At 42.5% G+C, this 71,492-nt stretch overlaps 2 protein-coding genes across 12 annotated transcripts in view; both read left to right on the forward strand.

The window, feature by feature from the left end:
* The first annotated feature begins 2,277 nt into the window (after positions 1–2,277).
* Positions 2,278–53,810, forward strand: LOC105750080 (zinc finger protein OZF-like). 5 transcript variants are annotated; one of them, XM_031964045.1, is made up of 4 exons: positions 2,278–2,360; positions 2,819–2,960; positions 44,024–44,150; positions 47,622–53,810. In XM_031964045.1, the coding sequence occupies exons 2-4, from the start codon at positions 2,928–2,930 to the stop codon at positions 49,208–49,210; spliced, it is 1,749 nt and encodes a 582-aa protein (XP_031819905.1). In that variant the 5' UTR covers positions 2,278–2,360; positions 2,819–2,927; the 3' UTR covers positions 49,211–53,810. The 5 variants fall into 5 exon arrangements, with proteins under 5 accessions (XP_031819905.1, XP_031819908.1, XP_031819906.1 ...); XM_031964048.1 differs by lacking the exons at positions 44,024–44,150; positions 47,622–53,810 and adding exons at positions 5,262–5,385; positions 7,471–11,430; XM_031964046.1 differs by lacking the exons at positions 2,278–2,360; positions 2,819–2,960 and adding exons at positions 36,820–36,868; positions 37,783–37,920.
* Positions 53,811–65,433: 11,623 nt separating this feature from the next.
* LOC100929324 (zinc finger protein 665) overlaps positions 65,434–71,492 on the forward strand; it is a 16,498-nt gene continuing 10,439 nt past the window's right edge. For 2 of the 7 annotated variants that reach the window (XM_031963957.1, XM_031963953.1), the window contains exons 1-3: positions 65,434–65,737; positions 67,011–67,079; positions 70,413–70,539. In XM_031963957.1, the coding sequence (XP_031819817.1) occupies positions 65,720–65,737; positions 67,011–67,079; positions 70,413–70,539 (214 nt within the window). In that variant the 5' untranslated portion in view covers positions 65,434–65,719. Of the gene's footprint in view, positions 65,738–65,846; positions 65,969–66,939; positions 67,080–70,412; positions 70,540–70,949; positions 71,008–71,492 lie in introns of those variants that run through there. The other 5 variants (XM_031963958.1, XM_031963959.1, XM_031963955.1 and 2 more) reach the window with 5 other exon arrangements.

A 71,492-nucleotide genomic window follows, 5' to 3' on the forward strand; every position in this document is an offset into this window, starting at 1 on the left:
AGTTTAGGGTTAGGGTTAGGGTTAGGGTTAGGGTGAGAGATGGAGGCGGAGAGATCTCAGCTCCCAGTCATTCTGTTTATGGCCAAGGGGCTATGGGTGGGTCCTCATCCCAGGAGCCCCGCCCACTCCCTACCTTGGGAATGACCCCTCCCATGCCAGGATTCCAGCCTTCCCCAAAAGCCTCACATCATACCTGCCCCTCACCCCATCACTCAGAGCTCCCCTCCCCCATCCTGGCATCTCCGAGTTGGAAGGGGGAAGGGAGCCTGGAGCCTAGGCTGCAGAGAAGGTGGGGCCTGAGGGGGGAGGGGAACAGCTGGGGAAGTCTGGAGGGATGAAGGAAGGAGGATGTGTGAGGATGAAGGAGGGGGTGGGGGTGGGAGGGAGAGCGGGGCGTTCAGGGGATTCTGCTGAGGAGGGAAATGGAGGATGGGAGAGAGGTGCGGAGGTGGGGGAGGGGAGCTCTCAGGGACAGGGTCGGAGGGAGGGGGTCCCGACAGGGCTGGCCGCAGTGCAGGGATCTCCTACTGACGCTGCCCGTTTCCTGCCCCCTCCCAGCACACGGCTGCTCCCAGGCTTCACCGTGTCGCTCTCCTTTGCCACGCTGGAGGGCCTGAGTTCAAATCTGTCCTCAGACACTTAACACTTCCTGGCTTTGTGACTCTGGGCGAGTCACTTAGCCCCAGTTGCCTCAATTTATCACTAAAGCCCTTCTTAGGGCTAAGGAGAGGAAGGGAGCACAAGTCCAGCCAGAGGGTAAACGTGCTTTATTTATGCACTCAGGGGTGGGGCAGACTCCCTGAATGGGGGGTTACATTTCCTCAGATGTCACAGAGATGGTCTCTTCCTACATGAGCTGTGCTTTGGCGAGGATTTCTTCAGTTTCAGGGCGGGCTTTCTTTAACCGGCGGAGGAACCTGGGGGGGGGGGGGGCCTGTCCCAGCGCCGGGCGGAGGCACGAGGCCACCCCCGCTCCGGGCCTCGGAAGGAAGCTCCAGATGCCGCTAGTTCCGCAGCGCGGCCGGACCTGCCGGGGCGGGGATTCGCGGGATGGGCTGGGAAAGAAGCGGAAGATTCGCGGTTCCCCAGAAATCTCCCGGGGCTCCCGCTTCCCCGACAGGAGGCGCCCGAGGCAGCCTCGGCCTCTGATCCGCGGCACTAAGGGAAGGGCTTTGCTCTGAAAAGCGCCGCCGCGGGCGGGAAAGGGAAACAAACGTGGGCTTTTACCCCTTCTCAGCGGGGCTGAAGAAGGCGCTTCAAGGTGGGGCCAGATGAGACTGACATGAACCGATGCTGAGCGAAACGAGAAGAACCAAGAGATCATTATATACGTCAGCAACGATGCTGTATGAGGATGGATTCTGAGGGACGTGGATTTCTTCGACAAAGAGAAGATCTAACTCAGTTTCAATTGATCAATGAGGGACAGAAGCAGCTACACCCAAAGAAAGAACACTGGGAAATGAATGCAAACTGCTTGCATTTTGGTTCTTCTCCCGGGTTATTTTTACCTTATGCATCTAATTCTCCCTGTGCAATAAGAGAACTGTTCGTTCTGCACACATAGATTGTATCTAGGATAGACTGTGACCTATTTAACATGTATAGGACTGCTTGCCATGGGGAGGGGAGGGGGAATCGGAACAGAAGTGAGGACAAGGGATAAAGTTGTAAAAAATTACCCTGGCATGGGTTCTGGCAATAAAACATCATTTAAAAAAATAAATGAATAAATAAAGGAGGGGAGCTCGGAGGGAGCCTCCCTGCCCCCCAACGGACGCAGGAAGGAGCAGCTGCCCCGAGGAAATGTCCGAAGGAACAGAAACGGCATCAAACCCGCCACGGGGCCGGAGGGGGCTGAGCATGAGCGCGGGTCTCTCCCGGGCGCCCCTCACAGAAGGGGGGGAAGGGCAGAAGGTCTCAGGAGAAGGGGGGACTGAGCTAAAACAGAACTTCCAAGGCCACTTTTCCATCGGGAAGTTCCCATCACATCCGGGTCTCTTTCCCGCCCGGACCCCACGTGTCCCCCCCAGCTCCTCCGCACAGGCTCGGGAACAGACGCCCCGGGGCGCAGGCGCCGCTTCCCGGGTCCCGCGTTTATTTGTCCCGGCTCCCGCGGGCTGGGAGAGGGAGCAGAGGAAGGGCCTCTGTGCGCAGGCGCCGTCGGGGACTTCCCTTGTCCTTCTAGGCTCCGCCCCTTCGGCGCCAGTTCCCGAGTTTGCAAAGCTGTTGCGCATGTGCGAGGGGAGCGAGGGAGCGAGGGGAGCGAGGGAGCGAGGGGAGCGAGGGGAGCGAGGCGAGCGAGGGGAGCGAGGGAGCGAGGGGAGCGAGGGAGCGATGCCCGCCGAGAAGTAGTAGCTGTGAGTGGGGCGTGTAACGGAGCTGGGCGCGCGTGGGGGAGGGGTACCTGCGTGTGCGTGGGTGCGGCTGCACCTGGGAGGGGCGGGGCTTACCCCTGAGGGATTTCACCTGTGGGGGCCGAGATGGGGGAGGGGCCCCGGTTCCACTTGGGGAAAATGAGGCAGACAGGGATGAGAGTCTTGGCCAAGGCCACACGAGACTGCCGGGGATTCCGGGGAAGGCCCCGTGACCTCGCCCCCATAGGGCTCATGCTCCCTGGGCTGTTCCTCCCCCCAGAGTGTGGGAAACCTTAATGTGCAGTGCTGGGTTCTGGGAGGTCTCCCTGCCCCCACAGGTGAGTCTCTGCCTCCTTCTCTCTGAGATCTCCCGGCCTCCTCCTGGGGAGCAGCCTCTCCCACCGCCCCTGCCCTCAGAGCTCGCTCTCTCTCTCTCTCTGTCTCTCTCTCGTTATGGGCAGGTCCGCATCCAGCCTGGGCAGAGAAGCCTCAGACCGCGGCCTCCCCCTCTGGGCTCCCTCTCCCTCCCCCAGCCCGGCAGGCAGAGGACCCAAGCCCGGAACCAGACCGATGGCTCTTGGCAGCCAGAGCCCCTTGCGCCAGGTGAGTGCCGTCCCTGCCCGGAGCTGAGCAGCGTCATCGGGGGTGGGGGCCCAAGAGAGCCCCGGAAGCTTCCTCCTGTCACAGAGAAGGCCTCCCTGTCATGTCAGGAATCGTCCCCTGGCGCTGCCCGTTTCCTGCCCCTCAGGCCACCCGGCGGCTCCCAGGGCTCTGAGTCCTCTCCTCCAGGTCTCAGGACCCGTCAGTGAGCACTGAGAATGGCTCCTGGTGCCAAGCACTTTGCCAACCTACTGGGGAGGCAAAGGAAGGTTCCAAATGGTCCCGGCCTCCCGGAGCTGACAGTCCAGTTTGGGACAAGCATCTCCTCAGCTCTGTCCACACAAGCTCTGCACAGTGTAGGTGGGAGGCACTCTCAGAGGGAAGCTCCACCGCTTTGGGGGCCAGGGAAGTCTCTTTTTTTCAGAAGGTGAGATGGGAAGGAGCCTGGGGAGGAGGGAGGACATTCCCAGGGTGAGAGAGGGGCCTGGATGCCAGTGATGGGATGGAGGGTCCTGGTCAAGGCTCAGCCAGAGCTCGGGGTCCCTGGGTCCAGGGGAGGAGGGGAAGAAGGTTGGGAGAAGCCTGGCCCGGCTTTGGGGCTCCTTCTGTGGCATCAGCCATGAGCCGGGAGCTCATTGAAAGTCCCATGTGTTCTCCCCTTAGACTACCGGGATATTTGACCTTCTATAGGTAGATCCTTAATGAAAAGTACTCTAAAAATTGGGCATTAAGGCAATATGGATTTGATCAGAATGACTCTGTTCCATAATCTGATTGTAATCACTCTAGTGTCGTATTGCTAAGCGATTAAATGGTTTTCTTTGTTACAATATCCAGGTTCAACTGAATGAATTTGCTTTGATTGCTGACAAGTTTCAGGAATTTATAAGATTGTGACTCTAATGATTCTTTTCTGCTCAATGGTCATTTAAATGTAATTCCTTAAACCTGTTCCATTGGTGTCGTTGGAAAGCAAACCCTCTTGGAATGAAGATATTGAAAAATGAAGAATTACACTAACATTTATTTTAAAATATTTACTTATTTATTCATGCAATTAGGTCTATTTAGCTTTGAAACTAATAGTAGTACTAACAGCTTTTTCTTTGGAAATGAACTAAGGCAACTATCAATTTGTGTGTGTGTGTGTGTGTGTGTAGGAAGCTCTTTGGCCTTTTTAGCAGGTAATTGCCATGTTTCTGGTCCACGTCTTAAAAATCTTCAGAGCCTTGACTCAAGGTCTATAGAATGTAAATGAAGTGGTTTAGGAAAATTCTCCAATTCCACCTGGCATGGAAGTTACTCAGTTAAGTCTCAACTCAAATGAGGTTATATTCAATTGCTCACCAATGTAATACTAGACAGAAATTAAGCTAAAAGGGAAATATGCATGAGAAGTAGATGAGTCAGATGTTTTCAAGAAAATCAAAATGAGGAAAAAAAAGGGATTTTTATTTGCAAGGAAGACAATTGCTCCCAGTAAGTAAGGAAATTCTCCTTTCCCCATAGTTACTTTTCTTTTTCAATAATTCAATATTGAAGTGATTGAATCCATTCCACAAACAAATGAAGGCCATCATAAAATAAAGAGAGCAAATGTTTTTGACCATGACTATCCTGTCCCGTGTCACCTCAGCCTTTCAGTGTAAGAGTAGAGAATGCTGCTTCACTTGGCTGCAAGCAGTCTCATAGTACTCCGTTGTGCACATATCGGGAGCAATATATCTCTAGGGTACTTCTCTTGCTTTCATCTAGATAAGAATATTTCAGAATTTCAGGAAGTTAGCCAATTTTTTTTTTTTTTTTTTGCTGTTTTTTCTTTTCCCAGCGATCCATTTTGAGGTTTTTGATGTTTTGTTGATGTAGAATATAAAGTTCTTCTTCAACTTCTCCCAAACTCTTCTTAGAATTTCCTTAACATGTCCCTTTATGACACCTCTGATTGGGAGGAATTTCCCTTCCCCTTGTCTCTCTTACACACATTCTCTTACCTCACTGATATGTCACCAACATTTTCCCTCCTTTCATCAGGACAGGCATTGTACCTTAAGAAACCTTTACAAGCTTTTAGTATTCCATTGTAATTCTTATTTCAAACAGAAAAGCTATTCTCAGTATCCATTGGGCCCTTAATGCCTGGTTGTAAAGTGTTGGCTGTGACAGTTATGAAGGTCATGTGATTTTTTTTTTTTTTTTTAAGAGAAATCCCAATTCTGGTTCAGTTTCATTCTCTTGGTTGATGAAGGTTGGACTAGACAGATTGTAGAGTCTCAGCTCAAAATCTTGTGCCTTTTGATGGTTTAGGAGTTGGTGACCTTCAAGGATGTAATGGTGGATTTCACTGAGGAGGAGTGGGGGCTCTTGGATCCTTCTCAGAAGGAGCTGTACAAGGTCACGCTGGAGAATGTCCAGAATCTGCTGTCCCTGGGTAAGGACCATTTCCTGTTTTTTCTTGGTTTTAGTTGTCAGTCCAAATACAGCATAAACAGGAGAGAAGGGATGCATACTCTGGTGCATCTCAGCCTTAGGTGCTAGTTTTCCTGGGTGTTCCAACTCTTCATCCACTTAGTTCTTCTCTTGTACCAGGGGTGGTCATTTCACCCGTTTCGGCAGCTGGGTGATGCGAAACCGCGATTACTTGTTCATTTGTCGGGAAAACGCCGGTTTTTGAATACCGGTTCTTGTATATGCATTGGTCATTTCTAAAAAGCTGTTTCCGGTTCGGCGCGGTGAACAGCTGCTGCAGCATTGTTTGTTTCAGTTTGGTCCGATTAACGTTGATGATTAAATTCCTTTTTTAAAGGGGGTTTGAGGGACCGTCTGGGGCAACATCTGTCTCGGTTGTTGAGGCGTCTGTTTGTTGCCATTTGTTTTACTTTTAGGGGTTCTGCATGTATTTTTTTGCTTGTTGGGAACTTATCATTTGTTTCTGCGTTGGTGTTCGAGACCCCGGGTGGGTTGCTGAGATTGCGGGATTATGCGGGGTACATGTCATGAGACTGTGCCCAGGTGCTCCGGGAGATGGTGGATCGCGGTCACAACTCCACCAGGAGCATATTAGCATCCTACTTTCTCCTCATCCCTTCCAACCTACCTTCCAACATTGTTCATTATCTTTTTCTGTGATCTGAGGTGATATGGTAAGTGTGAGGTGATAATACCCATGATCTCCTGAGAGTGCTACAGAAGTGTTCAGCCCATCTCTCCAGGATCCTCTTGGTATCACTACTCAATGTGGCTCCATCAGCACTGAGTAGTTCACCTTCACCCTATTAGGTTTTTGGCCCATAAATAGCTTTCGGGCATTGTAAAAGTGTTGAGGTCTAGATTTGGGGTACCTAAATGAGATTAGGGTTTAGTTGACATCTAGTGGCAGGTTTGGGGTACAGGGAGTCAAACAGTTCCCCTCCAATCCCCTTGGATTTGGCGCAAGGATATGGCGGTAAATGAGGTCTAGTAGCGGGGTGAGTCCCCAGTAAAAGCATTTATTGGTCTGAGAGCTAGATTGATAAAAGAGGTTTATTATTGGGTTTGGAAGTAAGGAGATAGGTGAAGGTAGAGATAAGGAAGGCACCGGACAGAGGGTCCAGTGGATAGAGGGTCCTCGCATGGCTAGCATGTTTGGAATCTCTTCAAAGAGGGGTTCCCAGCGTGGCCCTTTAATAGGAGACTTAGTTCAAGGGGCTTTTGGGTGTAGCCCCAAAGTTGGCTCAGATCTGGATGGGGTTAGGACAGGTCTGGATCTTCTATTGGAATTCAAAGGAACCAGGATTTGTGAGTCACAGGGTAATTGCATTAACTAGAGAGGTTTGGGAATCAAAGATAGGAAGTTTTCCCACATCAAAAGCAGTCAATACCAAAATGAATTTTATGTGGCCTCTTACTCAGCCAGGAATTTTGAATTTCTCTCAAGTTTTGTTTGCATCTAGCTTTTGGGGGAGTTAAATTCGCGCTGGCTTTTTCAATGATTGAAGTAACTTAATTTGCAGACACTGTAGAGTTCTGAGTTTTTGTTTGATACCATCTGAATTTCCCCACCATTTGCATCAGACCAATTTGTATATTTCCAAGTGTTCTGTCCCAGATGAGTATCTGGGGCACCATATGACAAATCTCCTAAAGCTGTCCCTTACTTTTCAGCTGATATGTTGCAAACCTTGCTGCTTCCAAGTTAGAAATAAACTATTCGCTCATGAAGAATCGGCTTAATCTGTTGATATTGAATCTGGCTGTTATCTTGGCCTATTGCTGCCCCTTCTGTTCAACAGCCAGTACTCTGCTGTGTCCATCTCCTAGGTCACTTTCACATCCTGTACATCTCTTCTCCTCATAGAGAAAAAGTCTAGTAAGTGCCAGTTTTTGCTACAAGACTATATCCGTGAAGTTTTATTCTATTGAGCTTAATAAAAAGAAGGGCATGAGCTACCTAAGTCTTGAGTCATCATTGCTTTTGTTTTTAATTATTTGTGTATCCCTTTTTGTGCCTTTGTGTTTGGTTGTTCATTTTCTTCAGATGTGGAGCCTAAGTTTGAATGGAATGAGATGACTAGAAAGGTGGGACTTTTGGTGGAAGAACATGACCTGCAAAGATTCATGAAGGATGGTCCCTGTGCCTTGACTTTGAGGGAAATCCTCAAAAGCCTGTAACATCCAAGTAGATAATCCAAAGACTAACTGAATTGGATGAAAGTAGAAAGAGATTCAGACAATCTTCTTTCCTAAATCAGTATAAGAAAATGAATTCAGAGAAGAACTGGCTTCTGGATAGTGAATATCAGAAATGTTTTCCTAAACAAGAAGAGCTTTTTTATTCCCAGGAAAAGGCTGCTGAAATTCTAATGAATCTAGATAATCAATTGGAAATGGCCTTCAGCAAGAGCTCAGACCTCTCTAGACAGCAGAAAAATGCTAATGGGGAAATGTTTTGTGTGGGTAGTCAAGATGGAAAGGTCAGACCTCTAAGCTCATTACTCAGCAAGTAATTCAGATAAGAGAGCTACATGATGAATATAATGAATGTCAAGCAATGTCATCCCATCATTCATTTCTTCCTTACCAATATTCAGTTGACCCTGGAATGAAAAAACCTTTATTTGAAGAGTGTGGGAAGGCCCATAGTTGGAAATCAGACATTGATAGATCTCAGAAAATTCATCCTGGAGTGTTTTATAAATATAATGAAGGTGGGAAGATCGTCAAACAGCAATTCTTTCTAGCTGTACCTGAGGGAATCCGCACTGGGGAGAATCCTTTTGAAATTAATTACTATGGAAAGATTTTTGCATCTAGTTCCACTCTTACTAAGGATCAGAGAATCCAGACTGGAGATTTTAAATGTAACCTTTTAATTGTAATCAATGTGCAAAGTTTTTCACACAGAGTGTCAGTTTTACTGAACATCAGAGAATGCCTACAGGAGAAAATTTTTACAAATGTAATCAATGTGGAAAGGTTTTTATAAAGAGATCCAATCTTGCTGTACATCAGAGAAGTGACACAGGAGAAAGCCTTATACATGTAGTCATTGTGGAAAGGCTTTCACATGGAAGGGAGATCTTAGACATCAGAAAATCCACACTGGAGAGAAACCTTTTAAATGTAATCATTGTGGAAAGGCTTTCATAAAGAGAGCACATCTTGCTGTACATCAGAAAATCCATACTGGAAAGAAACCTTTTAATTGTAATCAGTGTGGAAAGGCTTTCACACAGAGTTCCAGTCTTACTGTGCATCAGAGAATCCACACTGGAGAGAAACCTTATAAATGTAATCAGTGTGGAAAGACTTTCATAAGGAGAGCCAGTCTTGTTTTACATCAGAGAATTCACACAGTAGCAAAGCCTTTTAAATGTAATCAATGTGGAAAGGATTTCATAAGAAATTATATGCTTGTAGAACATCAGAGAATCCAAACAGGAGAAAAGCCTTTTAAATGTAATCAGTGTGGAAAGGCTTTCACATACAGTACCAGTCGTGCTTTACACCAAAGAATCCATACTGGAGAGAAACCTTTTAAGTGTAATCACTGTGGAATGGCTTTTAGAAAGAATTTCAAGCTTGTCGAACATCAGAGAATCCACACAGGAGAAAAGCCTTATAAATGTAATCAGTGTGGAAAAGCATTCAGATATAATTTCTATCTTACAAAACATTGCAAAATCCACATGAGAGGGAAAGCTTTTGAATGCAATCAATTTGGAGAGCCTTTCAGAAGAAATTATGTGCTTGCAGAACATCACAAAATCCACGCAGAAGAAAAGCCTTATAAATGTGTTCAATGTGGAAAGGTTTTCACAAGCAAAGGAGCTCTTAGCAAACATCAGAAAATCCACAGTGGAGAGAAACCTTTTAAATGTAATCAATGTGGAAAGACTTTCATATATAATTACAGTCTTACACAACAATCAGAGAATCCACACAGGAGAAAAGCCATATAAATGCAATCAATGTGGAAAGGCTTTCATAACCAATGGAAATCTTGCTGTACATCAGACAATCCATACAGGAGAAAAGCCTTATAAGTGTAATCGGTGTGGAAAGGCATTCAGATGTAATTACACTCTTGTAGAACATCAGAGAATACACACAGGAGAAAAACCTTTTAAGTGTAATCAATGTGGAAAGGTTTTCACATGCAAGGGAGTTCTTAACAGACATCAGAAAATCCACTCTGGAGAGAAACCTTTTGAATGTAGTAAATGTGGAAAGGCTTTTACACGCAGTACCTGTCTTGTAAAACACCAGAGAACTCACACTGAAAAGAAACCTTTTGAAAGTGTTCAGTTTGGAAAGGCTTTTGCACATAAGTGAAATCTTGTTGAACATCAAAGAACCCACAGTGGAGAGAAACGTTTTGAATGAAGTCAGTGAGGAGGTTTCACAAAATGGTCCTCTCTAAGTGCATATCTGAGAATCCCTGTTGGAGAGAAATCTTATAAATGAAATTAATGTGGAAAGGGACTGAGTTACAAATCCAAGATTGGTAAACATCAGAGAATCCTCACGAAGGGGAAACATTATGATAATAATAAATGTGAAATGATTTCAGAAATAGTTGCCACCTGGCTGTATATAAGACAATCCACACTGGAGAAAAAACATAATTGTATTCAATGAGGAAAACCTTTCATATGAAGAGTCCTGCTCAACATCACAATAGCGACACTGGAGAGAAGTGTTTTCCATGTATTCCATGTGGAACCATTTCACTCTCATCTCCATTCCAACTAAATATTAGACACAATAGGACAGGAAATAGTTAGCTCCCTAAGAATCTCCCCTAAAACAAAAAATAAAATTCTCATAATAAATTTTGTACAGCAAAAGTGACCAAAACTCCAGAAGTTGTCCAGCCCTTAATAGGATTTTAGGAAGGACCTCATCTCCCTAGGTAGAGATTTGACCCAAATGAAGGACTAGGGACTATAGGCAGCCTCTGCTATGTTAGCCAAGAGCAAACCCAGGGGCAGCTGGTTTAGGCTGGGGTTTTCACTCTAGCACAGTAAACTGTAGGGTCATGTAATTGAAAGAGAAGAGAAAGGGCCCTGTTCTAGAGAAAACTTCTCAGAAGAAGATCTCATATCTCAAATACTCAAAGAGACAGGAACAGGTAGTTTCTGATGACAAAATTAAAACTGTTTACAGCCATATGAGAAAATATTCTAATTTATTATTAATAAGGGAAATACAAATAAAAACACCATTTTGATATTGCATTCGGGGCAATCCCTTGTTGCTGAAATTATGAAGCGATCCATTTAATGTGGAGAACAATATGTAATCATGACGAAAGAGTTATAAACCTGTGTATACTCTTTCACTCCAAAATCCACTATAAGGTCTGTTTGCCAAGGCAATTAAAAAAAAAAAAGAAGCCAATTTATACGTTTTAAAAGATTGTTAGCTGTCTTTTGGCTGAGAAAGAACTAGAGACTGTGGAGATGCCATCCATTCATGAATGGCTAAAGAGGAATGGAAAATAACCCTAAATCTATGGTTAATAATTTCAACAGTGGTTGATGGTGCTGTGTTGAGAACTTTATGAAAAAGTTCAGCCCATCTCTTCCATTATCATATCCTTATCACTAATCAATGTAGTTCCATCAGCATTGGGCAGCAATCTTGTAGAGTTCTCATTTTTCAGTTAATACCTTCTGAATGTCCCCATTGTTTTCATCAAACCAATTTGGATGTTTACTTTTTCCCCAGGTGAATAAATATGAAACTGTTTGACAAATCTCTGAAAGTTGTCTACTCCTTATCTTCTCTACAATTTTCAATTGTGTTTTGGCTCAGTTTTCCTTCTAAAGTAGCAAAAACAAGACTGTAATCTCCTGGTATCTGGTAATCATCTTGACTTTGGGCCCCTGTCTTTGCTGAATGTGTATATTTCATTGGGGGAAGATATGTATCTTATTGGTCCAATACTTTGACATGCACATCTCACACGCTATCAATCTCCTTTTATTTTTATCATTATATACTTAGTCATTTAGTTTTCTTTGCTGAGGCAATTGGGTTTAATTGACTTTCCCAGTGTCACAAAGCTAGGAAATGTAAAGTGTCTGTGCCAGATTTGAACTCAGTTCTCCCCAATTTCTGGGCTGATGCTTATCCACTTCACCACCTCGGTGCCTCTAATCTGTATCTTCTGAAAAATGACTTGGGGTATTAAGAGCCATTGTTTGCACTGAATACACCTATGAAGTTTTGTATCTTTAACTTGGTGACAAGCTGCAGTGACTCTTATGTAACATTGCTATTTGTGTTTATATATGTGTGTGTGTGTTTTTTTTGTATGTATGTTTGTCATCTTCAGATATGGAAACTGGGTTCATAGTAAATGAGATGAGTAAAAAGCTGGGATTTTTTGTGGAAGAATAGGACCTGCAAAGATACATGGATGATGGTCTGTGAGACTTCAGTTTGAAGGAATTGCATGATTTTAATCTCAAAGTAGATAGATATCCAAAGAGTGATTTTGAATTGTACGAAATTGGAAAGAGATTCAGATGGTCTTCTATCCTAAGTGATTGTAAGAAAATGACCTTAGGAAGTGATTATCTTCAATGTCCTGAATACAAGAGATGCTTCACTGAAGAGGTAGAGCCATTGATTCCAGGTAATCAATGGAATATAGCTGTGAAGTGGAGTTCAGACCTCAGTGGCCATCAGACAAGTGATACTGAAGAAATGCTTTCTATAAGTGAATAAAAGTGAGAAGGCTGTCAGTTAGAACTCTATTCTCATTACTCATCAGCATTTATAGGGAATTCTCTTTTCCATTTCACCAGTATCTTTTTTTCAAGGAATTCTTCTCTTTTTCCATCTTGCCAAATCTATTTCATCATTTCTTTTTCTTTAGCCATTCCTCAGTTGATGGGCATCTATTTATTTTCTTATTTTTAGCCATATAAAAAGAAGTTCTACAAATATTTTTTTCACATGTGGATCCTTCTCCCTTGTTGGTGTTTAACTTGGTATTCAGATCCAGTGGGTTTACTGCTAAATCACAGTATTATATCCCTTTGGGCCTAATGCCAAATTGTTCTCCAGAGTGGTTGGATCAGGTTCACAACTCCACCAACAGTATAGTAGCATCCCACTTTTCTCTCATCCCTACCAACATTGTTCATAGTCATCTGAGGCAATATGGTAGGTGTGAAGTGGTAATATCCATGGTTTCCTGAGAATGTTGCAGAAATATTTGGACCATAGCTCCAGGATCCTGTTGGTATCACTACTCTATGTGACTCCATCAACATTGAGTAGTTCAGGTTCACTGTATTAGGTTTTTGTTTCCTAAATAGCTTTCAGGCATTGTAAAAGCAGTCAGCACCAAACTGAATTTTATGTGTCTTCTTACTCAGCCCAGAATTCTGAATCTCTCAAGTTTTGTTTACATTTGGCTTTTGATGGAGTTAAAAGCTGGCTTCTTAAGTGATTGAGGCAACTTACTTGCAGGCTTTGTAGAGTTCTGAGTTTTTGTTTCATACCATCTAAATTTCCCCATCATTTGCATCAGACCAGATTGGATATTTCCAAATGTTCTTTCCCAGATGAGTAACTGTGGTAGAGTATGACAAATCTCTGAAAGCCGCTCAGTCGTTTTCAGCTGAAATATTGCAAACCCTGTTGCCTCCAAGTTACAACCAAACTCCTCTCCCATAGAGAATCACTTAAATCTGTTGGTATTCAATCAGGCTGTCATCTTGCCCTGTGGCTGCCCCTTCTGTTGAAGAGCCAGTACTCTGTGGTGTCCATCTCTGTAGCTCTCTTCACCTTGCAGAGAAAACTTTTAGATGCCAGTTTTTGCTACAAGAATTTATCCATGAAGTTTTTTTCTATTGAGGTTAATAATGAGAAGGGCATGAGCTACCTATGTCTTAACATATCATTGCTTTTACTTTTAATTACCTGTGTATCCCTTTTTGTGCCTTTGTGTTTGATGGTTCATTTTCTTCAACTGTGGAGCCCAAGTTTGAATGGAATGAGATGACTAGAAAGCTGGGAATTTTTGTAGAAGAACATGACCTACAAAGATTCATGAAGGATAGTCCCTGTGCCTTGACTTTGAGGGATATCCATGCCTCTAACCTTCAAATAGATAACTGAAATTCTGACTGTCAATTGGATGAAAGTAGGAAGAGATTTTTTTTCCCTATGGGAGAGATCACGTTGAACAGCAGGTCCCTGGGCACTCATGGGGGAAGGGTTTCAACCAGAGATCATGTCTTACTTTCTCTCTGAGGATTCATTGAAAAGTCTTAGAAATAGGTCCCTGTGCCTGTGCTTTTACCTAGAGGAGGAGGATCAGCAGACAACCTTACTCTAGTGGAAGGAAGATGGATAAAGGCCATGCTTTTAGAAAGGGCTTCTCCTAGTACTAATACTTGGGTGTCCTTGGAGAAATTCTACTGGAGATGTAACTTGGGGATCTCATTCACAAAAGGCCTCCTTCTGCAGAACAGCCTTCAGTAGACTTTGAACAGAATGAATATTCATGAAATAGCCCAATTTCCATCCTGTTGTGAACGGAGGGGAATCACATAAAACAGCCTACAGGAGAAACTGAGGCAGAGTTCTGAGCCCAAACCCTTTATTAGAGGAGTCTGGTTGCTCTCTAACCAATCAGACCCCAGACCTGGCTCTCCCATCTGAGGTGCCACCTCCTTTCAGGGCTCTGTTACAGGAATACAAGTATCCTATCAGTAGAAAAGCATTTCATTGGTTACTGTAAAGTCCATTGGGTAAAATATGGATACACTCAGGCCAGAGGGTTTCAGGATGGCCAGTGCAGGAAATCTATCCACTGATTAGATGGTCATAAGCTGGGTGATGTCCCTTGGCTTAGGCCAGGGAAGATGGGGCCTTTCAGTGATCAGAAGATGGATGAACCATTCCTGGGGTTGGGCAAGTACAGATCGCACATCCCCAAGAACATTTCAGGGAGAACTTGGGGGCTTTCCACCATGATAGGTTGGCCTATAGGGAAACAGGATGGAGAGACTTCTTGTAATTCTCATGGTAGTGAAGTTAGGGAAGTCGGCTTCATGCCTGTTAAGGAAATAGTTTCTATATACAAGCCTGAAGTCTGCCTAAAGCCTCCAACAGAAGGTCCATTCCTATGTAATTCCTGCAACATTGAATTACTCATTTTTATCATTAGCATTAAATATTACTAAATGAAAAATCAGGAACAATCCTTGTCTACCATAAAATCATATTGGACTGATTAATACTGATTCAGGGTTGAGTGGGGGTCCCCAGTAAATCATTTTTCTCACTGTGCATTAAACTCAGTAGATATAATGGTTTTTGTTGCAAATCCTAATATTTGTTAGTGCTCCTTATTCGTTCTTGACGTTTGTTGGAGTCCAGCTGTTGTAGTGAGATGAAGGATGTGACATACCGGGGCCAGGAGAAAAAGTCCTGATTATGGACTGTTGGAAGTTTATTGATCAGAGACACAAATATATATACTTCAAATGCTCATAGGTGGGATACAAAGTATACTCCTTTAAAATTCCTATAGCGTAACAAAATTCTGCTATGTGTAAATGATTAAGCCCCTCAAGCCCCAGATCTTGGTTACTTAGAGATGTAGATAGTTGAGATCCGCATCAGAGTAAAGTTTATTATGTCATTATCTCATGTGGCTTTTTCCTTTAGTCTTCTTGTGGACATTCTTTCCTGTCCTAAATTCAAAGGTTAGCTTTTAATCCAAAGATGAGAGTTTGCATTTTGCTTCAGTCCCTAGATAATTAATTGATTATATTGACAAGCAGTCTCTGCTATTTCAATAAGGGAGTTTTGGTGAGCCAAGTTACTGAAAGACTCAAAACCTGGAATGGAGTCTTACCTCCTGGCCCTCTACAGAAGTTCATAGACTATGATTTCTTCAGTCATTCTCCAATTACTTGGTGTTCACTTTCTGGTTTCTGGTACAAAATATCCCTGTATAAATGTTTTTCTAACTGGACATGAATTTCTGTAATCTTTGTTTTCACCACTCAGTGGCATCATGGATTAAATGTTGTGTTTGGAACCAAAAGGCCTGAGTTCCAATTCCTTCTCTGGTCCTTCCTGGCCTATCATGTAACCTGATCCTGCCTAAGTTTCCCCTTCTGTAGAAGGGGAGTACAAGGGCATCTGCTTTCCAGGATAGAGATGAGGATTACATTGGGCAATAATTATGAAACACTTTGCAAACATGCAATCACTGTGGAAATCCTGGATGTTTTTATGATTATCTTTCCTTGGGTCCCTGGTCTCATAGTTCTGTTGGCAAAAACATAAAGACATTTAAGTCAAATTGACATTTTGAAGAGAGCCGTTACTTGAATGAACAGGGCACTAGATCAGGCAATACTTGAGGCCCCATCCTGGCACTGATGCTTCATAGTCGGTAACTCTAGGCAAGGAACAAGTCTGTCTCCCTCACCTCCTGTCTGAAATTGAGGCCTCAGGCTTCAATGTGCCCTTTCCCCTCTACCTGTATGTTCTCATCCAAAAGAGAGTCCTATATCCTTTACCCCCACACTCTTCCTACATTCTGGGACAAAGATTTCTAGGACCACTTGTACTATTGCAACAGAACACTGAGGAAGTAAGGTCTTGGGAAACGGAAGAACAATACTTGGGGGACTTGAGGAGAGTTCCTTCTTCCCTGATTTAAGACCAGTTCAAATAACTGTACACATTAAAGAGACTTCAAGAAAACGAATTTTAGACACTTGCTTTCTTCAGTGGTTTAGTCTGTTTAGATATTAATTTCTCTGTTTTTTTTTTTTTAAAAACTACTTGGTTACTCCCAATTGGGAATCCTTCACCCTTTTCCTTTAGGAAGCTGGTTTAGAAGAAAATATAATCCATGGAACATTAATCATGGATTTCAAATAATCTTGATACCCTTAATGGTCCATGCCATAAAATACTAAATTTCCTTTAGTCAAATAACCACTGTCCAGTCCATTTCAATGTAAGTTTTCTCAAGCACAGAGGCAGCTTTTCAAAATCGGGCCCTAGCTGCCCCTCCAGGATGATTACACAGAGTGGGGCTAGGTCCTCTGGGTTCTCCAATTCTCCATCCACTTTGTTCTTTACTTGTAGCCTTTTTAAAATGAATCATTTACTTCCATTCAACAGCTGGAGCCATAGGGGATGCGGTTATTGCCAGGAAAACCATGATTTCTGCTTCACTGATCCTTTTTTTTTTTTTTTTTGATACTGTATTTTTTTTTAAATTTTACTTTTTTATTATAGCTTTTTATATACAAAAAATATGCATTGGTAATTTTTCAACATTGATTCTTGCAAAACCTGTTCCTACTTTTTCCCTCCTTCCCCCCACTCTTTCCCCACTCTCTCCCCTACGTGGCTGGTAGTCCCATACATGTTAAATATGTTAAATACAGTATATGCATACATATTTATCCAGTTATCTTGTTGCTCAGGAAAGATTGGATTTAGAAAGAAAGTAAAAAATAACCTGAAAAGGAAAAAAAAATGCAATCAAACGGTAACAGAAAGAGTGGAAACATTATGTTATGGTCTGAAATAATTTTCTAGCGTTCTTTCTCTGGGTGTACCTGCTTCTGTTCATTACAGATCAATTGGAACTGATTTGGATTCTCTCATTGTTGATGAGAGCCACGTCCATCAGAATCATGTTGTATTGTTGTTGAAGTCTATAATGATCTCCTGGTTCTGCTCATTTCACTTAGCATCAGTTGATATATGTCTCTCTAAGCCTCTCTGTATTCATCCTGTTGGTCATTTCTTATAGAACAATAATATTCCATAACATTCATATACCACAATTTATTCAGCCATTCTCCAATTGATAGTCATCCCTTCAATTTCCAGTTTCTAGCCACTACAAACAGGGCTGCCACAAACATTTTTGCACATGTGGGTCCCTTTCCCTTCTTTAATATCTCTTTCAGATATAAGCCCAGTAGAAACACTATTGCATCAAAGGGTATGTTCAGTTTGATAATTTTTAGGTATAGTTCCAAATTGCTCTCCAGAATGGTTGGATCTATTCACAACTCCACCAACAATGCATCAGTGTCCCAGTTTTCCCACATCCCATCCAACATTCATCATTATCTTTTCCTATCATCTTAGCCAATCTGGCAGGTGTGTAGTACTATCTCAGAGTTGTCTTGATTTGCATTTCTCTGATTAATAATGACTTGGAACATCTTTTCATATAGCCAGAAATACTTTCTATTTCTTCATCTGAAAATTGTCTGTTCATATCCTTTGACCATTTTTCAATTGGAGAATGGCTTGATTTCCTATAAATTAGCGTCAGTTATCTATATATATTGGAAATGAGGGCTTTATAAGACCCTTAGGTGTAAAAATGTTTTCCTTGTTTATTGCTTCTCTCCTAATGCTGTCCACATTCATTTTATTTGTACAAAAGTTTTTTAACTTAATATAATCAAAATTTTCTATTTTGTGATCAGTAATGACCTCTAGTTCTTTGGTCACAAATTCCTTCCTGCTCCACAGGTCTGAGGGGTAAACGATCCTATGTTCTTCTAATTAATTTATAATCTCATTCTTTATGCCTAGATCATGAATCCATTTTGACCTTATCTTGGTGTACGGTGTTGAGTATGGGTCAATGCCTACTTTCTGCCATACTAATTTCCAATTTTCCCATCAATTTTTGTCAAATAATGAATTCTTATCCCAAAGGCTGGGGTCTTTGGGTTTGTATTTGACTGATTCTTGATGTCTCATTGAATCATCCACTTCCATTTTTTCAAATCTACTTTTTAGTGAATTTCTTTCTTCAATTAGCTTTTTTATCTCCTTTTGGCCAATTGAACTTTTAAATGACTTGTTCTCTTGATTGGATTTTTTTTTTCCATTTCCATTTCACCAATTCCACTTTCAGGGAGTTGTGTTGTTTTTTTTTTTTCTTCATTTTTTTTTCCATTTTGCCATTTTGCCAAATCTATTTTTGCCAAATTTTTTTTCTTTAGACAATTTCTGTGTTTCTTTGGCCATTCCTCTATTTATGAGCATCTATTCATTTTCCTATTCTTTGCCACACAAAAAGAGGTTCTACAGTTATTTTTGTACGTATGGGTCTTTTCCCCTTGTTTTTGATATTTTTGGTATTCAGACCCAGTGGGGTTCCTTCTGAATCACAGGATATGCAGAGTTTTATATCCCCTTCAACCTAATCCCAAACAGTGAATTAGCATCCCATGTTCCCTCATCCATTCCCACATTCCTCATTAACTTTTCCTATCTTCTTAGGTGATATGATAGGTGTGAGGTGGTAATACCCATGTGTAATGTTCTTCTCTAAAATTTAATGTTCTCTGGGAGCAGGTTCAATAATCACCTCAAATGCAGCCAGGAGTTAAAAGTCAAAATCCTTTACTCTTTCCTTTTAAGTCTTGTCACCTTCCTGGGGCCTAGTTACCTTTCTTAGAGGCCTATCTCTCTCCTTGGTTCCAAGAGCTCCTGCTGCTAGTCCTTTGCCTCTTCCAGCTTCAGCCTCCAGCCAGCACAAAGGTGGAAGATGGAATGAAGCTGTCTCCTCCCACGAGAGTTTCTAGTGTGCTTGTCCTTCCTGGCCCTGCCAGCACCTCCTTATATATCCCACACTGAGTATACACAAATCGTTATATCACTAGGAAACTAGTATTTGTTGTAGGATAAATCAATGCTAAACTAGATTTAACCACTTTCTCCTCAATGCCACTTACTTAGCACCTTGTAAGAATCCTAACACCCATGGTCTCCTCAGAGTGCTACAGAAGTGTTCGGCCCATTTCTCCAGAATCCTGTTGGTATCACTTATCAATGTGACTCCATCAGCACTGAGTACTTCAGCTTCACTTGATTAGGCCTTTGGCCCATTAATAGCTTTCAGGCATTGTAAATGCAGTCCACAAAAACCATAGCATCTGAATTTGCCCACCATTTGCATCAGACCAGTTTGGATATTTCCCAGTGTTCTGTCCCAGATGAGTAACTGGGGTACTGTCTGACAAATCTCTGAAAGCTGCCCAGTCCTTTTCAGCTGAAATGTTGCCAACCTTGATGCAACAAGGTTAGAATTAAAAACAAATTAGAAACAAACTGTTCTCCCATGATGAATCAGTTTACTTTGTTGATATTGAATCTGGCTGTTATGTTGGCCTATTGCTGCTCTTTGTTTTCAAGGGCAAGTACTCTGCTGTGTCCATCTACTAGGTCACTTTCACATCCTGTAGGTCTCTTCTCCTTACAGAGACAAAGTCTATTAAATGCCATTTTTTGCTACAAGACTATATTGATGAAATTTTACTCTTTTGAAGTTAGTATGGAGAAGAATATGAGCTACCTAAGTCTTAAGTCATCATTGCTTTTCTTTTAATTATCTGTGTATACCTTTTTTTTCCCCCTCTGTGTTTGAAGGTTTGTTTTTTTTTTCGATGTAGAGCCCAACATTGAAAGAAATGAGAAGATGAGAAAGCTGGGACTTTTTGGGGAAGAACATGACCTGCAAGGATTCATTAAGGATGGTCCCTGTGCTTTGACTTTAAGGGAAATCCATGCCTCTAAAATTGAAGTAGATAACCTGAAATCTGACTGTGAATTGGATGAAAGTAGAAAGAGGTTCAGGCAGTCTTTTTTCCTAAATTACTATAAGAAAGTGAATTCAGGGAAGAACTGGCTTCTGGATAGTGAATATCAGAAATGTTTTCCTGAACAGGTAGAGCTTTTTCATTCTCAGTCGAAATCTGCTGAAATACTAATAAATCCAGATAATCAATGGAAAATGCCCTTCAGTAAGAGTTCAGACCTCACTAGACATCAGAAAAATGCTAATGGGAAATTGTTTTGTGTGGGTAGTCAAGGTGGAAAGGCATTGAGTCAGACCTCTCAGCTCATTACTCAGCAGGCAATTCACATAAGAAACCAACCTGATGATTATAGTGAGTGTCAAGCAATGTCATCCCATCATTCATCTCTTCCTTCCCAATATTTACTTGACCTTGGAATGAAAAAAACTTTATTTGGTGAGTGTGGGAAGGCCCATAGTTTGAACTCAGACCTTGATAAATCTCAGAAGATTCATCCTGAAGACTTTTATAAATATAATGAAGGTGGAAAGATCTTCACGCAGCATTTCTTTCTAGCTATACCTGAGGGATTCCACACTGGCAAGAATCCTTTTCAAAGTAATTATGTGGAAAGACTTTTGCATCTAGTTGCACTCTTAGTAAGCATCATAGAATCCATACTGGAGAGAAACCTTATAAATGTGGAAAGTCTTTCACAAAGAGTTCTTGTCTTGCTTTACACCAAAGAATCTACACTAGAGAAAAACTTTATAAATGTAATCAATACGGAAATGCTTTCATAGCAATAGCCAGTCTTACTGAACATCAGAGAATCCACAGTATAAAGAAACCTTATAAATCTAATCAACATGGAAAGGATTTCACATTGGAGTGCCAGTCTTACTGAACATCAGAGAATCCACACTATAAAGAAAACTTATAAATGTAATTTCCCACACAGTGTGGGAAAGCTTTTACACAAAAGACAAACCTTACAACACATCAGAGGATTCACACAGGAAGGAAAACGTCGTAAATTTAATCAATGTGGAAAGACTTTCATAAAGAGAATCATCTTTTCTTTACATCAGAGAATACACACAGGAGAAAAGACTTATAAGTGTAATCAATATGAAAAGTGTTTCACATCCAAGGGAGATATCAGCATACATCATCGAATCCACATGGGAGAGACACCTTTTTTAATGTAATGCATGTGGAAAGGTTTTTACACACGTGCCTGTCTTGCTAGACACCAGAGAACTCCCATTGGAAAGAAATCTTTTGAAAGTATTCAGTGTGGAAAGGCTTTTGCACAGAAGTGAAATCTTGTTGAACATCAAAAAACACACATTGGAGAGAAACACTTTGAATGTCGTTACTGAGGAAAGGATTTCACACAAAGGTCCTTTCCAGCTGCACATCAGAGAATCCCCCTTGGAGAGAAATCTTATAAATGAAATTAATGTGGAAAGGCACTGAGCTACAAATCCAAGATTAGTAAACATCAGAGAATGCTCACTAAAGAGAACTATTATGATAATAATAAACATGAGATTATTTCAAAAAGAGTTCCCACCTGGCTGTATATGGGACAATCCACACTGGAAGGAAAGCTTATTAAAAATTCAATGAGGAAAGGCTTTCAGCAAAGGCTGGGGTCCACGGCTAAGCTGACTACCAAATACTTAATGGCAGCACAAAAAAAACTCTATTCTGGCAGAGAACATGCAAGAGGCAGTACCCTTTGGCATGTCTTTCCTTCCATTTTGGGCACCCGGGACATCGGAGTGTGGTGGTGGGTGAGGGCTGGGAAGAAGACTCAGTGGGGGATTACAGTGAGAGCCAGGGAGGAATTCTGACCCTGAAATATCTGACTGAACATGGAGTAGTCACCAACTGGAGAGTTGTAGAGAGCTGGGTCCATGCTTTCTATATTGTATTCCATAAGACCACCAAGGAGCCCCCTGAGCTGCTTTCAGAAGCCTCCTGATCCTAAAGAAAGGAAAGGATGTCACAGATTATGTTTGAGACCCTCAAGCCCCTGCCATGTTCACTGCCATCCAGCCTGTCTGCCTCCCTGCCTCTGGCCGTACCCCTGGGGTTGTGATCAACTCTGGGGATGATAGGACCCACCTGGTGCCTGTATTTGAACTTTACATCCTTGCAGGAGCCAAACTCTTCCTGCCTCTGATTGGCTGTGATTGGATAGACTCCAACATGAAGATTTGGATCTAGGACATTTTTCCTTCTGCAGCTCCTGAGAGCCAGAACATGTGACATCATGAGCTCAGGGCCCTGGATGTTGTACAGGAGCCAGGCTTTGCCACATGCAGCTGCCTGTGGAAAAGAGCACTGAGCTCCCTGAGGATCAAGTCATCGGCCTTGGCAAGGCTAGAGCTACAAGCCAGAAGCTCCCTTCCTGTGGAGTCCACCAAGCTCTCTTCAGCTCCATCAGGTGTGATGTCAGTATGGGAGGCTTGTCTGCCCATCCCAGTAGGCCAGGAGTCATCACCACATACCCAGGCCTTGCTGGAGGGAAGCAGAAAGAGATGACTGGCCCAGCCCCCAACACAGTGAAAATCAAGCTCATTCTCCAACCTGAGCATTTTGGTTTTTTTTCCTCATCTTTTTCCTTTTTGATCTGATTTTTCTTGTGCAGCAAAATAACTGGAAATATGTATAGAAGAATTGCACATTTATCACATATTGGATTGCTTGCCAAGGGGCTGGGCAAGGGAAGAAAACATTTAGAACACAAGGTTTTGTAAGGGTGAATGCTGGAAATTGTCTATACAAATAGTTTGAAAATAAAAAGGCTTAATTAATTTAAAAAAAAATAATCATTCCGGATAGTGTATTATGCAGTGGGACAGATGGTTTTTTGCCTCTAGGAAGTCTGTTCTGCTTGATAAAAAGCAGCTATATAACATCAGTCCAGATGTGAGAGAGGAGGCTGGGGTGGAAGAGGTACAGGTATTGTTGTATATGGAAATGATGTGATATCTTAAAAAAAAAAACAACAACTTACCTTTGTTTCTTCTGCCCTCATTTTTGTAATTGTCTAAATTTGTCTCCTGCCCCCAACAAGGATGGACAGAAAAATGTTAAGAGATTTCCCTGGAATATTATGTGATTGGTACCAGTACTTGGGGAACTGGAGGAGAGTTCCCTGTTCTCTGATTTAAGACCAGTTGAAGTAACTGTGTGCACATTAAAGAGACTTGAAGAAAATGAATTTCAGCCACCCGATTTCTGCAGTGGTTTAGTCTGTTTAGATTGACATTTCTCAGTTTTTTTTTGAACCACTTGGTGATTCCCAATTGGCAATCCTTCACCCTTTTCCTATAGGAAGCTGATTTAGAGGAAAATATAACCCATGGAGTATTAATCATAATTTTCAAATAATCTTGGTACCTTTAGTGTTTCATGTCATAAAATACTAAATTTTCTTTATAACCACTGTCTAGTCCATTTCAGTGTGAGTTTTCTCAAGCACAGTGGCAGCCTTTAGATCACAACTCTTTGGGGGGGAGGGGGGATCCTGAATCCTTTTCCTAACTCATTAGCATTTGAGGCAGAAAGTACTTATTCAACCTCTTAGCCTCCTCCTCTCATGGGACCTCTCCAGGAAAGCACCTGGAAAGACTTGAGGAACTGCATGGGCTTTGAAAAGAAATAAACAAAAAATGTCAGCTATGGGGAATCAGTTCCCAAAGGCCTTAAGTTCATTCTTTCCCATTGCACCCCCACTCAAGAAATCCCCGGGCCTCTCATAACAGCTTTGGGGTTCCTTTGAAAAGTTCTTCAGAACCGGATCCCAGCTGCCCCTCCAGGATGCTTACCCGGGGTGGCCTTTCCCCCAGCATTGGGCAGCTGAACTGGCCTTTGGGTTGATTGTTCCCAAGGTTAGAAAGCCATCCCTGCCTTAGAATCCCTGAGTGTCCTTGAATAGCCCTAAAGAAGTGTAATGTTCTGGTTGGTTTTCTGAAGGTCTTGGGACCAGCTTTTGTTTCAACAGAGTAATCACCATGAGAATAACCAGGGATAAAGTCCAAATTCTTTATTGTCTCCTTCACAGTGTGTCTCCTTTCTGGGGCTGGGCTAGCTTTCCAGAGGTCCTTCAAACAGGCCTTGGTCTCAGTGGAGAAATGAAGGAGGACAGACCAGCCACCACAAAGGTCGGAGATGGAATGAATGTCTCTGATTGAGTTTTTCCCAGCTTATATACTCTATTATAATTACATCATCATAGATGTGAATCTTGTAGAACTATATTAAGTACTAAGTACATGTACTGAACTAGAGAACTATTAACCACCATGCTAAACTAGATAACTATTGTCTTATCAATTGCAATGAGTTAGCACCTTGTTGTAAGAATCCTTGTTTCAGAGTTCTGGCACATTACAAAGAAGTTCTGAATTCTCACCAGAGCACTAAGCTTTAGTAGGAAGTCCAGCAGATACAGAAGTACACAAAGTGTGTGTGTGTGTGTGTGTGTATTTACACATCTGCATAAGCAGGGGTACTGGTTTGTGTGTATTTGTGCACACGCCTTTTGGGGTTATTTCCTCCCCAATTGTTGCCTTTCCTCTCTAGCTCAGGTGCCAAGAACAAGGTGATTCCCACTGTGCTCCAGCACCTAGAAGATGGGTGTCAATCTGTGCCCTAAAGTCCCACTCTACAGCCCAGCATCCTCCTGGACCCTGGAATCCCTCTCCTTTCCCACTGGACTGATGTTAAAACAAAAAGCCAGAGGCATCCTGGACGATCCTCAGCTTTGGTGTGACCTCCCCCATCCCTACAGCCTCCCCGCCTCAGTCCTCCCCTGGCCTCCTTCCTAATCACCTGCCATCCTTGTGCCTCAGGAACCACATGGTCTGCTCTCCCTTCCATGAGGACGCAGATGTTGAGGAGAGAAGAGAGAAATGGGGGGGCAGGTGATTAATCAGGTACCAGCTCAATTCTTTTGGAGGGAGATGAGGTTTGTAGAAGTGGATGGAGAAAATGTGTAATGGGGCCTGGGCTCATGTGTCCCAGGCATTTGTGGGTTCTCCAGGTGCCGGCCTTTCTGATATCCCGATCCTCATCCATCCCTGGATTCAACCTGGAGAAATAATATTAGTTATAGTCTAAAGGAAATGCTCTCCAGTTGCCCAATACCATGTCAGGGTCTCATGGCCTAGGAGAAGGTCTCCGCTAGCCGTCTCAGGGCAGGCTTTCTTTTCACGGCCGATGAACTTGGGGACGGGGCAGGCACTGCCCCGGCACTGGACAGAGGGTACAAAGACATCCCTGCTTTGGGCATTTGAAGAAAGCTACAGATCCCACTGATTCTACAACACGGCCAGGACACAGGAGGACATGGATTTGCTGCATGGACTTTGAAATAAGCATTTGCAGAAAATTTGCAGTTAGCCAGAATTGTCCTTAATTCCTCCCAGGAGCTCCTTGCTCCCCCAAGCAGGAGGAACCTGATACAGCCTCTTACCCACTGATCTTCAGCATTAAGGAAAGGACTTTGCTCTAAAAAGCACCAGCGCGGATTTGAAAAGTAAAAACAAATACTTGGTTTTTACTACCTTATCAATGGGGGCTGAAAAGGGCGAATTTAGGCTAGAGACCCTTGTTTCAGGTGGGCAACTTGGTGGGAAGCTCACTTCCCTTCAATGGATGGAGGAATGAGCATGGGGGAAATGTCCAAAGTTACAGAAATTTCATCAAACTGAGCAAGGGCAGGGTTCTCTCTGTCCCCCCTCACTGAAGGGGGGAAGGGGGAAAGGGCACAGGTCTGATGGCCAGTCCCCCACTCAGGAGAAGAGTGGACCGAGCCCTCATTTGTAATTATGAAAGTGATCTAACACAAAACTTCTACATGCACTTTTCCATCAGAAATTTCCAAGCGCATCCGGGTCTCTTTCTTGTATGGAACCTTACATTCTATCCCCAGCTCATCCCCAAAGGCTTGTGAACTTGCTGGAAAGGAGGGATGGACAGAGCCAAGAATAAAAGGAATCGGGATAAAGTCTTCATTGTGTCAAAGAAGGCCTCCAAGTGAAGACCTGCTCTGCCTTGGACCCTGGACTGCTGAGCCCTAGGGCATGCTGGGAGTCCCTTGGGGTACAGGGGCTACTTCCTGGACCCTGGGTTTATTTCTGTTCTTCCTAATATGCTGTGATCATGAAGGATGGCAGGAGGGGGCAGGAGGGCATCTGTGTGCAGGCATGGCCTAAGACTTCCCCCTTCTTTCCTTTTTTATTTTTTTTATTTTTGAGTGGGTGAAATAGCAAATCATTGATGATGAGCATGGGGCAGAGAACTGTGGGAACTTCTTCTGGTTGGCACAGGTTCTTCATGAAAGAATTCACGAAACCAAAAAGTTAGACTGGCAAAACAAAGTTTATCGTTGGCACTGAGAATTCAGCTTTTGCAAGAGGCTGACTTCTGAGCGACAAGGTCCTGGCAAAAGAGAAAGTTCCTAGCAGAGAAATCCTGGCAGAAAGATAAATGATGTTTAAAGCTGAGAAGACAATATCTTCTATTGTCTTTTGTAGACATGCTTCTAACATTTGCTCCTCAGCTGCATATCCCAATATATCAGCCATGTAATGTAATAACATTACTTTTGGAAATGCTTTCCTTACTGAGTAAGAGCAACAGCCACATACATTTGACACATAGTAGGGCTAGTTTTTATTCCCTGTGGAAAAACTGTCCATTCATATCTTTTATAAGGCTCAGCTAAGTTAATGCTGGGCACTGAAAAGACAAATCTTTTCATATCCTCCTTATCCAGAGGGATAGAACAGAAACAATCCTTAATGTCTACAACCCAAAGAGGCCATTATCTAGGCAATTGAGTAGGAGATGGAAGTCCAGGCTGAAGAGTTCCCATAGTTGCTTTCCTTAAATCACTCAACATCCTCCATTTTCCAGATTTCTTTTTTACAACAAATACTGGGGAATTCCATGGACTTAGAGAAGGTTGTAAGTGTCCTTGGTCAAGTTGCTCCTGTACTATATCTACTAAGGCCTGAATCTTTTCACTTGCTAAGGGCCACTGTTTATCCACACTGGTATATCTGTTTTCCATTGGATAGGAACAGGTGAGAGGCCTTCTCAGCAGCCCTACCTAAAAAGCCAAAGTACTCATTTGTAATCCTAAGTGTTGTAAAATGTCTCTTCCCTATAGACTGATGGGGGTTTTTTCAGCTACAAAAGGAGTAAAAATTCCTGTTTAACCTTCAAATGTCCACCTCAAAGGGATAGCACTAACTCCAGATGCTCCTATACCAGACATATAGGGATCTGCCTTAATCTTTGGCCAGTGACTGGGCCAGTTGGCACCTCTAATGACTGTACCATTTGCACCTGTGTCTACCAACTCTTACAGTGGTATGCCATTTACATAGATAGTGAGCATGTCGGTCAGCTATCACAGCTGTGGTCCAGAATATTCCTGGATTCTGTTGTTGGGAGTCAGAATCTGGGCGACTATCACCAGATTGCCTATTAGGAGCCTGTATCAGTAACCCTGATGCTACTACTTTTCCTGGGTGATGAGACACATTGTCTACCTGTATTGGTCATTGGGATATTTATCTACACATTCCCCAGATTTCCAAATCAGTGAATGGATGGACACTATTTTGTAAGCACTCTCAGTAAGTGAAATAGTCAAGCCTATTGTGCCTGGAGGCAAGGGATCCATAGGCTGGACAAGAACAGATTTCACCTCTCCAGGTGATATCTCAGCAGTCCCAGCTATATACAACTCTGTTTTCCCTAATTGTGATCCCTTTTCCCCATAAGTTTGCTTCTTGGCTGCTTGATCATGTAATCCCTTTTTTCCATCAGATTGCTTTTTGGCAGATTGAGCATGTCTGAGTCCCGAACTTCTAAAGACTCTCTGGGTGTAACCTTGGCTGCCATCATTGATGCCCCACCTATTTTTGGCCTGGGGCCCTAAAGCTGGGCCCTGCCTTTCGTTTCCCTGAGTCAATCTACTTCTGATGCCCAATGGAAGCCTGTATTGCATTTTGAACACAGGATTTGTGATCTTGTTCTCTCACGCTGTCTTCTCACTCTATCTCTATGCCAACATTGAGCTTTCAGATCCCTTTCTGTATCACATTGAAACCATTGGCCAGAAACTAGGCATTGACCCACACTTAACACCATACGCCAAGGTAAGGTCAAAATACTTTCATGGTCTTTGGCATAAAGAATGAGATTATAAATAAATTAGAAAAATATAGGATAATTTACCTCTCAGATCTGTGGAGGAGGAAGGAATTTGTGACCAAAGAACTAGAGATCATTATTGATCACAAAATAGAAAATTTTGATCATATCAAATTAAAAAGCTTTTGCACAAACAAAACTAATGCAGACAAGATTAGAAGGGAAGCAACAAACTGGGAAAAAATTTTTACACACAAAGGTTCTGATAAAGGCCTCATTTAGAAAATATGTAATTGACTAATTTATAAGAAATCAAGCCATTCTCCAATACATGGTCAAAGGATATGAACAGACAATTTTTGGATGAAGAAATAGAAAGCATTTCTAGCTATATGAAAAGGTGCTCCAAGTCATTATTAATCAGAGAAATGCAAATTAAGACAACTCTGGGATACCAATTTACACTCCTCTCAGATTGGCTAGGATGACAGGGAAAGATAATGCTGAATGTTGGAAGGGATGTGGGAAAACTGGGACACTGATACATTGTTGGTGGAATTGTGAATGCATCCATTTAAAAATTTGTTAAATATATAAGAATATGAATTGTCCTCTAATTGAGGACACTAATATAGTGTTGCTGAAATTATAAACTGATTCATTCAATTTATTTTTTTTTTTATTTTTTTATTTTTTTTATTTAATAGCCTTTAATTTACAGGATATATACATGGGTAATTTACAGATTAAAATTCCAAACCTCTTGTTCCAATTTTTTCACCTCTTACCTCTACCCTCCCCTAAATGGAGGATGACCAGTAGATGTTAAATATATTAAAATATAACTTAGATACACAATAAGTATAATGACAAAAATTATTTTGCTGTAAAAAAGAATGACTTGAATTATTGTACAATTAGCTTGTGAAGGAAATCAAAATGGGTGTGTAAAATAGGGATAATTAATGTAATGGTTTTTTGTCATCTCCAGAGTTCTTTTTCTGGGTATAGTTAGTTAGTTCATTACGTCCATTGTGATTTGGTTGATCTTGTTGCTGAGGATGGCCTGATCCAAGACTAGTCATCATCTAGTATTGTTGTTAAGTATTAATATCTCCTGGTCCTGCTCATTTCATTAGCATCAGTTCGTGTAAGTCTCTCCAGGCCTTTCTGAAATCATCCTGTTTATTTCTTCAGAACAGTAATATTCCAAATTTTCATATACACAATTTATTCAGCATTCTCCAATGATGGACATCCATTCAGTTTCCAGTTTCTAGCCACTAAAAAAGGGTTCAAAAAATTCGTGCAAAGGTCCCTTTCCTTTTTATAATCTCTTTGGGTATAATCCCAGAAAACTGCTGGATCAAAGGGTATGCACAGTTTGATAACTTTTTGAGCATAGTTCCAAACTACTCTCCAAAATGGTTGGATTCGTTCACAACTCCACCAACAATGTGATTCATTCAATTTAGAGAACAATCTGGAATTATGACCAAAGATTTTTAAAACAGTATATACCCTGTGACCCAAAAGTCACTTTGGGAAAACTGACAGAGTGAGAATTCAGTTCTTGAGATTGAGAAGCTAATCTGCGGTTCTTAGTGTCCCCAAAATGATATCAAAATGGTGTTTTAACTTTGTATTTCCCTAATCAATAATGAATTAGGATATTTTCTCATGTGGCCATAATTTTGACTTCTTCATCAGAAACTACCTCTTTCTATTCTATGAGTATTTTTCAATTAGAGGACAATTCATATTCTTATATATTTAGCAAATTTCTTTATATGTTTGCATTATGGAATCTTTATCTTAGAAATTGTATATAAAAATGTGTTTCTTTTCTTGTGATCTTGGCTAAATTTTTTGATTTTTTGCTACAAAACTTTTAACTAAATGTATTTGCAATTATCCATTTCATACCGTATAATGCTTTCTATCTCTTCTTCATTGTTTTTTCCCTGAGGCAATTGGGGCTAAGTGACTTGCCCATGGTCACACAGCTAGGAAGTGTTAAAGTTATCCATGAGACTGATAATCAATGTGTTCTGAGTTTTTAAAAATTTCATATTTCTCCTTTTATATCTAGATTGACCTATTTAGTAAATAGTACAAGGTATTTGTCTATGTTCAATTTCTGCCAGTCTGCTCTCTAGTTATCCCCATAATTTGTACCCAATAATGAGTTCTCATCACAAAAACTTAACACTTTACATTTTTAAACACAAGATTCCTATAATAATTTGCCACAAGGTATTTTATTTCTATTCTGTTCTACTGACCTAATTTTCTATTAGGCTGTACAAGATAAGGTTTATTATTATTATTATCAGTATGTTATCATTTTAATTTTTATTCATGAAATGAAACAAGTATTTCCACTATATATATATGACATGAAAGTCTTGATATTCCTTTTCAATACACAAGAAAGTTATGTAAATTTCTTTGTATTTTCTTTTTCCCTTCCCTATACCCCTCCCGGCCCAAAATAGGAATCCTGTTACACACATATGATGCTCTTAAAACACTCCTACTATTTTATACAGCATTCTCTTGATTCTGCTTATTTCACTGTCTATTATTTCATTCAAGCCTTTCCATGATTTTCCCCAAACTAATGAGCTCAACATTTCTTCTAGCACAGTAGAACTCCATCACAATCATATACCACAACTTGTTCTACCATTCCCTAGTTTAAGAGACACTTGTTCAGTTTCCAATTTTGTGCAATCAGAAAAAGATTTGTTATAAATATTTTAAAATATAGAGGTTCTTTTCCTTATCCCCTAATGATCATGGGAAATAGGTTTAATGGTGGCATTGTTGGGTCAAAGCACATAGGCAGTTTCATAATTCTTTGGCCATAATTACCGTTTACTCTTCCAAATTGCTTTATCAGATAAAAATTGCACCAATAATAATGAGTTTGGATCCCAATTTTTTCACATCCCTTCCAATATTTGTCACATTCCCTTTCAATTATTTAGCCAATCTGATAGTGTAAAATGATCTCAAGGTTGCTTTTAACTAGTGTTTCTCTAATCAATAATGATTTAGAGCATTTTCCCACATGACTATAAATTGGATTTCTCTATTGGGAAACTGTCTATTTATATCTTTTGGGCATTTATCAATTAGGAAGAGATATCTGATATTCTAATAGATTTTCCATAGGTCTTCAGGTGTTTTCAGGAAATTTATCCTATCTTTTATCTTATTATCTTTTCTGGCAGGACTGTGTTGATAATATAGAGAAATGCTGATGTTTTATGTGGATTTACTTTGTATCCTTATTTTTGCTAAAATTATTAAATGTTTAAACTAATTTTAGTTGAGTCTTTTCAATATTGCTAACATATCAACACATAGTCTTCAAAAAGAAACTTTCTTTTCAATGTCTTATTATTCTTGCTAGGATTTCCAATACAATATTGAATACTATTAGTTACAGTAGAATCCCTACTTCTCATGTGATTTTACTAGAAAGGTTTCTGGCTTTTGGCCATTACCAGTCATACTTGCTGATGGCTTTAGGTAACTTTGCTTTGTTCAATTTAAGGGGAAAAAATCCATTTATGCTTACACTTCCAAGTGCTTTTTAATAGAATTGAGTATTGTATTTTACCAAAAGTTTTTGCTTCAGCTATTGCTGTAATCTTAAGGAATTTTTTCATTATTATTATAGATATAATCAATTATGTGAATAATTTTCCTTCTATAAATCCAGCCCTGCATTCCTGCTACAAATTCCAAATGATCACATTATATAATCTTTGCAATATATTGTATTCTCCTAGGTCACATTTTTAAATTTTGCATTTATATCTTTACTAAAATTATTTTATAATTTTCTTTCTCATGTTTTATTCTTTCTCTTTTAAGTATCAATACCTAGGAGTTTAGTGGTATCCCTTCTTTGCCTATTATTTCAAAATAATTTATTTAATATTGGAAGTAGGTGACATTTTAAGTGTTTGGTAGAATGTTCAAGTGAATCCATTTGGTGCTCATGCTTTTTCCTTAAGAAACTCCTTTAGGGCGTGTTTACTTTTTTGAACAATAAAATTAAATAGATATTCCATTTCCTTTTCTGTTAATATTTTGAATATAAATTTTTTGGGACTAGTGTGTTATTGGCCAGAACTCTGAACTTGAAACAAGGATGCTTACAAAGTACTAAGTGAAACTGATGAGACAAAGGATATCTAGTTTAGCATGGCTCAATATGATTAATTTAATCTTACAACAAATAATGGTTTCCTAGTGATATAATGATTGGTTTATACTCAGTGTGGAGCATATAAGCAGGGACTGAGAGCCACAGAGGACAAGTACACTAGAAGCTCTCGAAGTCAAGGAGACAGAAATTCATTTCACCTTCAGTCAGGCTCCTGGTGGCTGGCCTGGCCTCCTGCACTTCCCCCACTAAGACCAAGGCCAGACTGAAAGGCTCTCCAGAAAGCTGCCCAGCATCAGGTAAAGAGATAATAAAGGATTTGGACTTTAACCCCTGGCTACTCTTCTGGTGATTAATGAACTGAAGTTCATGAAGTTTGGCTTGCCCCCAAAGACCCCCAAGAAACCAAACCAGAGAACATTACATTTTGGCATCCAAACATGGGACCAAGAACCTTCATCTGTGACCCAGAAATTAGGGAACCTTCATCTGTGACCTAGAAATTAGGGTGAGTACAAGAAGAAAACTTTGTAAAGGGCCAAACTAGTGCTTCAGCTAAAATGGGACAGATGTTTAGAAAACAGTCTTCTTTTCCTCTTCAAGGAAAATGTGTTGAAAGCTTTGTTAAATTTATAAGAAACCAAAATTTTATTGTAATTTGGGAGCAGACCATTGAACTTTTAGAAACAGTACAATCCACATCTCCTTGGTTCTCAAAGGAAAAAGAATTAGGTATAGAGAAGTGGAAATTAGTAGGAGAACAACTATGTGAATACTACAATGATAATGGACCTGACTCCATTTCTAAAGAAACACTTTGTACATATAAATTTAAGAAATTAGATAAGTATTAGAATAAGTAAAAAGAAGAAAGAGCAGGAAGGGGAGGATCCAGATAAACTAGGGGAAAAGGATGAAGAATTAGACAAGAATGGAGTTAAGTACAATTCTGATGAAATTAAGGAGTATGGTGCTTCACAGCAGGAGCCATTAGGGCATCCCCCATCTCATGACCTTCCCTCCTCAATTAACCCTTCATAGGGGGAGGGGCAGTGACACCATCAGCACCACCTACGAAGTAGCCTATGACAAGATTATAAAAGGCAAAAAAAAAAAAAAAAAGAAAAAAGGACAGGATATATCTGATTTAATAGAAGCATATCCTGTGATTGAAGAGTTTGACTCTTCTGGTCAACAAAGAAGATACACTCCTTTTGATTTGGAAAAAATCAAAGATTTGAAAAAGGGTTGCACTCTTAATGGGGCTACATCATCTTATGTTAAGATGATATTGGAGAATTTGGCTTATGAAATTTTAACCCCTAGTGATTGGAAATCTATAGCAAGGACACATTTAGAATCTAGACAAAACTTGTTGTGGCTTGTGGAGTATAGTGAACTATGCAGGATACAAGCCCAATGCAATTAACAAACTAGAGTTAATATAAAAATCACCTTTGACCAACCAGAAGGTAAAAGTCAGTATACAGATGCTTTAGCACAGATTAATTACCCTTTGATAGCATATGAGCAAATTGCTACTGCTGCAATCAAAGCATGGGGCTTTCTCCCAGGAAAAGATGGAGGGGAAGCCTTCACCAAAATAGAGTCAGGTCCTAGTGAACTCTGCTGATTTTGTGGGACATCTGCAGATGTCACAAGAACCACTAGAGAAAATGAAGCTACAAGAATTATGATAAGACAACTGGCTAAGGAAAATGCTAATGAGATTTGTAGAAGAATTATATGGGGGCTACACAAAGATGCTCCTTTAGAGGAGATCATAAGACGCTGTGCCACAGTGGGCACAAATGCTTATTATACTAGGCTATGATGTAAATTATGGGAAGACAGGGTCCCTCTTGGCAAAGGACTTCCAGAGAAACTCGTTGATGCTTTCAATATGGAAAAGTTGGACATCTGAAAGCCCAATTGTAGGCATAGAGATAGAGTGAGAAGACAGGGTGAGAGAAGACCTAAAATGAAAATGCAACTGGGGTTTCCACTGGACCTCAGAATGCAGTTTGACCCAGGGAAATGAGAGGTAGGGCCTAGCTCCAAAACCTCAACCAAAAACAGGTGGCACATGATGGCAGCTGGGGTTACACCCAGAGAATCTTTAAAACTTCAATACTCTGATATGATCAATCAGCCAAAAAGCAATCAGATGGAAGAAAGGGATTACAATTGGGTAGAATATAGGCTTTTTAAACCAACAGAAGGACAGTGTCCAGTGTGAGCAGCTCCAATGTAATTACCAAATGATGAGGAGAGATTTAGAAAGTGGTAAATAGAAGGGACCAGATAGGTTAAAGCAGAAAGGGTTTGCTTGTATCTCTACAGATGGAGAAGGAATCAGATGGGTGCCAATGAGTTTTATTTGCCTTGTCCATCGGAGAAAGACAGAAAATGAGAAAATCCTCAAAGCAAAGGAGAAGACCTAAGAAACACCTGACACTGAAAAAGCATGACTGATGAGACTGTTACAGAACTTCAAAATTCACAGGAATCATTGGATTCCCTGGGTGGCCAGGGATTATAACCCCATACCCAGGCCTTGCTGGAGGGAAACACAAAGAGATGAGTGGCCTAGTCCCCAACCCAGTGAAAATCAAGCTCTTTTCCCCACCTGAGCACAAATCCCTTCCTGCCTTTCCTCCTCTTTCCAGTATATGGGGATCAGGAAGCTGGGGGCCTGCTGAAGCACCCTTGGTTCTAAATGGACTCCTGGTTTGGGGGTTTTGTCTTGTATTTCCAAAACTCATGAAAGAATAATTCTGTCCCCTTTCTACCACAAGAGATCAGATGGGCCAGATTTTTGGAGGGAGACTATGTGATTTGTACAATTCAGCTTGAGGATTTTAATTGTATGTTTTAGAAATAATCCTTCTGATGGCCATAGCTCTCCTCAGCAGCGAGATGATTCAGGCCGGTTCCAGTGGTCTTGTGACAGAGAGCGCCATCTGACCCCAGAGAGAGCCGTGTGGGAACTGAGCGTGCATAACAACATCGTATTTTCACTCTTTTTCTTGCTGTATGTATTTTTTTTCCCTCAATTTTTCCCCTTTTTGACCGGATTTTTCTTGTGACAGCAAAATAAATGTGAGAACATGTATGAAAGAACTGTACATTTTACGCATATTAGATTACTTGCTGAGGGGCTGGGGCAGGGAGGGAAAACATTTAGAGCACAAGGTTTTGTAAGGGTGAATGCGGACACCTATCCATACACATCGTGTGAAAATAAAAAGCCTTAATTAATAAAAAATAATCATTCCAGACACTGTCTAATGCAGTGTGACGGAGGGTTTCTTGCCTCTAGGAAGCCCGCCCTGCTTGATAAAAAGCAGCTACCTAACAGTCCAGATGCCAGAGAGGAGGGTGGGGTGGGGAAGGTGCAGGTATTGTTGTACGTGGAAATGATGTGATCCTATTTAAAAAAAAAAAAATCCCTTTGTATCTTCTGCCCTCTTTTGTGTGACTGTCCAAGCCTCAATTGCCTCCAACAACAATGGACAGGAAAACTTTAGTCTTCCCTGGGATATGATGGGATTGGTGACAGTGCGTGGGGGGCTGGCGGGGAGCTCCCCGTCCCCCGATTTAAGCCCAGCTCACATAGCAGTGCGCGCATTCAGGAGACTTGGAGAAAATGAATGTTAGATTGTTCAGATGGTCATTTCTCAGGCCTTTCTTGAGCCGCTTGGAGACTCCCCGTTGATAATCCTTCTCCCTTCAGAGGCTGATTCTGGGGGAACTACGAGCTTTAATCCCCGGAGTCCTGCTGCCCTGAGGGAGCCGCGTCACACAGCACTAACTTTCCTTTGCCAAATCACCCCGGCCCGGCCCATTTCACCCCAAGTTCCGGAGAGGGGCCCGGAGTGTGGCGACATCCCGGGGGGACGAGGGCGTCGCCGGGGCCCCGCCGCGGGGTCTCCCACCCCCTGGGAGAAGGGGCCCCTCGGCAGCAGGTGACGGGGCCAAAGCTGCAGCCCCGACGGACCAGAGCCGTTCCCGGCACTTGGTCAATTCTGCCAACTCGCCTGCAGCCCAGGACCCCTGGTGCTGTTCGGGCCCCGCCCCCTCCGCAGAAGGAGGGATCCCCCAGAGGGGAGGCGGCTTCTCAGGGAGCTTCTGCCCCAGCCTCCGGACCCCGACAGGCAGAGGGCCTCCTGGTGACGTCACCCCGCGGCGGTCCCTGGGCGGCTGAGCCGCGGGGCATGCCGGGAGTCCCCTGGGGTGCAGGCGCTGCCTCCCGGGTCCCAGGTTTACTTCAGTGGGGCAGGGGGGGAGGGGAGGAGGGCAGGAGGGCAGCTGTGCGCAGGCGCGGCCTGGGACTTCCGCCTTTCTTGCGAAGGCCCGTCCTCTTCCTCACCAGTTGGGGGCCGCTCTTGTGGCAGAGTCTGTGCAGGCCCGAGTGTGGGGGCGCGCGGGCAGGAGCGGGGGGCGAAAGTGCGGTGGCTGTGAGTGGGGGCGTGTAACGGAGCCGCGTGCACGCGCGTGGGGGGGGGCTGCATCTGGGGCCTTTGCCCTCCTCAGGGATTTCCCCTGCGTGGGCTGAGATGGGGGAGGGGCGCGCTTGTGCATCCCTGTGGCTGGGGGGGGGGGGGGACACTGAGTGTTTGTTTCGGAACCCAACTGGCTCCTCCCCCTCGGAGCCGCCGTATTGCGGGCTCCCCTCGCTGGCCGCCAGCGGCCCTTTGCACACTTTGGGGAGGGGGCGGGTTCTGTAGTGTTACATTGTTTCCCTTAGTTTCCTCCAGTGCAAAAAAGGGCTGAGAGCAGCCCCTCCATGTCCCCCCGCCCCCATCCCTTGTGTAAAGCACTGAGTACGGGCCCGGGACGCAGGAAGCGCTCCCCATGTGCAGTCTCGGGGGGAACTTTCCCCAGTCCTTGTGTTTGTTTGTCTGCAGGACAGCGGGGGTGGCGGAGGCTCCCTGACAGGAGGGGGAGGGGGGCTGGGGCTCCCATCCAGCTCTGCTCCTTGCCCTGTTTCCCTCCTGGTGGGCTTGGGACGGGGGTCAGAGTTTCTGGGGCTTTTGGCAGGTGGGTTCCATGTTACAGATGGAGAAACTGAGGCAGACAGGGATCATGGCTCGGTCAAGGTCACACTGGCCTTCCAGGGATTCTGAGGAAGGCTTTGTGATCTTGACCACGCCGGCTCATGCTCTCAGGGCCCTTCCCTACACTGTGCAGGAGATCCTAGTGTCCAGTGCTGGGGGTTCTGGGAGGATCTCCCCGCCCCCACAGGTGACATCTCTCTGCTTCCTCCTCTGAGCCGAGATCTCTCTCTGTCTCTCGGAGTTGAGATCTCTCTGCCTTCTCCTGGGGAGCAGCCTCTCCCTGCCCTCAGAACTCTCTCTCTCATTGTGGGCAGGTCAGCATCCAGCCTCAGAGAAGCCTCAGACCCCGGCCTCCCTCTCTGGGCTCCCTCTCCCTCCCCAGCCCAGCAGGCAGAGGATCCAAGCCCGGAACCAGAGACATGGCCGCCGGCAGCCAGAGCCCCTCGTCCCAGGTGAGTCCCTGCCCGGAGCTGAGCAGCCTCGGCCCAGGGGGAGCCCAGGAAGCTTCCTCCTGTCAGAGGGAGGGGGCCTGGCAGGGCTGGCAGCAGGGCAGGAATCGTCCACCTGGCACTGCCCATTTCCTGCCCCCTCAGGCCCCATGGCTGCTCCCAGGGCTCTCTGAGTCCCTCTCCTTTGCCAGGTCCCATCAATGAGAATCTGACTTCTGGGTGCCAAGCACTGTGCCCACCCCCGGGGGGAAGGGACAAAGGGACATTCCAGGCTAAGGGTCCCTGCCCTCCCTGAGCTAACAGTCCACTTTATAACAAACATCTCCTCAAGGGTGACCACACCAGCTCTGAGCAGTATAGACCAGAGGCACTCTCAGAGAGAAGGCTCCACCAGTTTGGGGACCTGGAAAGGCTCTTTTTTCAGAAGGTGAGACTTTAACTGACATAGGAAGGAGGCCGGGAGGCCCAGGGGAGGAGGGAGGACATTCACACCAGGAGAGAAGGCCCTGGATGCCAGTTATGGGATGGAGGGTCTTGTCAAGGCTCAGCCAGAGCTTGGGGTCCCTGGATCCAGGAGGAGGAGGGGAAGGTGGGAGAAGCCTGGCCTGGCTTTGGGTGCTGGTTCTGTGGCATCTGCCATGGGCCTGGAGCCCTGGAAATAGGATCCCCTTTGACCTCGTTGTGAGAATTGTCAGGGGCCTTGCTGGGGATGCCCCGAGAAAGGGAGAGGCGGACCCAGCCAGAGACCAAGCTGTCAGTTATTTGTTCACTCAGGAGGGTGACATTTTCCATGGGAGGGTGAGGGACGTGTGGCTCCCACTCCCCGGGGTATCAGACACAGACTCTCCTCCTGAGCCTCAAAGGATCTCCTTTGCCTCCGTTAGGTTTTGTCTTGTACGAAGACTCACAAAGAAGCTCTGGGTGACTCATGGTTAGGGCCCAAGGAAGGAAAAGGGACATGATTCAGAAAAGAGCAAAATTAGGTCCGTGCATTTGGAGTTAGGTCTGTTACAGGGGTTTTTCTGATAGCCCCACACACCAGGCCAAGGCCAGTCATGGCTGCTTGAGTAGTCCCGGAGGGACCCAGCATTTGTCAAGAGCTTTATGAAGGAGAAGGATCCCCCAGGAAGTGAGTCCACGAGTTTTCTTAGAGGGATTGGCAGGAGGAACTTATTTAAAAGGACTTTGACCATATTGATATTTAATAGAGCCAGTGTAGAATCAAGTGGACTTACTTAAGCTTGCTTAAAAATAAACATTTAAAAAGCCCCATTTCTCGGTGTAGCTAGTGAATAGAACACCAACCCTGAAGTCAGGAGGACCTGAGTTCTAATCTGGCTTCAGACATTTAACACTTCCTGGCTGTGTGAACCTGGGCAAATCACTTAACCCCAGTTGCCTCATTGGGGGAAGAAAGAGCCCATTTCCTAGATGAAAGCCTCACTGAGATGTTGAAATATAAGTGCAAATGGGGTGATTGTGTGTCCCAGAGTTCAAGGAAGAAAGAGATTGGGACCCAAAGCAGCACCAGGGTGGCTGGTGAGGTTTGGTGCCATTGAGAAGTCTCCCCAGTCAGGAGAGCAGGGCCGCTGGGGCGGGCTGAGAGCTGAGAGAAGCATGGAGGGGGCCCCCAAGACCACTTCTGGTTCTATGAGGGGGGGTCGGGGAGAGCACAGGTCGGCCCCCTGACCTCTCTGACCTCCCGGCTCCTACCTACCCGGGGAGGGCAAGCACAGCCCTGCATTTCTAGGAGACAGTTATTTGAAGGAAAAGGGGGCGCTTCTTCCCCCAGAGCTTCTGCCAGGAAGAGAAGTCCCAGGCAGAGTATGCTCTGAAAAGTGGGACAGGAGGAAAGAGCAGAGTCTCCTGTGAGTTCTGTGAGCAAAGACCTTCCTGAGAGGGTGCAGGAGACCAGTTTTGCCTCAGTCCTGAGCCCCCGGGCTCCTCTTTCTCCACTCATACTCATGGCCAAGGTCAAAGTTTAACAGTAGACTCTTTTCTACTAGTAGAAATGGCTCTTGGGGAAATTGAGATTCCAGAAGACATGTCATCCCCCTCGTTTAATCTAGTTTTATGGAACGGAGTTTGTCCTAAACTAAATCATAAGATTTCACTGAAAGTCCCATGTGTTCTCTAAGGAGACTGTGATGTTTGACTTTCTATGAGTACATCATCCCTTAATGGAAAATCCTCTAAAAATTGGGTATTAAGGCAACAAGTTTTGCATCAGAATGACTGTTCTGTTTTCTGAGTGCAATCAGTCTACAGTGTGATATTGCTAAGTGCTTAAATGATTTTCTTTCCTACAATACCCAGGACTGCTTTCAACTGAATGAATTTTATTTTATTTGATTGTGAATAAGTTTATGGAACTTAGAGGGTTATGATTCTAATGATTCTTTTCTGCTAGATGGTCATTTAAAAATAGTTCCTTGAACCTGATCCAATGATGTCCTTAGGAAAGCAACTCCTCTTGGAATCTAGATTTTGAGAAATGAATTACCTTTTGTAACATTTATCAAATAACGTTTACCAATTTATGTAGGCAAGTAGGTTGATTTTACTTTAAAATTAATAGTAATAGTAACAGCTTAATACTAGAGAAAGGAAGCTAAAAGTGAAATTATACATGAGAAGTAGATGATTCAGATGTTTTCAAGAAAATCAAAATGAGAAAGAAAGTGAAGAGATTTTTATGTGCAAGGAAAAGAATTGCTCCCACCAAAGAAAACTTCTAAAAAAAACCAGTCCTATCATTCTGCTGGAACTTAAAAGGAAATGAAATGGAAAAGCACCACCAGTTAAGTGCATTTCCCAAGCACAGTTCCTATATGCAGCAAGTTAGAAAATTGGTCATTCCTTCTAGCACGTCAAAGTGTTTGCAGATGTGGGCACTCTCTTGTATGATAGCTGTCAAGCTTCCTTTTTACTCATTCTCTTGATTTCTTATCCCCATTATTGTAGTGTTCTTACATGATGTTGAAATCATTTCTTTTGCAGAAATAAACTATATATGTCTTTCTTATGCATTTGCTCATTCTCCAACCCCAGCTGATAAAATATTACATTGTTTTAAATTTTATTTTAATAGCCTTTCATTTACAGGTTATATGTATGGGTAACTTTACAGAACTGACAATTGCCAAACCTCTTGTTCCAATTTTTCCCCTCCTACCCCTTCCCCCCTCCCCCAGATGGCAGGATGACCAGTAGATGTTAAATATATTTAAATATAAATTAGATACACAATAAGTATACATGACCAAACCGTTATTTTGCTGTACAAAAAGAATCGGACTCTGAAATATTGTACAATTAGCCTGTGAAGGAAAAAAAAAAATGCAGGTGGGCAAAAATATAGGGATTGGGAATTCAATGTAATGGTTTTTAGTCATCTCCCAGAGTTCTTTCTCTGGGCGTAGCTGATTCAGTTCATTTCTGCTCCCTTGGAACTGATTTGGTTCATCTCATTGCTGAAGATGTCCAGGTCCATCAGAATTGGTCATCATATAGTCTTGTTGTTGAAGTATATAAGGATCTCCTCGCCCTGCTCGTTTCACTCAGCATCAGTTCATGTAAGTCTCTCCAGGCCTTTCTGAAATCATCCTGTTGGTCATTTCTTACTGAACAATAATATTCCATAATATTCATATACCACAATTTATTCAGCCATTCTCCAATTGATGGGCATCCACTCAATTTCCAGTTTCTGGCCACTACAAAGAGGGCTGCCACAAACATTCGTGCACATATACATCCCTTTCCCTTCTTTAGTATCTCTTTGGGGTATAATCCCAGTAGAGACACTGCTGGATCAAAGGGTATGCACAGTTTGATAACTTTTTGAGCCTAGTTTCAAATTGCTCTCCAGAATGGTTGGATGTATTCACAATTCCACCAACAATGTATTAGTGTCCCACTTTTCCCACATCCCCTCCAACTTTCCATATTATAGACAGTCTGGCCAGTCTGTCATTCTAGCCTGTCTGACAGGTGTGTAGTGGTATCTCAGAGTTGTCTTAATTTGCATTTCTCTGATTTACAGTGACTTGGAGCATCTTTTCATATGGCTAGAAATAGTTTCAATTTCTTCCTCTGAGAATTATCTGTTCATATCCTTTGACCTTTTATCGATTGGAGAATGGCTTGATTTCTTATAAATTACAGTCAATTCTCTATGTATGTTGGAAATGAGGCTTTTATCAGAATCTTTGACTGTAAAAATATTTTCCCATTTTATCGCTTCCCTTCTAATCTTGTCTGCATTAGTTTTGTTTGTACAAAAACTTTTCAGTTTGATATAATCAAAATTTTCTATTTTGTAATCAATAGTGATCTCTAGTTCTTCTTTGGTCATAAATTCCTTCCTCTTCCACAGGTCTGAGAAGTAAACTATCCTGTGTTCCTCTAATTTATTTATAATCTCATTCTTTATGTCTAGGTCATGAACCCATTTTGACCTTATCTTGGTGTACGGTGTTAAGTGTGGGTCGATGCCTAGTTTCTGCCATACTAGTTTCCAATTTTCCCAGCAATTTTTGTCAAACAGTAAGTTCTTATCCCAAAAGCTGGGGTCTTTGGGTTTGTCAAACACTAGGTTGCTATAGTTATTGACTGTTTTGTCCTCTGAACCTAACCTATTCCACTGATCAACTAATCTGTTCCTTAGGCAATACCAAATGGTTTTGGTAACTGCTGCTCTATAATATAATTTTAGATCTGATATAGCTAAGCCACCTCATTTTTTCCATTAATTCCCTTGAAATTCTTGACCTTTTGTTTTTCCATATTAATTTTGTTGTCATTTTTCTAGGTCATTAAAATAGTTTTTTGAGAGTCTGATTGGTATAGTGATAAACAAATAGATTAGTTTAGGGAGTATTGTCATCTTTATTATATTTGCTCGCCTTATCCAAGAGCATTTAATATTTTTCCAATTGGTTAGGTCAGACTTAATTTGTGTGAAAAGTAGTTTGTAGTTTTGCTCATAAAGTTTCTGATTTTCTTTGGCAGATAGATTCCTAAGTATTTTATACTATCAGTAGTTACTTTAGATGGAATTTCTCTTTGTAACGCTGACTGTTGGATTTTGTTAGTGATATATAAGAATGCTGATGACTTATGTGGGTTTATTTTATAACCTGCAAAATTTGCTAAAGTTGTGGATTATTTCTAATAACTTTTTTAGTAGAATCTCTGGGATTCTCTAAGTATACCATCATATCATCAGCAAAGAGTAATAATTTGGTTTCCTCATTGCCTACTCCAATTCCTTTAATCTCTTTCTCAACTCTTATTGCCACAGCTAGCATAAAATATTACATTTTAAGAAAGGAAAGAAACTCCTTTCCCCATGGAGTTGCTCTCCTTTTTCAGTAATTCAGTTTTGAAGTGAATGAATCCATTCCATTATACGTCAAGCCAAGTGTAAAACAAAGACAGCAGATGTTTTGTCCATGACGCCCCCTGCCCAGTGTCATATCAGCCCCTCAGTGTAAGAATGGAGAATGCTTGATGTGGCTGAAAGCGGTCTCATACTACACTGTCATGGACATATTGGGAGTAATATATCTCTAGGAATCTTGCTTTCATCCAGTTAGGAATATTTCATGCTTTTAGGAAATATACCAAATCTTTTTTTCTTTCTTTCCTCAGTGATGAATGTTCAGGTTCTGTTGACCCAAGAATACAAAGTCCTTGTCAACTTCTTCCAAACTCTTCATGGAATTTCCTTAACATGTCACTTATGAAACTTCTGATGGGGAGGAATTTTCTCTCCCCTTCTCTCTTTCTCTTACACACATTCTCTTACTTCACTGATACTTCATCAACATTTTCCTTCCTTTCATCAAGAGAAGCATTGTACACTCAGAAATCTTTTAGTATTCCTAGGTGTCTTACTTCAAAGAGAAAAAGCATTTTTCAGTATCCCATTGGGCTATGAATTCCTGTTTGCAAAGTGTTGGCTGTGACAATCATAAAGGTCACGTGAATTTTGGTAGACAAATTCCAACTCTGGGTCAGTTTCCTCCTCTGGGTAGAAGAAGGTTGGACCAGATAGATTCTGGAGTCTCAGCTCAAAATCTTGTGCCTTTTGATGGTTTAGGAGTTGGTGACCTTCAAGGATGTGATGGTGGACTTCACTGAGGAGGAGTGGGGGCTCTTGGATCCTTCTCAGAAGGAGCTGTACAAGGAAGTCACACTGGAGAATGTCCAGAATCTGCTGTCCCTGGGTAAGGATCATTTCCTGTCTTTTCTTGGTTTTAGTTGTCAGGCCAAATATAGCATAAGCAGGAGAGAATGGATGCATACTCTGGTGCATCTCAGCCTTAGGTACTAGGTCCTCTGGGTGCTCCAGCTCTCCATTCACTTTTTTCTTTCCTTGTAGCCTTTTTTAAATGAATCATTTACGTCCAGTTCAGCAGATGGAGCCATAGATGATCAGGGTTCATTGCCAGGAAACCATGATTTCTGTTTGATGGGGTTTTTTTTTAATACTTTATTTTTTTAAAAAAATTATTATAGCTTTTTATATACAAAGCATATGCATGGCTAATTTTTCAACATTGATCCTTGCAAAACCTTCTGTTCCAACTTTTTCCCTCCTTCCCTCCATTCTCTCCCCTGGATGGCAGGCAATCCTATATATGTTAAATATGTTAAAATGTATGTTAAATACAATATATGTATACATATTTATACAGTTATCTTGTTGCACAGGAAAGATTGGATTTAGAAAGATGGTAAAAATAACCTGAAAAGAAAAAAAGAATGCAATCAAACAGTAACAGAAAGCATGAAAATGCTATGTTGTGGTCTGAAATCATTTCCACTGCGTTCTTTCTCTGAATATACCTGGTTCTGTTCATTACAGATCAAGTGCAACTGATTTGGATCCTCTCATTGTTGATGAGAGCCACATCCGTCAGAATTGATCATCATGTAGTATTGTTGTTGAAGTCTATAATGATCTCCTGGTTCTGCTCATTTCATTTAGCATCAGATGATATATGTCTCTCCAAGCCTCTCTGTATTCATCCTGCTGGTCAATTCTTATAGAACAATAATATTCCATAACATTCATATACCACAGTTTGTTCAGCCATTCTCCAATTGATGGGCATCCCTTCAATTTCCAGTTTCTAACCACTACAAAAAGGGCTGCCCCAAACATTTTTGCACATGTGGGTCCCTTTCCCTTCTTTAATATCTCTTTCAGATATAAGCCCGGTAGAAACACTTGCATCAAAGGGTATGCTCAGTTTGATAATTTTTGGGAATAGTTCCAAATTGCTCTCCAGAATGGTTGGATCTATTCACAACTCCACCAACAATGCATCAGTATCCCAGTTTTCCCACATCCCCTCCAACATTCATCCTTATCTTTTCCTATAAATCTTAGCCAATGTGATAGGTGTGTAGTGCTATCTCAGAGTTGTCTTAATTTGCATTTCTCTGAATAATAATGACTTGCAGCACCTTTTCATATGACTAGAAATAGTTTTAATTTCTTCATCTAAACATTGTCTGTTCGTATCCTTTGACCATTTATCAACTGGAGAATGGCTTGATTTCTTATAAATTAGAGTCAGTTCTCTATATATTTTGTGAATGAGCCTTTTATCAGAACCTTTAGGTATAAAAATGTTTTCCCAGTTTATTGCTTCTCTTCTAATCCTGTCCACATTAATTTTATTTGCACAAAAGTTTTTTAACTTAATATAATCAAAATTTTCTATTTTGTGATCAATAATGACCTCTAGTTCATCTCATTCTTTATGCCTGAATCATGAACCTATTTTGATCTTATCTTTGTGTATGGTGTTAAGTATGAGCCAATGCCTACTTTCTGCCATACTAATTTCCAATTTTCCCATCAATTTTTTTCAAATAATGAATTCTTGTCCCAAAGGCTGGGGTCTTTGGGTTTGTTTTGACTGATTCTTGATGTCTCATTGAGTCATCCACTTCCATTTGTTCAAATCTACTTTTTAGTGAATTTCTTTCTTCAGTTATCCTTTTTATCTCCTTTAGGCCAATTGAACTTTTAAATGACTTGTTGTGTTCATTGGATTTTTTTTTCCCATTTCACCAATTCCACTTCTTAGGGGGTTGTTCTCTTTTTCACTTCACTGATTCTGCTTTTCAGGGAGTTGTTTCCTTTTTCCATTTTGCCAAATCTGTTTTTGACAAGAGTTTATTTCTTTAGACAATTTCTGTGTTTCTTTGGCCATTCCTCTATTGATGATCATCTATTCATTTTCCTTTTCTTTCCCATACAGAAAGAGGCTCTACAGTTATTTTTGTACATATGGGTTTTTTCCCCTCGTTTTTGATATCTTTGGTATTCAGGCCCAGTGGGATTACTTCTGAATCACAGGATATGCAGAGTTTTATATCCCCTTTGATCTAATCCCAAATTGGTCTCCAGAATGGGTGGATCTAGTAACAATTCCACCAACAGTGAATTAGCATTGCCATGTTCCCTCATCCATTCCCACATTCCTCATTATTTTTTCCTGACTTCTTAGGTGATATGATAGGTGTGAGGTGGTAATACCCATGTGTAATGTTCTTCTCTAAAATTTAATGTTCTCTGGAAGCAGGTTACTTTTAAGTTCAATAATCACCTGAAATGCAACCAGGAGATAAAGTCCAAATCCTTTATTGTTTCCTTTTAAGTCTTGTCTCCTTCCTGGGGCCCAGTTATCTTTCTTAGAGTCCTATCTCTCTCCTTAGTTCCCAGAGCTCCTACTGCTAGTCCTTTGCCTCTGCCAGCTTCAGCCTTCAGCCAACACAAAGGTGGAAGATGGAATGAAGCTGTCTCCTCCCATGAGAGTTTCTAGTGTGCTTGTCCTTCCTGGCCCTTCCAGCTCCTCCTTATATATCCCACACTGAGTATACACAAATCATTATATCACTAGGAAACTAGTATTTGTTGTAGGATAAATCAATGCTAAACTAGATTTAACCACTTTCTCCTCAATGCCACTTACTTAGCACCTTGTAAGAATCCTAACACCCATGATCTCCTCAGAGTGCTACAGAAGTGTTCAGCCCATCTCTCCAGAATCCTGTTGGTATCACTTATCAATGTGACTCCATCAGCACTGAGTACTTCAGCTTCACTTGATTAGGCCTTTGGCCCATTAATAGCTTTCAGGCATTGTAAATGCAGTCCACAAAAACCATAGCATCTGAATTTGCCCACCATTTGCATCAGACCAGTTTGGATATTTCCAAGTGTTCTGTCCCAGATGAGTAACTGGGGTACTGTCTGACAAATCTCTGAAAGCTGCCCAGTCCTTTTCAGCTGAAATGTTGCCAACCTTGATGCAACAAAGTTAGAATTAGGAACAAATTAGAAACAAACTGTTCTCCCATGAAGAATCAGTTTACTCTGTTGATAGTGAATCTGGCTGTTATGTTGGCCTATTGCTGCCCTTTGTTTTCAAGGGCAAGTACTCTGCTGTGTCCATCTCCTAGGTCACTTTCACATCCTGTAGGTCTCTTCTCCTTACAGAGACAAAGTCTATTAAATGCCATTTTTTGCTACAAGACTCTATTGATGAAATTTTACTCTTTTAAGGTTAGTAAGGAGAAGGGCATGAGCTACCTAAAGTCTTAAGTCATCATTGCTTTTGCTCTTAAGTATCTGTGCATATCTTTTTTTGCCTGTGTGTTTGATGGTTCGTTTTTTTCAGATGTAGAGCCCAACATTGAAGGGAATGAGAAGACGAGAAAGCTGGGATTTTTTGTGGAAGAACATGACCTGCAAGGATTCATGAAGGATGGTCCCTGTGCCTTGACTTTGAGGGAAATCCATGCCTCTAACCTTGAAATAGATAACCTGAAGTCTGACTGTGAATTGGATGAAAGTAAAATGAGATTCAAGCAATCTTCTTTCATAAATTATTATAAGAAAGTGAATTCAGGGAAGAACTGGCTTCTGGATAGTGAATATCAGAAATGTTTTCCTGAACAGATAGAGCTTTTTCATTCTCAGAAGAAACCTGCTGAAATACTAATAAATTCAGACAATCAATGGGAAATTGCTTTCAGTAAGAGTTCAGACCTCACTGGACATCAGAAAAATGATAATGGGGAAATGTTTTGTGTGGGTAGTCAAGGTGGAAAGGCCTTGAGTCAGACCTCTCAGCTCATTACTCAGCAGGCAGTTCACATAAGAAAGCAACCTGATGAATATAGTGAATGTCAAGCAATGCCATCTCATCATTCATCTTTTCCTTACCAATATTCAATTGATCCTGGAATGAAAAACCCTTTATTTGATGAGTGTGGGAAGGCCTACAGTTGGAACTCAGACACTGATAGATCTCAGAACATTCATCCTGGAGAGTTTTATAAATATAATGAAGGTGAGAAGCTCTTCATACAGCAATTCTTTCTAGCTGTACCTGAGAGGTTTCACACTGGCGAGAAACCTTTAGTAAGTAATCACTGTGGAAAGTCTTTTGCATCTAGTTCCACTCTTAGTAAGCATCAGAGAATCCACACTGGAGAGAAACCTTATAAATGTAATCAATGTGGAAAAGCTTTTGAATATAATTATAAGCTTATAGAACATCAGAGAATCCACACAGGAGAAAAGCCTTATAAATGTAATCAATGTGGAAAGGCCTTCACACAGAGTTGTAGTCTTGCTTTACATCAGAGAATCCACACTGTAGAGAAACCTTATAAATGTAATGAATGTGGAAAGGCTTTCGTAGTGAGAGACAGTTTTGCTTTACATCAGAGAATCCACACTGGAGAGAAACCTTATAAATGTATTCAATGTGGAAAGGCTTTCAGCCAGACTACAGGTCTTTCTTTACATAAGAGAGTCCACACTGGAGAGAAACCTTATAAATGTAATCAATGTGGAAAGGCTTTCACACGGGGTGCCAATCTTGCTGAACATCAAAGAATCCACACTGGAGAGAAACCTTATAAATGTAATCAATGTGGAAAGGCTTTCACATGGGGTGCCAATCTTGCTAAACATCAGAGAATCCACACAGGAGAAAAGCCTTATAAGTGTAATCAATGTGGAAAGACTTTCACATGGAGTGCCAGTCTTGCTTTACATCAGAGAATCCACACTGGAGAAAAACCTTATAAATGTAACCAATGTGGAAAGGCTTTCACCCAGGCTTCAAGTCTTTCTTTACATCAGAGAATCCACACTGGAGAGAAACCTTATAAATGTAATCAATGTGAGAAAGCTTTTGCACTAAAGGGGAATCTTAGAACACATCAGAGAATCCACACAGGAGAGAAAACCTCATAAATTTAATCCATTTGGAAAGACTCATATAGAGAGCCATTCTTTCTTTGCATCAGAGAAACCACAGAGGAGAAAAGTCTTATAAGTGTTATCAATGTGGAAAGTGTTTTACATGGAAGGGAGATCTTAGTAAACATCAGAGAATCCATATGGGAGAGAAACCATTTGAATGTAATGAATGTGGAAAGGCTTTTCCATACAGTGCCTGTATTGCTAGACAACAGAGAACTTATATTGGAAAGAAACTTTTTCAAAGTATTCAGTGTGGAAAGGCTTTTGCATAGAAGTGAAATCTTGTTGAACATCAAAGAACCCACACTGGAGAGAAACACTTTGTAGTCAGTGAGGACAGGATTTCACACAAAGGTCCTTTCTAGTTGAACATCAGAGAATCCACACTGGAGAGAAATCTTATAAATGAAATTAATGTGGAAAGGTACTGAGGTATAAATCCAATATTGGTAAACATCAGAGAATCCTCACAAGGAGAAGTATTATGATAATAATAAACATGAAATGATTTCACAAAGAGTTCCCACTTGGATATATATGAGACAATCCACACTGGAAAGGCTTTCAGCAAAGGCAGGGGCCCAAGGCCAAGCTGACTACCAAATACTTAATGGCAGCACAAAGAAAACTCTATTTTTCTGGCAGAGTACACATGTAGGAGGCCGTGCCCTTTGGCATGTCTTTCCTTTCATTGTGGACACCCCGGACATCAGAATGGGTTGGTGGTGAGGGCTGGGAAGAAGGTTCAATAGGTGATTAGCCTGAAAGCCAGGGGGGAATTCTGAGCATGAAATACCCTACTGAACACAGAGTAATCACCAACTGGAGGGGTGTGGAGAGCTGGGGTCATGTTTTGTATATTGTATTCCATGAGACCACCAAAGAGCCCCCTGTGCTGCTCACAGAAGCCTCCTGACCCCAAAGGAAGGAAAGGATTACACAGATTTAAGTTTGAGACCTTCAGCTCTCTGTTTCATCTACTGCCATCCAGCCTTGCTGCCTTCTTGCCACTGGCCATACCCCTGGAGTTGTGATCAACTCTGGGGATGATGGGACCCACTCAGTGCCCGTGTTTGAAGCTGACATCCTTCCAGGAGCCAAACTCTTCCGGCCTCTGACTGGCTGAGATCTGACAGACTCCATCATGAAGATTTGGACACGGGACATTTTCTCTCCTGCAGCTACTGAGAGCCACAAGGTGACATCATGAGCTAAGGGCCCCAGATGTTGTGCAGGACCCAGCCTTTGCCACATGCAGCTGCCTCTGGAAAAGAGCACTGAACTCCCTGAGGATCAGGTCATCGGCCTTGGCAGGGCTAGAGCTGCAGCCCAGAAGCTCTCCCTGTGGAGTCCACCAAGCTCCCTTCAACTCCACTGGTTGTGATGTCAGTATGGGAGGCTAGTCTGCCCATCCCCGGTGGCCAGGGGTCATCACCATATACCCAGGCCTTGCTGGAGGGAAGCAGAAAGAGATGACTGCCCCAGCCCCCAACCCAGTGAAAATCAAGCTTATTCCCCCTCCACCCGCCTGCCTTGAGCATTTTGGTTTTTCTCTCATCTTTTTCCTTTTTGATCTGATTTTTTTTTTTTTTTTTTTTTTGTGCAGCAAAATAACTGGCAATATGTATAGAAGAACTGCACATTTAACATGTATTGGATAATTTGCTGAGAGGCTGGGGCAAGGGATGCTAAACATTTAGAACACAAGGTTTTGTAAGGGTGAATGCTGAAAATTATCCATACATAATGAAAATAAAATAGTTTGAAAATAAAAAACCTTAATTAATAAAAATAATCATTCCAGTTACTGTATAATATAGTGTGACAGGGTTTCTTGGCACTAGGAAGCCTGTCCTGCTTGATAAAAAGCAACGAATTAACATCAGTCCAGATATTGGGGAGGAAGGTGGGGCAGAGGAGGTACAGGTATTGTTGTATATGGAAATGATGTGATATTTTAAAAAAAAAATTACCTTTGTTTCTTCTGCCCTCATTTGTGTAATTGTCTAACTTGTCTCCTGCCCCCAATAAGGATGGACAGGAAAATGTTAGAGACTTCCCTGGAATATTATGCGATTGGTGCCAGTACTTGGGGAACTAGAGGAGAGTTACCTGTTCCCTGATTTAAGATTAGTTTAAGTAACAGTGTGCACATTAAAGAGACTTCAAGAAAATGAATTTCAGACACCTGCTTTCTACAGTGGTTTAGTCTGTTTAGATTGTCATTTCTCAGGGGTTTTTTGAACCCACTTGGTGACTCCCAATTGGTAATCCTCAACCCTTTTCCTTTAGGAGGCTGGTTTAGAGGAAAATATAACCCATGGAGCAATTATCATGGTATTCAAATAATCATGCTACCCTTAGTGGTCCACGTCATAAAGTACTAAATTTCCAAGCCTCATCAACTAAGTAGAGGAAACTGAAGCAAAAAAAGGATTTGTCTCACATCATATGACCTGTATGAGCATCAGAGTGAGCAGTCATTAAGATCCTAAAGAAAGACTGAAAAGAATTTCCATTTGAAATGACAATCACGTTGGGAAAATAAAAACTGGAAAAATATCTTATTATGAAATGCTTCTCCCTATGGAATCAAGGAGAAGGACTGTGTTCTCCTACTAAGGTTTGAGAGTCTGGAGGCAAAAGAAGGAAGGTGATGTGAAATTCCTGCTAACCAGAAGTGTCTCCAGAGGGATGTTAAGAAAATTCTAGAAAGAGTTTGTGAGAAGCCGGCAAGCCCTATGTATTGTAGGGAAAGGAAGGAAAACATTCTCAGTCATCACTGAGAGAGAGCAAAGAAAAACAAGATCCTAGGTAATTTCCTGAAAAGCTGAAGTTGTCTTATTTAGATGAAACATGAAGAATATTCTTAAGAGATAGTAATCACTGGGAAGAGAATGGAAGTATTGAAAATGTATTCTTTTGAGCTCCCTGTCACAACGTTTTCCATCTGGTGGCTCCTCTCATCGGGAATGTGGTGACAGAAATATACTGACCCCAGCCTCCATTCAAGTTCAACCAATTTTTCCTTAAAAATTCTTCCTTGACTGTTCTCAAGATTTTATTGATTCCTTGTATAGAGCTTGTTCACACGTGGTTGTTTTTGTTATCGTCTTCTTCATTAGACTGTATTGGTAATGGATAGACTTTGGCTTTCTCCATAGTGCTTCGCACTGTGTCTGGCACATAATCGTGCTTAATAGATGTATATTAATTCATTGATCAACTGGCAAAGAGAAAAAAGCGATACTGTTCACAGTCTGGTCTGGATTGATTGCTTCCAGCCTATTGAAGAAGAGCTCTCATTTTATTGAAACCCAAGATGACACTAGGTGTGATGTGTCGTAACCAAAACAACTTCTGTCTTTGCTTTATAATTGCTTTCACTTGCTAATAATGGCTCCTATTCTTCATGTTCCTGTTTAGTTATATAGAAATGAGTAACTATGATAGACTTATGTACTATTTTATCAACTGGGGCTGGAGGTAGAACTAATTTGCAAGAGCAACATTGTTAGAATATTTATGAGGAATAAATTATCTGAAAAGGCCCCTAGAACTCAGGATCATTGGCAATCAACAGTTAACAGAATGAGCAAAGAGTCAGACAGAATGGCCATATCTGTAAATCCCTGGATACCTAGGAGGATGCATCTATTTTTCCAACTTGCTACATATAGAATAGTGTTGGCTGATGTACTTGGTATTTGATACTCTCCCATTTTTAGTATATTCAGATATGATTCCTCTTTTCAGAAGCTCTATCACTTTGAACTAGTGTTCTCTCATGTAGATAAAACTTCATTTTTTCATCATTTTGGTTTCTTAAATCATGATTTATGTCTTATTTATAATGCATATTTGACTTTAAGCTTCCTTATTGAACTTCTGAACAATATGAGTGTTTTCCTAGATTATAATTATAAATAATATTTATTATAAACTTTGAGGACTGGCCTTATAATACTGTCTGATTCTCAAGACCTGGAACAGTGCTGGGCACAGAGCAGCCACTTTCTAATGCTTATTGATATGACCTAAGGAATGGTAAATGGGAGGGATTCAGAGAGGCCTGGGAAGACTGAGGCAGAGTTGGTACCTAAGAGCAGAAGGGCAGTTTCTGCTCTGAGGACAGCCTTCAGGGCCGTGCTCCAGCCCAGTGCAGACAAGACTCACATGAAGGGGTTTTCTTCAACTTTCAACTGCTACAGAGGAGAGCTTGGCCACAAGAAATAGCAGAGGGAGAATAGGAGTTTAGGATGTGAGAGAACTTCAAGAAGAGACAAAGACATGATGTCCATGAACAGGGACTAATGAGTTTGGGGGTTTTCCCTTTTACTTGTAATGAGGGATGTGTGAGACTTATGGACCACAAAACAGACTTTTAGAGTGAGAAAAAGGAAAACGAGTTTTATTATGATCTCCTAAGAAGGGGCATCTGCCATCTGACTGTCACTAAAAAAAAAATGCTAATAATAAGTAAACACTGTAAAAGACAAGAATAAATACCCCAAACACAGAAGGCCCCATCCCTGCCTGACCTTTTCTCCAATTGTTTGGTGGAATCTAGACTTACATTCAGATCACAGAAATCTAACCCAGAAATAAAAGAATACAAGTCAATAATAATAAACTCTTAATTTAAATTTCCCTAGAGACCTGTTATATAAGCAGATCTCACAAAAAAAATTCAAAGCCATCACCACCTTTACTAGAAGTACTTAAATGCTAATTAAGAGTTGGTGGGAAACAGGAGGGGACAAACAGCTACAACTTTTTTTTTTTTTAAGCTATAGATTTATTATTATAAAATCACAATTAAAGTGTAGTTGGAAGCTATATTCCCTTGAGTGGATAGTCGTTCTGTTAATTCCATGCTGGGAGAATCCACAAACACTCACAGAGGGCAGTAATGGGGGGAGTGGGGATGAGGGAGTTAGGGCTCAAGATAAAAAAAAAAAATGCCTTAGATACACTAGGCAACAGGAAAGAGTAGTGAATATTTTATATCAATATTTGTAGATAAACAAGTCACAGATAAGAGATGGCCTCAAAGCCTCAGAGACCATCCTCCATGTCAATGGAAATGGCCCTATTGGTGGATGCTGAAGGATGGACTATACTCACTTGATCTGGAGATCTCTGGGAACTAAGGGCTGTCTGTCTCCAGGCTCCCTGCCTTGGCCAGACCTTGGTCCCGGGAAGACTGACTGCAATGGAATAAGGATGCCTTCCCCTTTTCTTCCTAGGCAGGAATTGGGCCTTTAGGGATTTAGAACATCAGAGGTCTCAGAGAAGTTATGAAATGCCTGGAAAAAAGAAAATACAGGACAGTTATAGGGCTAAAAATTGAGAGCATTTATTAGCTGGCCAGCAACTGAGTGCCCCAATACATGACTAGGGGATTTGTCCTGAGCAGTTTCAGGCACACATATTTATAGGAGAAAAGCACAAGAATGTTCTGAAACATTCTTCACACTAAAATTGCATTTTCAGGCGGGTGGCAAAGGTGTAACAGGGAAGCAATATTTCTTTAAGCTTTATGCTTGTCAAGTTGTCAAGGACTTTGGTTATTGATAAGGTTAAGGTGGCACATCTGGGGGCCTCATGTGCATGAAGGAAGGAAATACCACCTGCATTAAGGAGTGAAGGCTGGCCACATAGTTCGAACTGCAGAGAGAGTTCAAACAGAGGTAATATTCTCACAGTCTCAGGAGTACAGAACTGGGCACAGAGTCTGTCCATTTTACTCCCGCCTTTTACTTCTGACTGGTTAGAAGCTGGACTCATCAGAGGCCAGAGGGGAGTAAGTGGTTTTGGCAACAAAGAGCTTAACTGGGTCCTTCTCTTGATATGTGTGGTTGAACAGTTAATCAAACAAGGGGTGATCAGTGGAGCTAGCAGGAATAGAGCAAGGGGGCCTCTCAGGGAGGTTATAAGGGAGGTCACCCAGGGAGACCAATTAAAAAGTGGCCGGTCCTTCAGAATTGATCATCATATAGTATTGTTGTTGAAGTATAAAATGATCTCTTGCTCCTGTTCATTTCACTCATCATCAGTTCATGTAAGTGTCTCCAGGCATCATGACCAGGACATTGACTGTTGTCCTGCAGTCTCTGGCTTCACCATCTCTAAGGTTCTTTGTTGGTTTTCTGGAGGCCTCTGGTGTAGCCTTCTTGAAGCAGAGTAATCACCACAAGAATAGCCAGGTGTAAAAATCCAAATCCTTTATTATCTCCTTCACAATCTAGTTTCCTTGCCTGGGGCCCAGCAGCTTTCTGGAGAGCCTTTCAGTCCAGCCTTGGTCTCAGTGGGTGAAGTGCAGGAGGACAGCCACTGTGGTGGTGTGAGGTAGAGTGAATGAATCTGACTCTGACCCTCTGAGTCTGAACTAGTTTCTCCCAAAGTGCAGGAAGAAGGAGAGCGACAGGATCCTGATCAAAGATGGAATGTCTCTGGCTCTCTCCCTGGCCTCTGAGAGCTTGAGCTCCTGCCTCCAGTCCCATGGCCTCTCCTAGTCTCTGACTCTCACCGAGTCCCTCCCAGCTTTATATGCTCTACACTGAGGATAAACCAATCATTATATCACTAGGGAACCATTATTTGTCGTAAGATTTAATCAATAGTACTGAATTAGAGATCTATTAAATCACCATGCTAAACTAGATAGCCATTGCTTATCAATTGCACTGAGTGAGCACCTTGTAAGGATCCTTGTTTTAAGTACAGAGTTCTGGCCAGTAGCACCATTGGTCTTCTGACAGTAGACATTGCTTCCCTTACCACCCCAAGTCATTAGCACAGAAACAGCAAGCGTCCCCAGGGCCATACACACCCCTCCCTGTTTAAGGTAGAGCAAATCCAGGCCGGCACAATTTTGAAGGTTTGCCTGTGCCAAGGAGTTTAAGTTCTCCTGGAAGAATATTTGATTTTCTAAGTCCTTTAACTCCTGGTCTTCCTGGGTACCCAAAGCTAACAGCTGGCTGTTACTGTGGATCAGGGCAGTGGTCCCCACAGCCGTGGAGCCTGCTATTCCTAGTCCAATAGCAGGGGGCGAGAATAGGAGCAGCCCTCCTTTCCCTGTCTAACAGACCAAAATGTTCTTCATCTTCTTCCTCAGAGTACAGATAAACCTGAGAGAGCATGTACACAAGCAGGCAAAGCTTGGGGGATTCTTCCAAAGCTAAAGTGTATTCACTGATACACAGGGTTAGTCCCATGGTCCATGCAAAACAGGACCCTGTTGGGGTTGTATCAGAGAGTTGGTGGTGTCTTTGTATGAGGGAACCTCAGTAAATACTGTATAATGCTTTTTATTCGGGAAGTGTTCCAGATAATAGCCCTTCGATTTGATGCACCCCGTCTCCCCCTGCCCCCCTCCCAAAGTTAATCTGAGAAGTGGGCAGTGCCCTCCAAGGGCAGGTTCTCAGCAGAGAGTGAAAGATTCTGGATGGAGGGGACCTCTGTCCCCCAGGTGGTATTTACGCCTATGCCTATAAAGTAACCGGGGATTAGATGTAGACAAAGCCAACAGCTTGAGGGTGGGACGGGTTAGGTTTATCAGCTGGTATATTCCATCAAGAGCTGACATAAAAGTCCTATAGGGAGACAGCGGTCCTCTGGGGATTGGAGGCTCAGGGGGTGTTGAGACAAATGTGGTTTCCCCTTCCAGATGAGAAGTGGTCATGGCTGGTCTCAGGGGCAAATGAGAGGGATTAATAATGGCAGTAGGCTTATAGGATATACTTCCTTTCAGGAAGGTCCTTCTTTGGCCTGTGAACAGGCCTCCCAAGTCTCTTCCTGCCACATAAAACCTGATACCCTAGCGCTTCCCCAAACCCTAGGCCTCATTGTACCATGCTTTCATTGTGCCTGCAGTGGGGTTGCAGGTGCCTTCCTATGCACCTTAATGTAGGAGCCCTTACCTCCCTAAGAGAGCCAACCTGCTAAGGTCTCACAGCCCCATGATCTGTAGTACTGGACCAACCCCTGACCCTCAGACTGTGTTGCATTTTGAACATAGGATTTGGGGTCTTGTTCTCTCACCCTGTCTTCTCACTCTATCTCTATGCCAACATTCAGCTTTCAGATACCCTGCTTTACCACATTGAAAGCATTGGCCAGAAACTAGGCATTGACCCACACTTAACACCATACACCAAGATAAGGTCAAAATGGATTCATGATCTAGGCATAAAGAATGAGATTATGAATAAATTAGAAAAACATAGGATAGTTTACCTCTCAGATCTGTGGAGGAGGAAGGAATTTGTGACTAAAGAAGAACTAGATATCATTATTAATCACAAAATAGAAAAATTTGATTATATCAAATTAAAAAGCTTTTGCACAAACAAAACTAATGCAGACAAGATTAGAAGGGAAGGAATAAACTGGGAAAACATTTTTTTACACACAAAGGTTCCAACATATATAGAGAATTGACGCTAATTTATAAGAAATCAAGCCATTCTCCAATTAATATACATGGTCAAAAGATATGAACAGATAATTTTTGGATGAAGAAATAGAAGGTATTTCTAGCATGAAAAGGTGCTCCAAGTCATTATTAATCAGAGAAATGCAAAGTAAGACAACTCTGAGATATTACTACAAGCCTCTCAGATTGGCTAGGATGAGAGAGAAAGATAATGCTGAATGTTGGAGGGGATGTGGGAAAACTGGGACACTGATACATTGTTGGTGGAATTGTGAATTGTGAATGCATCCAACCATTCGGGAGAGCAATTTGGAACTATACTCAAAAAGTTATCAAACTGTACCTATCCTTTGATCTAGCAGTGTTACTACTAGACTTCTATCCAAAAGAGATCTTGTTTTTTATTATGGCTTTTTATTGACAGAACTATGCATGGGTAATTTTTACAACATTCTCCCTTGAACTCACTTCTTTTCCAACTTTTCCCTTCCCTCCCTCCATCCCCTCCCCTAGATGACAGGCAGTCTTATACATGTTAAACATTTTAAAGTATATCCTAGATACAATATATTTGTGCAGAACCTAACAGTTCCCTACCTGAGCTAACTGTCCAGTTTGGAATAAACATCTCATCAAGGGTGTCTACACAAACTCTTTACAGGGTAGACAAGAGGCACTCTCAGAAGGAAGGCACCACCAGTCTGGGGACCTGGAAAGCCTCTTTTTTCAGAAGGTGAGACTTTAACTGAGATGGGAAGGAGGCTGGGTGGCCCAGGGGAGGAGGGAGGACATTCCTTACAGAGAGGTTATGATGGTGAATTTTAAAAATCTGCTGTCCCTGGGTAAGGACTATTTCCTGTCTTTTCTTGGTTTTAGTTGTCAAGCCAAAAATAGAACAAGCAGGAGAGAATGGATGCATACTCTGGTGCATCTCAGCCTTAGGAACTAGGTCCTCTGGGTACACCAATTTTCCATCCACTTTGTTCTTGCCTTGTAGCCTTTTCCAATTGAATCATTTACCTCCAGTTCAATAGAGGGAGCCATAGATGATCTGAGTTCATTGTCAGAATAATTAGGGGGTTTTGCCTGACTTATTCTTTTCGTTTATTATAGCTTTTTATTTTCAAGATATATGCATAGGTAATTTTTCAGCATTGACAATTGCAAAACCTTTTGTTCCGATTTTTCCCCTCCTTCTCCCCACCTCCTCCCCCAGATGGGAGGTTGACCAATACATGTTATATATATTAAAGTATATGTTAAATACAATATATGTATACATGTCCAACAGTTATTGTGCTATACTAAAAGAATCGGACTAAGTATATGTTAAATACAATATATGTATACATGTCCAACAGTTATTGTGCTGTATTAAAAGAATCGGACTTTAAAATAGTGTGCAATTAACCTGTGAAGAAAATAAAAAATGCAGGCAGACAAAAACAGAGGAATTGGGAATTCTATGTAATGGTTCATACTCATTTCCCAGAGTTCTTTCGCTGGATGCAGCTGGTTCAATTCATTACTGCTCTATTGGAACTGATTTGATTCATCTCATTGTTGAAGATGCCCGGTCCTTCAGAATTGATCATCATATAGTATTGTTGTTGAAGTATAAAATGATCTCCTGCTCCTGTTCATTTCACTCATCATCAGTTCATGTAAGTGTCTCCAGGCCTCTCTGAAATCATCCTGTTGGTCATTTTTTTACAGAACAAAATATTCTATAACATTCATATACCACAATTTATTCAGCTATTCTCCAATTTATGGGCATCCACCCAGTTTCCAGTTTCTGCCACTACAAAGAGGGTTGCCATGAACATTCTTGCACATACAGGTCCCTTTCCCTTCTTTATGATCTCTTTGGGATCGAAGCCCACTAGTAGCACTGCTGGATCAAAGCGTATGCACAGTTTGATAACTTTTTGATCATAGCTCTAAATTGCTCTCCAGAATGGCTGGATTTATTCACAATTCCACCAACAATGTATCAGTGTCCCAGTTTTCCCACATCTCCTTCAACATTCTGCATTATCTTTCCCTGTCATTCTAGCCCATCTGATAGGTGTGTAGTGGTATCTCAGAGTTGTCTTAATTTGCATTTCTCTGATTAATAATGACTTGGAGCATCTTTTCATATGACTAGAAATACTTTCTATTTCTTTATCTGAAAATTGTCTGTTCATATCCTTTGACCATTTATCAGTTGGAGAATAGCTTGATTTCTTATAAATTAGAGTCAATTCTCTATATATTTTGGAGATGAGGCCTTTATCAGAACCTTTGACTGTAAAAATGTTTTCCCAGTTTATTGCTTCCCTTCTAATCTTGTCTGCATTAGTTTTATTTGTATAAAACCTTTTCAATTTGATATAATCAAAATTTTCTATTTTGTGATCAATAATGATCTCTAGTTCTTCTTTGGTCATAGATTCCTTCCTCTTCCACAGGTCTGAGAGGTCAACTATCCCATGTTCTTCTAATTTATTTATAATTTCATTCTTTATGCCTAGGTCATGAACCTATTTTGACTTTACCTTGGTGTACTGGTTTTGTGTGGGTGAATGCCTAGCTTCTACCATACTAATTTCAAATTTTCCCAGCAGTTTTTGTGTTTGACTTATTCTTGATGTGTCATTGAGTCATTCTCTATCATTTGTTCAATTCAAAATTTTAGTGAATCATTTTCTTCAGTTAGCTTTGTTATTTTATCTCCTTTTAAATTTGGCCTATTGAACTTTAAGGTGATCAGTTTTGTTCATTTTTTTCCCATTTGACCAATTCCACTTTTGTGGATGTTATTCTGTATTCTATTTCACCAATGCTCTTTTGAAAGTTATCTTCAGACAATTTCTGTATTTCTTTGGCCATTACTTAATCGATGGGCATCTGCTCATTTTCCAATTCTTTACCACACAGAAAGATATTCTACACATATTTTTGCACATGTGGACCCTTTTCCCTCCTTTATGATTTCTATGGTATTCAGACCAAGTGGGGTTACTCCTGAATCACAGGTTATGCAGAGTTTTATATCCCTTTGTTCCTAAAGCCAAATTGCTCTCCAGAATAGGTGGACCTGGTCACAACTCCAGCAACAATGTATTAGTGTCCCACTTTCCTCTCATCTCTTCCAACATTCTTCATTATCTTTTCCTGGGTGTGTGAAGTACCAAGGAAGATGAGTACAGTAAGCTCGTGTTCATTTAATCCAAAGACCTCTTTTTGAAGGCCAGTATATAACCAAGAACTACTCCGTGTTGGAAACAGTAAAAAGCAGCCTGGCAAAACCCAGAAAAGGTTGCTGTGGGGATGGAGCGCTCTGGGGACCCAGCTTATCTCCTGAGGAAGAGGTCATTGAAAAAGAAATGGTCCCCCCAAAGGCATGAGAGGGACCCTTATGAGAGAAGACTGACAGTCCCTCAGGAGGTAGCAGCAGCAGAGCTTTTCTATAGCATTTCCCACATGCCAGACTTTCTTTCTCCAAGGTGTCCTTCCAGAATCTCAGAGAGCCCAAAGCCCGTTCTCCAGGCTTGCCTTTGCCTCCTCCCGCCCTGGAGGTGCTTTCCATTTCTCCCTCCAGGGTTTTAACTTGGTCCTTCCATGGTTCCCATGGATGAGGATTCTGCTCTCCAACTGCTGACACTGACTCTAGAGTGGGCAGAGTTGGCATGTGCAGGAGGCAGTGCCCCTTGGCATTTCTTTGCTTCATAGTGGGCACCCCAGACATCAGATGACAGTGAGTAAGGCCTGGAAAGAAGGCTCAGTGGGGGATTAGGCTGAGATCCAGGGAGGAGTTCTGACTCTGAAATACCCCACTGGACTTGGAGTAGTCACCAATTGGAGATCTGGGGCCATGCTTTCTATAATGTATTCCACAAGACCACTAGAGTCCCCTGTGCTGCTCATAGAAGCCCCCTGACTTCAAAGCAAAAAAAGAATGACATAGATTATATTTGAGACCTTCAGCCCCCTTCCAAGTTCACTGCCATCCTACCTGGTTGCTTCCCTGCCTCTGGCTGTACCCCTGAGGTTGTGATCAACTCTGGGAATGATGGGACCTGCCCAGGGCCTGTGTTTGAAGGTGACATTCTTGCAGGAGCCAAACTCTTCCTGCCTCTGACTGGCTGAGATCTTACAGACTCTGGCATGAAGATTTGGATTGAAGACATTTTCCCTCCTACAGCTACTGAGAGCCAGAGGGTGTGACATCATGAGCTGGGGCTCAGGTCCCTGGATGTTGTTCAGGAGCCGGTCTTTGCCACATGCAGCTGCCTCTGGAAAACACTGAGCTCCCTGAGGGTCAGGTCATCGGCCTTGGCAGAGCTAGAGCTGGACCCCAGAAACTCTCTTTCTGTGGCCACCAAGCTCCCTTCAGCTCCACAGGTGTGATGTCAGTATGGGAGGACTTGTCTGCGTATCCCGGGTGGTCAGGGATTATAACCCCAAACCCAGGCCTTGCTGGAGGGAAGCACAAAGAGATGACTGCCCAGCCCCCAACTCAGTGAAAATCAAACTCCTTCTCCGACCTGAACACATATCCCCTCCTGCATTTCCTGCTCTTTTCAGCCTGCTGAAGCACAATTGGTTCCAAATGAACTCTTTCTGGTTTGGGGGTTTTGTCTTATTTTTCCAAAACTCATGACAGAATAATTCTGTCCCCTTTCCACCACAAGAGATCAGATGGGCCAGATTTTTGGAGGGAGACTATTGATCCTTGGCCAGTAATAAACATATTTACTTAATCTAAGCTGATGACATTTATTGGTATTTGACATTTATCCATATTTAGTCTATTAGCTGGACCACTATCTGCTTGATTAAGCCTGAAGGCCCGATTTTCTGTTTCTTAGAAATCATGAGATTTCAGGGAAACAGAAACCTTCCATTCCAATCTCTCCAAATAACAACAACCAATTTGATGCCTCCCCCTCCCCTTCTCACTTGTGATGTAATTTCTTGTATAAAAGCTATGTATCTTTACTACTTCTTTACCCTCTTACCTTGAGCTTTCTCTTTCTTATCTCACTATGGGACAGCTCATCCTTCAGTGGTTTTTAATAAACAACTTTTCTGCCTTCTACTGAGTGATCTCTGAGTAGTCATTTTGGGTAAGGTCTTCTACATCCCTCATACTTCCATTTGCCTTGTTTTAGTTTTTAATGTATGATTTTCTTCAGTTTTTTATCTCTTTTTTCATTTGATCTATTCTTCTTTTCAAGGTGTTATTTTCTTAAATGCTTGTGTGTGTGTGTGTGTATATTTGCATTTGACCAAGTGTGTTTTATTAAGGAATTGATGTCTTTAGTGTGTTTTTTTTTGAATTTGGAAAATTGTTATTTTTTGAGGAATTGTTTACCTTGATTAATCTACTTATTCAGTGCCATATGTATCAAACTTTCAAGAAATTACTTTACAATTCAAGAAAAAATAATAACAAAGTTCATCTGGAATAACAAAAGATGAAAAATTTCAAGAGAATTGATGAAAAAAAAAAAAAAAAAGCAAATGGTGGCTTAGCTGTATTAGACCAAAAACTCTACTATAAAGCAGTGATCATGAAATTCATACTGGCTGAGGGGGTGGGAGAGATCACACCAAAAGCACAGGATCCTTAATGAAACCTCTGGCTTTTTGTATTAACATTAGTAAAAGTGGCCCCCACCCTCCAGGACCTTTTCCAGCTGTAGGGAGGGGTGGGCAGGGAGGGGCTGCAGGGTTCACAAGTGTCCTAGGCTGGAGAGTGGGGCCTTAGGGCACAGACTGACATCCATCATCCAGGTACTGGAGTACAGTGGGAATCACCTTGTTCTTGGCACCTGAGCTGGAGAGGAAGGGGAAAGTTTGGGGTGGAAATGACCCCAAAGGAGTGTGCACAAATGCGCACAAACGAGCACCCCTGCCTGCACAGATGTGTAAATACACACACACACACACACACACAGGTTTATGTACTTCTGTATCTGCATGGCTTCCTGCTAAAGCTTAGAGCTCAGGTGAGAATTCAGAGCTTTTTTAAAGCTTTTCAAGGACACTCAGGGATGCTAAGGCAGGGATGACTTTCTATCCCTGGGAACAGTCAACCAAGAGGCCAGTTGGGCTGCCCAGTGCAAGGGGAAGGGCCACCTGTGTAAGCATCCTGGAGGGGCAGCGGGGGCCCGGTTCTGAAGAACTTTTCAACAGGAACCCCAGAGTTCTTATGGGAGTCCCAGGGATTTCCTGAGTCAGGATGCAATGCGGGGCACTGAATTCAAGGCCTGGGGGGGGTCAATTCCCTTTAGTTGAGATTTTTTGTTTACATATTTCTTTTCAAAGCCCATGAAGTTCCTCAAGTCTTTCCAGGCATGGTCTTGGAGAGGTCCCATAAAAGGAGAAGGCTCAGAGGTTGATGAAGTACTTTCTGCCACTAATGCTAATAAGTTAGAAAAAGAATTGAGGATCCCTCCAAAAATAGTTGTGATCTAAAGTTGTCATTGTGCTTGAGAAAACTCACATTGAAATGGACTGGACCGTGGTTACTTGGGTAAAGGAAATTTAGTCTTTTATGTCACGGACCACTAAGGGTAGCAAGATTATTTGAAAACCACAATTAAAGCTCCATGGGTTATATTTTCCTCTAAATCAGCTTCCTAAAAGAAAAGGGTTAAAATTACCAGGTGGGAGTCACCAAGTGGTTTAAAGAAAAACTGAGAAATGACAATCTAAACAGACTAAACCACTGCAGAAAGTAAGTGTCTGCAATTGGTTTTCTTGAAGTCTCTTTAATGCGCACACTGTTATTTGAACTTCTCTTAAATTAGGGAACAGGGAACTCTCCTCCAGTTCCCCAAGTACTGGCACCAATCCCATCATATTCCAGAGAAGACTAAAGTTCCTGTCCATCCATGTTGAGAGCAGAAGGAAACTTAGGCTTGGACAATTACACAAAAGAGGGCAGAAGATACAAAGGGATCTTTTTTTTTTTTAGAAAGGATTACATCATTTCTATGTACAATACTTCTACCTCCTCTATCCATCCTCCTCTCCCACATCTGGACTGATGTTAACGAGCTGCTTTTTATGAAGCAGGACAGGCTTCCCGGAGGCAAGAAACCCTCAGTCACACTACATTAGACAGTACCTGGAATATTATTGTTTATACATTAAGGCTTTTTCTTTTCAAACGATGAGAATGGGTAATTTTCAGCATTCACCCTTACAAAACCTCGTGCTCTAAGTGTTTTCCGTCCCTTGCCCCAGCCCCTCAGTGAGTAATCCTACGTGTTAAATGTGCAGTTCTTCTGTACAAAGTTCCACAATTATTTGGCTGCACAAGAAAAATCACATCAAAAAGGAAAAAGATGAGAAGGAAACAAAATACAAACAACAAAAGAGTGAGAACACGATGTTTTGCACCCTCAATTCCCACAAGGCTCTCTGGGGGCAGATGGCTCTCTCTCCGTGGGAACTGGCCCAAAGAGAGCCCCGGTTATCAGAAGGATTATTTTTAAAATGGACAATTAAAATCCTCAAGCTGAATTGTACAAGTCACAAGGACCCCTCCAAAAAGCTGGCCCATGTGATCCCTTGTGGGGGGAGGGGATGGAACTAGCCCGTCATGAGTTCTGGGGGAAACAAGACAACCCCCAAACCAGCAGGAGTCCGTGCGGAACCATTTGCGCTTCGGCCGCCCCAGCTTCCTGACGCCCACGTGCTGGGAAGGGCAGGGAGCCAGCAGGGGGCGTGTGCGCGGGTGGGGGAGGAGCTTGATTTTCACCGGGTTGGGGGCTGGGCAGACGAGCCTCCCGTCCTGGCCTCACACCCGGCGGAGCCGAGGGAGCTTGGCGCACTCACAGGAAGAGCTTCCGGGCTGCAGCTCCAGCCGCGCCAAGGCCCAGGACTGACCCTCAGGGAGCTCGGCGCTCTTTCCCAGCGCCCCCTCCGCAGAAGGAGGGAGCCCCAGAGGGGAGGCGGCTTCTCGGGGAGCTTCTGCCCCGGCCTCCGGCCCCCCGGGCAGAACGCCTCCCAGTGACGTCACGCCCGGCATCCGTCTCCCGGCTGCTGAGCCGCGGGGCATGCCGGGAGTCCCTGAGGTGCAGGCGCTGCCTCCCGGGTCCCGGGTTCATTTCTGGTCTAACTTCAGTGGGGCAGGGGTGGGGGAGGGGAGGAGGGCAGCTGTGCGCAGGCGCGTCCTGGGACTTCCGCCTTCCTTGCGAAGGCCCCTCCTCTTTCTCACCGGTTGGGGGCCGGTCTTGGGGCAGAGTCTGTGCAGGCCCGAGTGTGGGGGCGCGCGGGCAGGAGCGGGGGGCGAAAGTGCGGTGGCTGTGAGTGGGGGCGTGTAACGGAGCCGCGTGCGCGCGCGTGGGGGGAGGGGTGCACCCGGGGCCTGAGCCCTCAGGGATTTCCCCTGCGTGGGCTGAGATGGGGGAGGGGCGCGCTTGTGCATCCCTGTGGCTGGGGGGGGGGGCGGGGACACTGAGTGTTTGTTTCGGAACCCAACTGGCCCCTCCCCCTCGGAGCCGCCGTATTGCGGGGTCCCCTCGCCAGCCGCCAGCGGCCCTTTGCACACTTTGGGGAGGGGGCGGGTTCTGTAGTGTTACATTGTTTCCCTTAGTTTCCTCCAGTGCAAAAAGGGCTGAGAGCAGCCCCTCCATGTCCCCCCGCCCCCATCCCTTGTGTAAAGCACTGAGTACGGGCCCGGGACGCAGGAAGCGCTCCCCATGTGCAGCTCTCGGGGAACTTTCCCCAGTCCTTGTGTTTGTTTGTCTGCAGGACAGCGGGGGTGGCGGAGGCTCCCTGACAGGAGAGGGGGGGGGCTGGGGCTCCCATCCAGCTCTGCTCCTTGCCCTGTTTCCCTCCTGGTGGGCTTGGGACGGGGGTCAGAGTTTCTGGGGCTTTTGGCAGGTGGGTTCCATGTTACAGATGGAGAAACTGAGGCAGACAGGGATCATGGCTCGGTAAAGGTCACACTGGCCTTCCAGGGATTCTGAGGAAGGCTTTGTGATCTTGATGCTCCCAGGGCTGCCCCTTCCTTAGTGTCCAATGCTGGGGGTCCTAGGAGGGTCTCCCTGCCCCCACAGGTGATATTTCTTTGCCTCCATTTCTCTAAGCTGAGATCTCTGGGCTTCCTTTTCTGTGATCCCTGGGGCCTCTTTCTCTCAGCTAATATCTCCCTGCCCTCCTTCTTTCTGAGATCTCTCAGCCCCCTCCTGGGATGCAGCCTCTCCCCATGGTCCCTGCCCTCAGAGCTCCTCTCTCTCTCTCTCTCTCTCTCTCTCTCTCTCATTGGGGGCAGGTCAGCATCCAGCCTGGGCAGAGAAGGCTCAGACCCCGGCCTCCCCCTCTGAGATCCTTCTCCCTCCGCAGCTCGGCTGGAACAGGACCCAAGCCCGTACCAGAGACATGGCCCCCGGCAGTCAGATTCCCTTGTCCCAGGTGAGTGCGGTCCCTGCCTGGAGCTGAGCAGCCTCATCCCAGAGAGATTCCAAGGGAGCCCAGAAAGCTTCCTCCTGTCAGAGGGAGGGGGCCCTGGCAGGGCTGGCAGGAATCGCCCTCCAGGCGCTGCCCATTCCCTGCCCCCTCAGGCGGCTCCCAGGGCTCTTCAAGTCCCTCACCTTTGCCAGGTCCCATCAATGAGCACTGAGAATGTGGCTCCTGGGTGCCAAGCATTGTGCCAACCCCAGGGGGAGGCAAAGGAAGGTTGCAAACTAAGGGTCCCTGCCCTCCCTGAGCTAACAATCCAGGTTGGAAATAACATCTCATCAAGGGTGTCCACACTAGCTCTGTACAGTATAGATGGGAGTCACTCTCAGAAGGAAGGTGCCACCAGGTTGGGGACCTGGAAAGACTCTTTTTCCAGAAGGTGAGACTTTACCTGAAATGGGAAGGAGGCCGGGAGGCCCAGGGGGGGAGGGAGGACCTTCCCAGCAGGAGAGAAAGCCCTGGATGCCAGTTATGGGATGGAGGGTCTTGTCAAGGCTCAGCCAGAGCCCGGGGCCCTTGGGTCCAGGAGGGGGAGGGGAAGAATTTGGGTGAAGCCTGGCCTGGCTTTTGGGGCTGGTACTATGGCATTTGCCATGGGCTGGGAGCCCTGGAAATAGGATCCCCTTTAACCTTGTTGTGAGAATTGTCAGGGGCCTTGCTGGGGACGCCCTGAGAAAGGGAGCACAAGAGCGGGTCAGAGACTAAGCTGTCAGTTATTTATCCACTCAGGAGCATGACATTTTCCATGGGAGTGTGAGGGACACGCATCTCTCACACTGCCACGGGTGACACAGACACAAACTCTCCTCCTGAACTTCAAGACATCTCTTTTGTCTCTGCTAGGTTTTGTCTTGTAACCAGACTCACAAAAAGTTCTGGGTGAGATCTGGTTAGGGCACAGAGAAAGAAAAATGAGACATTATACAGAAAAGAACAAAACATATTGGTTTGTACATTTAGAGTTTGAAAGGTCTGCTACAGAGGTTTTTCCCTCACATTAGTCCAAGGACAGCTGCAGCTGATTGAGTAGTTCCAGAGTGACTCAACATTTGCCAAGAGCTTTATCAAGGAGAATAATTGCCCAGGAAGTGACTCCACCACTTAAAGGGATTGGCAAAAGGAACATAATGGAGGGGACTTTGCTTGTATTGATATTTAGTGCAGCCAGTGGAGAATCAAATGGACTTGAGCCTGCTTAAACATTCACATTCAAAAAGCCCATTTCTAGGAGCAGTGAGGGGGCGCAGTGAATAGAGCCCAAACCCTGAAGTCAGGAGGACCTGAGTTCAAATCTGGCCTCAAACATTTAACACTTCCTGTGTTAGTTATGAAGCTGATTAACTGTAATTAGTATGACCCTGAGCAAATCACTTAACTCCAGTTGCCTCAGCAGGGAGGGAAAAATAAAGCCCATTTCCTAGATGAAAGCCTCAGGGATATATGTTGGGATATGAGTGTAAATAGTGTGATTGTATTTCCCAGAGTTCAAGGAGGAAAAAGATTGGGAGGGGGAGACATCAAAAGACTTATGTAAGTCCACTTGATTCTCTTATTTGATTGCCAATAAGTTTATGGAACTTATAGAATTATGATTCTAATGATTTTTTTCTGCTAGATGGTCATTTAAAAATAGTTCTTCGAACCTGATCCAGTGATGTCCTTAGGAAAGCAACTCCTCTTGAAATCTAGATTTTGAGAAATAAAGAATTACATTTTTAGAATATTTATTAATTAATGTTTACTAATTTAGGCATACAATTAGGTTGATTTTGCTTTAAAATTAATAGTAATAATAACAGCTTTCTGTCAGGAAATGAACTAAGGCAATTATCAATTCTTTTTGTTGTAGGAAGTTCTTTGGTTTTTAGCAGGGACCTGCCTTGGCATAAACTTCAGAGCCTTGACTCGTTGTCTAAAAAATTTAATGAAGAGGTTTAAGAAAATTCTCCAATTCTACCTGGCAGGGAAGTTGCTCAGCTGAGTTAATTCTCAGCTCAACTGAAGCTTTATTCAGTTGCTCACAAATTTAATACTAGACATAAAGGAAACTAAAAGTGTAATATACATGAGAAGTAGATGAGTCAGATATTTTCAAAAAAATCAAAATGAAAAAGAAAGTGAAGAGACTTTTATGTGCAAGGAAGAGAATTGCTCCCACCAAAGAGAACTGAAAACGCCAATCCTATCATTCTGCCGGAACTTAAAAGAAAATCAAATGGAAAAGCACCACCAGCTAAGTGCATTTCCCAAGCACATTTCCTGTATGCAGCAAGTTAGAAAATTGGCGATTCCTTCTAGCACATCAAAATGTTTGCAGATGTGGGCAGTCTCCTGTATGATAGCTATCAAGCTGGCTTTTTACTCATTCTCTTGATTTCTGATCCCCATTATTCTAGTGTTCTTACATGATGTTGAAATCATTTCTTTTGTAGAAATAAACTATGTCTTTCTTATGCATTTGCTCATTCTCCGACCCCAGCTGATAAAATAGTATATTTTAAGAAAGGAAAGAAACTCTCTTTTTCCCATGGAGTTGCTCTTCTTTTTCAATAATTCACTTTTGAAGTGAATGGATCCATTAACAAGTCAAGCCAATTGTAAAACAGATAGCAGATGTTTTGTCCATGATCTATCCTGCCCAGTGTCATATCAACCCCTCATTGAAGAACAGAGAATGCTTGACGTGGCTGGAAGCAGTCTCATACTATACTATCATGGACATATTGGGAGTAATATATCTCTAGGAATCTTTTCTTGCTTTCATCCGGTTAGGAATATTTCATGCTTTTAGGAAATTTACCAAATCTTTTTTTTTTTTCCTTCTTTCCTCAGTGATGAATGTTCATGTTCTGTTGACCCAAGAATACAAAGTCCTTGTCAACTTCTCCCAAACTCTTCATGGAATTTCCTTAACATGTCACTTATGACACTTTTAATGAGGAGGAATTTTCCCTCCTCTTCTTTCTTTCTCTTACACACATTCTCTTACTTCACTGATATGTCACCTACATTTTCCCTCCTTTCATCAAGGCAAGCATTGTACAGTAAGAAATCTTTTAATATTCCAAGGTGAGTTTTACTTCAAGCAGAAAAGGCATTTCTCAGTATCCAGTTGGGCTCTGAATGGCTGGTTGCAAAGTGTTGGCTGTGACAATCATAAAGGTCATGAGCATTTTGGTAGACAAATCCCAACTCTGGGTCAGTTTCCTCTTCTCGATTGGTAAAGGTTGGAATAGATAAATTCTGGAGTTTCAGCTCAAAATCTTGTGACTTTTGATGGTTTAGGAGTTGGTGACCTTCAAGGATGTGATGGTGGACTTCACTGAGGAGGAGTGGGGGCTCTTGGATCCTTCTGAGAAGGAGCTATACAAGGAGGTTATGCTGGAGAATGTCCAAAATCTGCTGTCCCTAGGTAAGGACTGTTTCCTCTCTTTTCTTCATTTTAGTTGTCAGGACAAATACAGCATAAGCAGAAGAGAATGGATGCATACTCTGGTGCATCTCAGCCTTAGGTGCTAAGTCCTCTGGGTGTTCCAACTCTCCATCCACTTTGTTCTTGCCTTATATCCTTTTTAAATTGAATCATTCCTTCCAGTTCACCAACTGGAGCCATATATGATGAGGGTTTATTGCCAGGAAAAACATGATTTCTGTTTGACTGATTCTTAATATCTCATTGAGTCATTCACTTCCATTTGTGGAAATGTATTTTTTAATGAATTTCTTCCTTCACTTAGCATTTTTTATCTCTTTTTGAATTTGCCGAATTGATGTATTAAATGACTTGTTTTGTTCATTGGATTTTTTTTTTTCCCCTTTCAGCCATTCTGTTTTTTAGGGAGTTGTTCTCTTTTCAATTTCACCAGTGCTGTTTTTCAAGGTATTCTTTTTTCTTTTTCCATCTTACCAAATCTATTTTTAAGAGTTGTTGTTTTCTTGAGACCCTTTCTGTTTCTTTAGCCATTCCTCAATTGATGGGCATCTACTTATTTTCCTATTCTTTGCCACACACAAAAAAATATGCTACACATATTTCTCTCTTTTATGATTTCTTTGGTATTTAGACTCAGTGGGGCTATTGCTGTATCACAGCATATGCAGAGTTTTATATCTTTCTGGGCCTAATGCCAAATTGCTCTCCAAAATGATTGGATCTGGTCACAATTCCACCAACAGTGGATTAGCATCCCACTTTCCAATCATCCCTACCAACATTCTTCATTATCGTTTCCTGAAATCTTATTCGATATAGTAGGTATGAGGTGATAATAACTATGGTCTCTGGAGAGTCCTAAAGAAGTGTGAAGCCCAGTTCTCCAGGATCCTGTTGGTATCACTGATCAATGTGGCTCCGTCAGTACTGAG

This window comes from Sarcophilus harrisii, chromosome 3 (genome assembly GCF_902635505.1).
Source record: "Sarcophilus harrisii chromosome 3, mSarHar1.11, whole genome shotgun sequence".
NCBI classification, from domain to species: domain Eukaryota; kingdom Metazoa; phylum Chordata; class Mammalia; order Dasyuromorphia; family Dasyuridae; genus Sarcophilus; species Sarcophilus harrisii.

What these genes read in the sequence shown, in the direction of transcription:
- LOC105750080 (XM_031964044.1), top strand. Translation starts at nt 37,888, where the DNA reads ATGGCCGCCGGCAGCCAGAGCCCCTCGTCCCAG. An exon ending in GCCAGAGCCCCTCGTCCCAG is followed by an intron (nt 37,921 to 38,248) that starts GTGAGTCCCTGC and finishes CATCTCCTCAAG; the next exon opens with GGTGACCACACCAGCTCTGA. An exon ending in CCAGAATCTGCTGTCCCTGG is followed by an intron (nt 44,151 to 47,621) that starts GTAAGGATCATT and finishes CGTTTTTTTCAG; the next exon opens with ATGTAGAGCCCAACATTGAA.